Source organism: Gambusia affinis, linkage group LG19 (assembly GCF_019740435.1).
Source record: "Gambusia affinis linkage group LG19, SWU_Gaff_1.0, whole genome shotgun sequence".
Classification (NCBI taxonomy): domain Eukaryota; kingdom Metazoa; phylum Chordata; class Actinopteri; order Cyprinodontiformes; family Poeciliidae; genus Gambusia; species Gambusia affinis.
Window position 1 is genome coordinate 208,957 of NC_057886.1, and position 58,873 is coordinate 267,829.

A 58,873-nucleotide genomic window follows, 5' to 3' on the forward strand; every position below is an offset into this window, starting at 1 on the left:
TAGTTAAGAATAAATCATATATTTTATATAATATGCTTGTACTGGTGGGGTTTGTAATCAAAAGGAAAAAAAAAACTGTGGCTGGTGAAATGTCTGAGTGGCCAATAAAAAAAAATTCTCTACCAGTCAATGTGGCTTACGGTGGCCCTGAGGTGCAAAGCACTACAATATTAACGAGGCACAATTACAAATTACTCTCAGGTGTTTTCGTTAATGTTGTAATTTGTAATTGTGCGTTGTTAATGTTGTTAACGTTTAACATAAAAGTAGTTTTTCAGCATGTAGGGAAAATTCTTTAGTGAAGCAACAATGAATTCAGACAACCCAGAGATGGTCCCATTTTATTTCATATGACCATGAATATTTTCATTTATTCTTACATAGCAATCTTTGGTAGCATAACTAGTTATAGCTGCTCTCCAATGACCAAAGACCAGTGCATAATTTAGCTCTGAAAACAAATAGAAAAAAAGTAAAAGAGTTGGATTGCATGCTGGCCTTTCCATTACGCAGCAGAAAATATAGATACATCATGCAACAAAACATTTCAGGATAGGAAACTATAGATTTTGCAACATAAATGTCCTGAGTGAACTGTTTTTGACAGAGTAAACATTCACTGATCCATGACTTTGGGTTACAAAAAAGCCCCACGATTAGTGTTTAAGCAGATAATTATGTTTAGCCAGAACAGGGGCTAGTGTTGACGGAGAGATTGATGTGTTCAGAAGTGGTCCACAGAATGAAAATGCCCATGATCCAAAAGTAATTCTGCATTAGCATGTGACCCTGAAGTTCAGGTTGTAGAGAGTTGCGTAACATCTATAACAAAATGAAAGAGATTAAAAATAGTAAATAGGTAAAACTTTCAAGACATATATCACATTGTGCTGGGAAAAAGAAAACAAGTAAAAGCATCCACAAAATAAAGTTAAAGCAATTTTAATAAGATGTTTTCTAGCTACCTTCAAAAAGTAAAAAAGATAAAAAGAAATTTGCAGTATAATATATGCTTGATTGACAAAGCTTGAATGCCCTGAAAATGTACAAAATTTCCCCATTTACTGATTATTATATACTGTAATTGTCAAAAAGCCCCACTGGATTTAGTGCTTAAAAATTTATTGGATGTCCAACAAATTTGGAATTACCTTTGTGGAGTGGACGAGGCTGATTAGTTGTGATCACATTACTTTGACACATGGCTTCAGACATCCAGGAGAGGGCGCTGCAACAGTAATTCAGCTGAGAGAGACAGATTGATTGATACTGAAAAGGCAGAATTGACAGGTACACAGAAAACATACAGCATATGCAAACACGTGTAGACATGAACTGTTTAACCTTTACCAATATTAATATTAAAATAAAAGCTAAAAACAAGTAATAGCACCTTGTATGTGAGGTATTTCAATTACAGCGTGTGATCAAGAAACTGTGGTAACTTTTGGAGGACATAAAAAGTGTCTTCTTTAAGGTATTGCTGACCTGCGTCTCAAGTAGCTGCAGCCTTCGGTCGTGGTCTCGGATTTCTGCCAGCTGCTTCAAAACATTGTCCACCCTGCACAAACATGCATAAATATTAATTTGCTATATCAATTTTTTATGGTGGAAACAGTCATGAAAGTATATTATTTCACACTTATACTCTGCACATACTAAACATGATGTCTGCCTTAATTTTTGCTCTGTACTCAGAAAATGTTAGACAGGAAAACCTTCAGGACAAACATTATGGCGACTAGGGTAGGCAGTTAAAGTCTGAATCTGAAAATGTAAGTTTCTTTTTTGTTTGTTTTTTGTTTTTTACAGAAAAAGTTCTGCGGACTTCTGAAAACACATTTTAATATTTGCAATATTTCAACTTTCAAGACAACCAAAAGCTATTTTAGGAAAGTCTTACTTTTCATGTTTGTGTTTGATGGCTATTCACACAGAGACCAAAGAGAACATTTTTATAGAAAAGGTAGGCTGTGTGCCAATATGGACTTTCCCACATGAAGAAGGCACCGAGAACAGACAAAAATATGCTTCAGTGTGTTCTCAATAGATAGGTAAGGCCTCAGTACAATAAATTAATTTCTAAAAACTATATATATATATATATATATATATATACACACACACTTAATAAGTGGATATACTTATTAAGATTATATTAAAAATGCTAAATAAGTACATTTTTAAAAATATGCTTCTAATACTCTTTAAAAACTGTATTTTGGTACACTATGTAAAGGCATATATTTTTTTTAAAATATACTTTTAGAAAAATCTGCACCTTACACAGTGGTTAACAACAGTATTTTAAAGTCTATTCCTGGAGCTACAGGGAGACAGTGTAGGGACTTTAAAACTGGTATGATGTGCTCCATCTTCCTCGTTTTAGTGAGAATGCAAGCAGCAGCATTCTGGATCATGATTGATTTGTTAGGTAATGCAGTTTGCATCCATCCAGGAGTGCTTAGTAAGAGAATAAAAGATAATCATTACAATGTACATTAAAGTTTTTTTTTAAATGCTAAAACTGTAAGTATACATATATACAGGCTATGAGTGTGCAGACTATAAACAGGAGTAGATTATCTATACAGTACATGTGACTATTAGCTAAAAGTGCAGATAAATAAGTGGTATATCAGTCTACTTTTAGAAATACACTGCATGTATTTGTAAAAATGTAGATTTTAAATGTACATTTAAAAATATATTACAAATATGCACAAACAATACTCTTCTCAAGTTTTACTTAATACAATTTTTTTATATTAGGTTATATTTTTTAATTCTTAATAAATCAGAAGAAATACATTTCAATAATATTTGTAAGCACTTACTCCTCTCAGCCTGAGAGGATTTAAGGAACTCCAAGACTTCCACTCTCTGCTGGATTCACCCATGATAGTCTCTCGCTCTCTAATAAGAGAAACCAGTTTTTATTGCATCTTTGTGAAACCTCAGCTTATTTTCTGCTTTGCTCATTCATCTCTATCTCTTGCCCAAAGTACATTGATGACCTTGGATGGTTCCAAACCAGAACTAAACTGTAAGCTCATTTGCAGCTCCAAACCTCACCTAGCCGCCTGCTCTCTCCAGCTCACAATTCATAAAAGGCATAATGAGGAAGGTTGCTGTTAGACAAATTTATCGGATTAAGTGAGCAGCTGTTAAAATGCCCTTACAATGCAGCAAACAGTTATTTGAAGCTGCTGGTGCCTCTGGAACTTCAAGGTGGAGGATCCTCCAGAGGCTTGCAGTACATGAACCTACTATCTGGCCACCCAAAACCAGTGTGCACAAGTAGAAACGGTCGCAGTGGGCCCAGCCGTACATGAAGATTAATTTTCAAACAAACTTGTTCACTGATGACTGCCGTGCAACCCTGGATGGTCCAGATGGACACAGTAGTGTATTGGTGGTGGATGGCCACCACCTCCCAAAACAGCTGTGACGTCAGCAAGGAGTCATTTTTTGGGGGTTGAGATCATCAGGAGAGAGCTGCTCGGTCCCTTTAGAGTCCCTGAAGGTGTGAAAATGACCTCAGCAAAGTATATGGACTTTCTGACTAATCAGTTTCTTTCATGGTTCAAAAAGGAAGAGCTGAACCTTCAGTGGCAAAATCATCTTCATGCATGACAATGCACCATCACATGCTGCAAGGAATACCACTATGTCATTGACTGCTAAAGGCATGAAAGGGGAGAAACTCATGGTGCGGTCACCATAACTCCTCTGACCTCAACCCCATTGAAAACCTTTGGAGTTTCCTCAAGCAGAAGATCTGAGGGTGGAATGCAGTTCATATCAAAACAGCAGCTCTGGGAAGGTATTCTGACATCCTGCAAAGAATTTCAAGCAGAAACTATCCACAAACTCACAAGTTCAATGGATGCAAGAATTGTGCAGGTGATATCAAAGAAGGGGTCCTATGTTAACATGTAACTCGCTCCTTTAAAATAACTTTTGATTTTAGTACATGTGACCACTTAATGCAGTACATTCAAAGAATGACCGTTTGTAGTTCTTCATAGTCCATAGAATGTTTAGAAAATCTGCTGTGCATAATAATTTGGAACAGTGCATTTTGAGTTTTTTATTTTTGAAAATAACTCATGGGGAACTTTGTTCAGTAAAATTTGATTTATACTGTAATAGTTCATGACTTGAAAATTATACTGACCATCATTTGCATTGACCATTCAGGAAAATCTGAGAAAATATCACTTGAATATAATTTGGAACACGATGTATATTTTAATACAATTAATAACTTACTTAACAGAAGTCCGTTGAAGTCGTGATGAGTCGCTCTCTCTTTGCTGCTTATTCTGAACAGACAAGAGGTTCTCTTTTTGCCCAGCCTCCCATGTATTCAGACGGCTTGCCTTCCTGCCTTGCAATTCCATAGCTAAGTATAAAAGACATCAGTAAGTGCAGTTATACAGTAGTAAGAGGAGAGGCGGACATATTGAGTCATAAGTATGGTGTGAAATGATGCTGTTTTTCTTATGGGGCCTTAAAGAAAGGTGTTCATACTTTTAAACACCATCCAGCTGTGTGCAATTTAATCTGAGTACAGCTGCAGATGTTCTGTTTCTGACCTCAGACAGGTCAGGAACAAAGTTATGGGAAAATTTAAAAGGATCCAAGATTAGTTATAAAAATAGACCTTATTTGGGAAATATTTATTTTAGATGTTATTTAGTTTTTTAAATTGTAATAAAATATTTTCACAAGAATGTTGCCATGTTGTTCACGCTGCAATGCATTTTGGATAAATATGTGTAATGGTCCAACTGCCTGGCTCATCCAGTCAAAACAGTGATGAGTGAAGTTTAAGCCTTTTTAATTTGAACCGGAGCGCATTGAAATTGATCAGAACGTAGAAATAACAAAAGGTGATGAAGAGGAGGATGACAGAGTTGACCGAAGGAGCTGGTGTTTTGCTGCTGCTGCTTAATTTATTCAGCTTCATAAATAAAACAATGAATCACACTTGCCTCTGGTTGGACTGTGTGAACAGGTGTTCTGTTTATCTGTTCTACCCGTAAATCCATCCTACCTTGTAGTAATGTGCATGCGCACATCAATGCTAAGTCACATACTGCTTACTCAGCAGATTTCTTATAAATACATCCTACCTGTGGAAGTTTTGTTTCATATGTTTTATTTCATCGAAGATTACGATAAGCTTTATTTAATTTATTTTATACCTGACTTTCATTAAACTATTGGATTACTTCATGTTTTTACTTTACATGACAGGCAGCTTATAAATGGATTAGTTTGCCGTCTGCAATGTGGTTACTACTGTAAACAAGTCATTGTTTGGCAGATAATCAGGACAAAATACGTTGTTTTTTGGGCTATTTTGTCCCTATATTTTAGTTTAATTACATTCTGTTTTTATTATTAAACTTTGCTAAATAGATGTTAGCGATACTATGTGGGACTGAAGCTGTGTAATAGCCGTGTAATATTAGTGTATATTAATCATATCCTATCATTTCAGGAACACAATGATGGACATGGTGGACACATTGTGGCACATTGATAAAGTCTGTCATACAACATATTAATGCACAAAAAGAGCTGCGGTGATCTGTATTGTTTCCCCTGTCTGATGCTGTTTTATTCTTACAAATACATTTGTATTTAAAAATATTTTTTAACAGGTAGGATATTCTAGTAAAAGGATTAGTGCATACATCTGCAGCTTTTCATTTAAAACAGGTAGGATGTTCAGATAAAGGAAGATCTTCTTGTGGTTTCATCATGTATATAAATTGTTCCAATACTAAACTTCCACTTCAGTCCTGTCACTCAAATAATGCAATCCTATATATCTAACATTAACAGAACCCTCTATTGTTAGAAAAAATAATCTAGGTTCATTTACTTATGAGTTTAAGGTAATGTTTTCATATTATTATTCTGTGTGATATTTACTTAGCTTCTTACTTAGTTTATTTCTTTTGTAGTACATCATAAACTGTTTTAGGATGTTTGCCTGGAGGCTAGAAACATTTACACATTCTTGCGTCTTCAGCTGCTGTGGTCATTAGCTGATTGTTTTATTAGCTTCCTGTGAAACTCCTGTAGTAAAGGTCTTTGATCCATTGTGTGAAAAAGCCAACCTCTTTCTTTGTAATAAAAGGCAGTTGGGGACTGAGAGCCAACGGAGTTGATCCCAGACAGTGTTGGACGACGGTTCTCCGTGTCTGGCTCAGCTTCCCTTTTCTGCAGAAAAGCAATTTGTGTCTCTGGTTGATTCCTTGCAGGTTAGGAACTAAAATAGACCCAACATCTATAGTTTTATGTTTGTAAATATAACGGTAGCAATTTTGGACGCATACCACTGACAGATAGACTTAGCTATCTATCCGTGCTATGGTAGGAAAATTGACGAGGTGGCTCTCGCACTGCCTTCTCCTTTCTTTCATGTTGGAAATTATCCAGATTCGCTTACATTTTTATTTTTTTAATTACACCCAATAGTGACACAGTGTAGCTTTATCTAAAATTACACCAGTCAAACGCAATATAATAAAAAAAAAACAACAACTACTCGGCTAAAGTTTGCCCTTCTGTGTTTACTCTGTAGACTCCTGTACAGAATGAACCAAAATGCATCATGAACCCATCAGTGAAAAAAATGGCGACTTGCATGGGTCCTTTTAAAATATGTCAAAAGATGTACAGTGAACCTTCGCTATTACGCGGTTCATCTTTCACGGCCTCCCTCCTTCAAGAGTTTTTTGTGCAGGTTTTTTTCTTTCACAGTGCATTGTGTTCCGTCCTGACTGGCTAAACAGTCTCCGCGCTCCTTCTCTTCCTGTGTGCCAATAACGTTACAGTATTTACATATATGTAATACAGCTTGACAAATTTTGGCAAATATTTTTGCCCAGAAGAAAAAAGAGCGACAACAACTACAAATAACTACATTCTTCTCTCGAAAAAGCACACCGGCACCACAGGCTTCAGAAGAAAGAGACTCTAGAGAGCGGAGTGAGGCCGCAGCGTCACAGTCAGAGGAACATACACGAGTCACAATTTTGTCTTACTGTACTTCGTATTGATGATTAAAATAATTATTTTACTGTAGTTATTTGTAAGAAAGTGTTATATTTGTTAAAAAATGCTTAGGACTTAAAACAGTTTTTGTTCTTTGGTTTCAATGTAGAGTATTTAATCATGCTGTATAATAATTGTAAAAAATAAAGGAAACTACTTCACGGACTTCGCCTATCACGAGTTCTTTGTGGAACCTAACCTTCGTGAAAAACGAGGGTTCACTGTACATTTAAAAAAAAAGTAATTATGAATTTTGGCGTATCACAAACAGCCATTTTTAAGAAATAGGACAATTGCAACATATTTAGGCCAACATGTTCAACTAGGCCTGGATCCTTTTAAAACAATATTCCAAGCTTTGAATATTTCACAGCACTCTGAACATGGCAAGAGCATAGGCCAACTGCAGACCTACCAAGACATAGATGTCAACCTAAACTGCCTGGCTGAGCAAGGAGAACATTTATCAAAGAATCAGCTATTAGAGGATCATAACTCCGGAGGAGCTGAAGATAGGTGGGAGAATCAGTTCACCGGATAACTATTAGTTGTGCATTCCACAAACCTGACAAGAAGAAAGGCATTTTTAAAGGAAACTTCGTATCTGGTTAAGTGACACCAGAATTTAACTGTTGCTCACATGCAAAAGTTAAGGTATGATAACCTGTATTTTACCTGGTAAATACAAGGAGATGAAGGCATCTCACCTGCAATACATGCCAATGCAGGAGCTTGATATTCAACACAAGTCTAACTTTTAGGAACCTCTCTTTATACAGCTAGATGTTAGTCCATTTTCAGACATGTCCCCTTTTTTCTACTTTCCCATTTCTCACCAAAGTGCTGACTCTTGGCAGAAGGAATCTGGCGGATGTGTCTCTTGATAAGAATGTGAAGATGGGAGAAGATGATGAAAGGTGGTGCCAGACATGGTCTATAGTGGTACTCCACAATGAGATTGTAACGCTGAAATTTCCAGTAGATGTCACTGTGCTCCTGAACTTTAGAAAAGGTGGCGCTGCAGATAGAACATCAAAACATGGAGGAAAATAGGTCCTACACTTATAGAACAATGAACAGATGTATAATGTCTGGGTACCTGAACATGGCAATGAGCAGGTTGACCAGCACTATGTTGGTAAACAGCAGATAGACAACAAGGAGAATTACAACCAGCCAGTTTGCATAGGTACTCAGACAGGGTTCTGCTCCTGCATCAATTTCTGAATGGTTGTAAGTGCAGGTCCGTTCTTCCAGTTTGTCGGCTTGAATAAAGAACATCAGAGGAACGTTAGAAAAGGACTGTCATTTAGTGACACTGAAATCTAGTCGCTCAAGTTGCTTTTTCTACTTAATCTTTGTGTGGCATAGGAATCTCAAAAATATAATGACAGACATGACAGACAGACAAAGAGATGCTAACTTATCAGGTTAGCTTCAACCTGGACAACAAAGTAAACAAGCATTTTTGCAATCTAAGATAACTTTTGGGAGAATATATATTAAAATACATGTGAAGAATTTATGCAAGTTAAAGTCAAGGCATAAAACATTTAAGAACATTGTCAGGTGATTGTTTGAAATTCTCATTCTTAAGCTAAGGTTGAATTATTTGTAGGGGTACAATGCTACTGTTTTACAAATGTTACCTCTCTAATCACTAAGTTTAAAATATCAACATTGTAACTGCACTATTTTGCTGGATAGGAGCTAATATTTATATACTTGACAGTAGTAATTTAGAAAAAGGTATTTCATTGTAAGATAGAATGACAAAAAATACCATATGATCACATAATAAATATTGTAATTGTATAAAAAATACTTACCATCCATTTCATGAATATTGATTTGTCCAAATATGTGCAAAAATGGCCTGTAGAATACTCTGCGGAAAATCCACTTAGACCGCGGATCATATGAAAAGAGGAGTGCCTGATGGGCCACGCCATAGGCCATCAGCCAAACACCCAGGAAGAAAAGGAAAAAGAAAACATCTTTCATCTGTGAAAAACAAAGACAGATGGTTGAGGAAGATTGCTGGAGTTACAGTGAGGGATTTCATTCATGCATGCAAATGAGGCCCAGATTATGCACTGAAAAAAAAAATATTTTTAAGTATTTTGGTTTTAGATTTTAGTGTAAATATATTGGTACTATTGAAGTAAGACAAAACCAACTTGCAAGTAACTTTTTAGCACAATTTACCAATTTGTTTTGAGTCAATAAATCCGTAATACTGATGAAACACTACTAGTTAAAAGTGAAATAATCTACCAGCTGAAGACACAGGACGACGGAGTGACAAGACGTAGACGAGGATCCGACAAGACACAGAGACAGGTGACACTAAATACACATAAGGTAATCAGGGAACGAGACACACCTGGGAACTAATCAAGGGGAGACAGGACAACACAGAGACTCAGACACACAGGAAACTAGAAATAAATACACCGAAAAACATAGAACCTGACAGCATCATAGACAAACATTCACCCTTTGGTCTCATCTGTCCAAAACACATTTTGTGGGTTTTGTTTTTTTTTCCCATGTGTGACAGCCTTTCAAATTGGCCATATTTGTTCTGTGTTTTTATGTATGTCAACGTACAGCATGCTTATCGAGAACTCTAAAGTCAGAATGCTTTTAACCTTTTTCTAAACTCTTTGACATTATTGATTTTTCTAATTACAACCATGCTAAAAATTAAGTGTTTTGTGAGGAGTTCCATTACCATTTTTCTAAGAATGATGATTTTGGGTCCAAGTTGTTTGTGGATCGCAAAGATATGGATCAGACGAAGTGTAAAGACCATGTAGTCTATGGCCATGACAGCTCGTCCAAGATTGAATGACCAAGGAAACATTCTACAAAAAAAGGTATTATTCTTATTTTCCTCAAGGCAATGAAGTTATAATACAGCCCAACACAAAGAAGACAAAGATCTAAAAACAAAGCATGTTCAGGAACAAATCTAGTACAAGACGACTAGATAAAAAAAAGGTTATCTTTTCACATACTTAAAAGCTAAATTCAGTTGGTCAGTTTTTACCTACAGTTGGTTACCAGATATTTATACACACTGAAACTTTCTCCAGCTGAACAGAAACAAAAGTGAAGTTGTTGTCTTTGGACCTAAAGAAGAATGATGTAGAGTCAACACATAGCTTCAGCTATTACAATTAGAAACTAGCGATCAGGCTATAATCTAACCAGAACCTTCAGAGCCACATGAAGATAGTTAAAAAATTGGCCTTCTGTCAACTGAAGAACATGTACAGAAGTAGAGGAATAATATCCCAGCAAAAACCAAGGAACTCATCCTTGCGTTTATCTTCAATCATATTGATTACTGCAGCAGTGTCTTCACAAGCCTGCCTAACAAATCAATCATCCAGCTTCACCTGATCCAGAACACTGTTGCTGGTGTTCTGAATGAAACCAGGAAGATAGAGCTGACTCTTGAATTATGTGCGCTGTTGCCTGTGTATTTTGTTAAAATATACATTGATATATTACTTGATATATGCTGGGCTGTATTTTTGCTTTAATTGGCATATTTTTATTTATTTGCATATTATTGGATGCCTGTTGCTTGGTGTGGTGCATAGTTTTTGGACTGTTGTGTACAACATGGGTATTGTTCAGGTGCAGTTGTCTATTGAAGGCCCTGACTGAAAACCCATGGCACGCCACTGGATAAAGATAAATGTAAGATATCTGTGCAGCATGCCTTCATAGTTGTTTACAAGCTGGAGGAGGGCTGTGCGCTGATAGCAAACGCAAAGCCATAACAAAAACATGAAAGATGAGATTCTGTTAGACCGTCTGTTTCTGATTTAGTACGGACTTAGACCCAATTTATTTATTCTAGTTCCGACCAGCACAAAACCAATGTGCCTAATAATGGGCCGTACCATGTAAAAGAGATATTTTTCGACTTTACATCATGTTAAAATTTTATTCCCTCATCAAAAACATATCTGCGTGTAGTCTTTTCAGGGTTTCCCCCAGTGTATTATAAGCCTGGCAGCCCGCCATGCTTTACTAGGGCCCCTGCCAGGCTAACTTTGCTTCATTTTATTTTTAGAAAAATTTATATTTGGGTGTGGGGGTTGCTTTATTTTATTTCTTTATTCATTTCATTATTTAAATCTTAAAGCCGGATTGTAAGCGTCTCCTTTGTTCTGAGAGTTTCACTTGTGGAGGACATTTAGTTCTAAAAGATTTATAGGTTTATACTTTATGAATTTAAATCCGGCTGGGCTCGGACCAGTAACACAGCTGGCTCCTCTGTGCGTTGTCACGCAGTTATTGGGCTCAAATAGGCAATACTACCAGTTAAGACTTTTGTAGGAAAACAAGTGTAAACTCACTACTGTGTACTTTAAATGTTTGCATCATTTTTCGAAAGGCTAGTTTTTCAACTAAATTGAAAGGGTATCATCAAACTCTATAAGCAAACTTTTAGTGTGCACTATTTTGCACTAGCCTTCTCTATTTTGTTGATTAAACATCTCTGATTGTAACTGTCTTCTGTCACTGACATGGTGATGGGAGACAGCACTGCTCCCTTTCGAGCAGTGACATAATAGTGTCTTACCAATAAAGTAAGTATAAACAACTAAAGAAATAAAGCAATAAAAAAAAGTCTGAGTAACTTTCATCTAGCTGAGCGAACAGCATAATTTGTGCATGTGAAATTTCGAGTTTGTACACGTGCTCACATGGGCTATTCTTGATGCTATACAAGAAAGTTGAAAATTGTTCAACTTTTGTCGCTGTCATCGCTATTGTGTCCTGTGTTTGGGTTTACCCTGACTGGAGGAAAACTGACAATCTTAGCTCCCCACTTGTTGAGCCATTATTGTTTCTGAGTGCTCTTGGAAATATAGGGGAAGAGTAACTGGAAGAGTGAAGCTTTTTGTCATGCGGTCTCTTAGGTAGAAAGAGAGACACGACGAAAAGGAACAAGCAATTATTATCGAGCTCATTTTAGTTTATGTGCAGCTAAATAATTTATTGTTTATCACAACAGGCCAATTGGCGCATCCCTGTTTACAGGTGCTGTGCATTGTAACTTGTGGACAGTTGCACTCATTACTACAGACAGATGTAGGCACAAAAGGAATACATCTGGACAAAAAGATCCTGTCAGTTCTGATAGGCTTTAAAGTCCTTCTGCAAACCTAGCTAAAACACTTCCACCAGATGCCTTGCTTCACCTGCAGATTAGAGCCAAAAGAAAAAGAAGAATAGCTGTGAGGTCACACTTGTTCCAGTCATCCTGGATGTACGTCTTCATCCTTTGGAGCAAAAATGAACTGCCCCCCAAAGAGGTCTGTGAACAAAGGACAGAGCAGAGATGAAATCCATCATGTGATTGGTTCATTTAAATTTAAAATTAAACACATTGATATGTAATGCTATCAAAAGTTCATTTTAGTAATTGTCCTGTCAACAGATTAGTGGATTTTTGCCAGGGGACTTGGGAGCATTTGGGGGCATTAGCTAGAGCAGGAGTTCCAAATTCAGTTTTTCTCTTCCATGTACAGTATGTTGGAGTATTTTATTTTTAAAATCTTTTGAAAAATATCATTTTTTACCTTTGTTGCACATATTTTAACCAAGAAGCCTTACACACATCTGTGGTTACTTCAACTAAACCACTAGCACAGTTAGACCAGAAAGTCATGGCTCAAGTCATGCTTGCTCATTGGCACACATCTGATACACATATGCTATAACTGGTAAATTTTTGCACGTAACCACGGAAACCTTGAGTGGAGTTGATAGCTGCTATTGATCAAGAGGAAAGGAGACATCACCAATGATCACCACAGTGCATGAGAGAAAGTATCACAATCCACTGTTCAAAGAAGACTCCAAGAGCAAAAATATAGAGACTACACCCAAAGATGCAAAACACTTATCAGTAGTAAGAATTGGAAGGCTACATCGCAATTTGCAAAGAAGTACAGAGATGAGCCAGAAAAGTTTCTGAACACAGTCTTATGGACTGATGAGACAAATTTTAATTTCCACCGAAGTGATGGAAAGGTCAAAGTGTGGAGAAAAAGAAGAACTGCTTTGGATCGAAAGCACACAAGCTCAGTATTTTTCAGTAAGACTGAAAAATAAATAACAGAAAAGGAAGAAATCAGTAAACAATCATAAAATGATTAAAAAATATATATATTAGTAAAAGTGACAGTTAGGTGGTTCTCTGTTCCATACAAAGTTGTATAAATAATTTGCAAAGGGTTGTAAGGACAGAAACCCATAGAAATAGTGTTGTGGTGAAGATAATGCCATGACTTGAGTGTGCACGGCTGCTTCTGGAACAGCTCATTAATTTTTTAATGCTGATGTAACTGATGATGGTACCAGCAAAATGAATTCCAAAATGTACATAAACACTTTGCTAAATTACAGAGAAATGCATCCCAAATAAACAGAAAGAATTTTATCATGCAGCAGGACAATGAACCAAAATACACTACCAACAAAACAAAGGATTTCATCAGAAGAAAAAAGTGAAAAAAAAATCACTTGACCTTAACCCAAAAGAGAAAGCATTTCACCTCCTGAAGAGGAGACTGAAGGGAGAACTCCCGCAAAAAAGAACTGAAAGAAGCTATGGTAAAAGCCTGGATTAGCATCACAAATAAAGAATGCAAGAGTTTATTGTGGGTTGCAGGTGTTAGGCAGTTATGCCACCAAATATTAAATGTTATTCAGTTTACGTTTATTTGTTCCTTTACTTCTGCTCATCTGAGAATGCTGAAAAAGGTGAGATATCCTGGCCCAAAAAAAGTTGAGAAACACTAGTCTACATTGAGAAGATGCAGTTAGGCATAGCAATTAAATGTGATTAATCACAGTGTCAGAGTATGATCAATCTGATTAGTCTGTTTTAATTGATTAAGAGCACTATTTAGTACAGTGCCCGAGAAACTGTTTGAAAAATTGCACAATCCTTTTTTGGGTGAAAAAGCTGTTTATACAATTTCTGCAAAGCTGGTAGTGGTGGTGGAGTCTAAATGAGAGACATGGAGCATAATTTACAATGTTTTTTACTGTCTAGAGATGTCCCAGATGATATTATCCTAAGAGACACAAAGCTGAAGTTGGTTGCCGATTGCAGGTTCCTATTTAGAAAATGGCTAAAGGGTGATTCCACCTATTTTTTCACTACCTTGAGTATCTTTTACCTACTCTAGTTAAAAAAAAACTACAACACCTGGATTATTTAAACTTGGACAAAATTTTTCTGCTCTAATAGCAGAATATTTAAGCCAAGTTTGCAATTTGTGAAACCTTTATTTGATTTGTGAAACTACAATAAAGGGTGATTTCATCCCTTTTTAATGCATTTGGATCACGCTAGAACTGCTCCAGCTCCAAAACTACAACTGGTGGTCACTTCAAATATGAACAATATTATTCTTTTGTACTGACTAAATAATTTGAGCAGAATGAAAAGTCAAAATAGGCCATTTTGTGTTAGAATAAGAAGTCCCTGTTAAAACCAGAAGCATTTTCAAACTTGCAAACATTTTTATTTCACAGTTTTTCTTTAATTGAAGAGATCCATTTCTTTTCATAGTTGCATGAGAAGCTCTCCTCTATCACTCAAAAAACCAAAAACAAAAAACATTTGGTTATGATTCATTTGAATTATTTTTCTGTGTACATGATTATTTTTGGATGCTCACATTTCTTCAGTCGCTTTAATTCTCTTAACACTCCTCTATTTGGCCATGCTCAATTTGTTCCACTGCCTCAACCCTGGTCAGTGCTTTTGTGTTTTCCAGTGCATTTATGGATGCCTGTGTTATGTCCAAAACAGACGGCAGACTTCTCATATTGGTGCATAGACTAAGCTACGTTTGCGTATTTTTTAACGTATTTTTTTCTGACTTTACTCTGTTTTGCATGCTATTCCATACTACTACTGTCACTACTTGCTGGTCCAAGAGGCTTGAAATTTGCAAGTCAGTGACTCAGTGCAATTGAGTGATGCAATGTAATCACTTACATTTGTCTTTAACTTTGCAGCAAACTCTACAACAAGCAAGCATGTAGTGACAATGGAGAGCAAACACTTCCTTTAACCTGGAAGAAACTTCCCATAGAAGCTGGTTCAGTGTGAGCAGCCGTCAATGACCTCCTCTACAACCAACAGTTTTTTTATTTTTACTAATAAAAAACTGAAAAGTGTGGCGATTAAGCAGATACACAACACTGAAAAAGAAGCACTTATGTAGGAGTACTTTCTGTGTTAAATAAGAGCGAAAAGTTAATAAAACAAGAAAGAAAATTAAATTGTTGAAAGCATCTCAGTTGATGCTCCCATTTAGGAAGGTGAAAGAAATAAAACAAACACAAGACCAATTTCTGCTACACTGAATATAAAAACAATGAGAGAAAACAGAAAGTTAAAAGTGGAAAACAGCAAAATAAAGCTAATTTCAGAGGCGGAGATCAATTCTCATATGGCCCAGATGCAAAAAAAGTGCTGAAATATCTCTTCTAGTCAAGGTTTGAAGAATCTAAATGTTTTAATTAACTAGAGTAAATGAAAAATACTGAAGATAGTGTAAAAATAGGTGGAATTGCCCTTTAGTCATTTCACGAAAAGGAAACTGCAATCAGACACCAACTTCAGCTTCATGTCTCTTCACATAAAACCCTCATCTAGACCATAGGAAATGTTTTAAACTGTCCTTTATATCTCTTCTTCAGACTCCAACAATACATTTGCAAAAAGTGTATAAACAGCCCTTTAACCCAAAAAAGGAAAACAGGATTTTCAAAACATTTGAACAGTTTTTTTTCTCTCCACGTCCTCTAGTTTAATTCCAGAAAAGGATTTAGACCAGAAGATACGTACATTCATCTACCAACCTTGAATAGGATCATCTAGTTTACATACTTCAAATCAAAATTAGATTCTTTCTTTTGCTCTTTCCTTTGGTTTGTTATTTTGTTTGTATTTTCTTTAAATTCCTTTAAAGCACTTTGTATTGCCTTGTTGCTGAAAATGTGCTATATCAATAAAATTACCTTTATCTTTACCTTTGAAGCTCCATAATTTAGAACCTAACCTTGGTTTAAACTTCTCTGCAACTTTCTCCTTGATTTGTCTGTGATATCTCTTGGTCTTTATAATGCTGTTAGCTCAATAATGCATGGTCTTATTTGCTTATATTGGGACAAAATGCAAAAAGGTTTAAGGGGTAAAATGATATTAGAAAGACACCGTTATAGTAAATGAATATTATTTTCCACAATTTTCTAGCTGTAATGGGTTTAAGAAATAAACACATAATGTGTGTCAGTGTAGATAAATTTGTGTGGAAATAACCAACCTGTCGGATCTCTTCACATACTAATGTGAAGACCCAAAAGTAAAGCACCAATTCCAGAGTGGAGGGGCCGTCCGGGGGAGGACCTTTGAAGTCCACCAACAGAACATAGGCAAACAGGCAAAGGAACAGGAAGTACATCAGCACATTGCCCAGGAATGAGGTCACAGGCGCATACCAAAACTGCCTCCACCTTGACACAATAAACGGTCGTTTGGAGTTAGTCTGCATAGAGTCTGGTTGAAACAGAAGCACAAGATACAACAAGTCAAGTCAGTGCCAACCAAAAAAATAATTGCACTCCACAACAAAACCAAATAATATTACTAACATTCTATATTAGTCAGAGTTGTGTTTTCTTTAGACTATGGTCCATGATAACTTTCATGCACTAATGGTGGTAAGCTACAGTGTCTTGTAAAAGTGTTATACCCCTTGAATTTTTGCATATATTGTCACTTTATGACAAACATATAATTCAATAAAATGTAATGTGATAGACCAATACTGAGTGTTTTATTGTACAGTAGAAATAAAATTATTTGAGTCAAAACACTTTTACAAATAAAAAACTGAAACGTGCGGTGTGGAAAAGTATTCAGCCCCCTTTCCTTTGAGTGCAACCAATTGTCTTCAGAAGTTGCCTGATGCCTGCTAATGACTAAACAGAGTCCACCTGTGTGTAAACTAATGTCAGAACAAATCCAGCTGCTCTGACACCTCAGAGGTTTGGAGAAATGTTGGGGAGCAAACAGCATCATGAAGTCAAAGGAACACAGGAGACATGTCAGAGAGAAAGCTGTAGAGACGTTCAAAGCAGACTTAGGCTAGAGAAAGATTTATCAAGAAATAGTCTGGCCCAACAGTAAACCTACAATGGCTGTCTACCTAAATTCCCAGGCTGAACAAGCAGTGGTCTGATTAAAGTTGCAGCCAAGAGGCCCATGGTGATTCTGGACCAGATTATCCTCAGCTCAGGGGGAATCTGTCCACAGAACAACTATTAGTTGGGCTTTATGGAAGAGTGGCAAGAAGAAAGTCATTGTTAAAGAAAACCATAAGTAAACATGTGGAAGAAGGAGCTGTGGTCAGATCACAAAATTGAACATTTTGGCCAAAATGCAAAACGCTATGTGTGATGGAGAATTAACAATGCACATCACTTTGAACACACCATTCCCACTGTCAAATATAGAGGTGGCAGTATCATGCTCTGGGGCAGTGGTCCCCAACTACCGGGCCGCTTACCGGTACCGGTACGTGGACCAGCTGGTACTGGGCCACGCAAGAAATAATTAAATATGTTCGTTCTATGTATTGAGTCTGGAGGAGCTTTTATTTTAAAAATCCTAAACTGGATGCTGTCGATTACGTCTTGCGCGCCAACATGCAGCAGAATGATTAAGAAACAACGGCATCTGTCTCGATCCTTACAACATCTCAATCCGCGCCATCCCCACCCATCCGGTCCGCAGAAAAATTGACGAAGGGTTGACCGGTCCGCTGTACTAAAAAGGTTGGGGAACACTGCTCTGGGGGTGCTTGTCTTCAGCAAGGACAGGGAAGATGGTCAGAGTGGGTGTGAAGATGGATGGAGCAAAATACAGAGCAATGTTGGAGAAAACCTCTTGGAGTCTGAAAAAGACTTGAGACTGGGACGGAGGTTCAGCTTCCAGCAGGACAACCACCCTAAACATGAAGCCAGGCTACAACAGAAAGATTTAAAACAAAACATATTCATGTGTTAGAACGGCCTGGTCAAAGTTCAGGCATGAACCTAATCAAAAATCTGTGGATTGATCTGAAAACTACTGTTCACAAACATTCTCCACCTAATCTGACTGAGCTTCAACTGTTTGGCAACAAGGATTAAGCAAAAATGTCAGTCACCACATGTACAAAAGTGGTAGAAACAAGCACTAACAGATTTGCAGCTGTAATAGCAGCAAAAGGTGGTTCCACAAAATTCAGGGGGCCTGAATACTTTTTCACTATGCACTTTTCAGGTTTTTATTTGTAAAAACTTTTTTGTAATCGTGTATAACTTTCTTTCTACTTTACAATTGTATACCACTCTATGTTGGTTTTTCACATTAAATTCTAATAAAATATATTTATGTTTGTGGTTATAATGTGACAAAATATGGAAAAGCTCAAGGGGTATGACTACTTTAGCAAGCAACTGTAAATTTTAGCCCTAACTGCAGCCAGTCCCACTGCAGTGCCAACGTGATAACACTGGAGAGAAACAACTGATTAGACACAGTTATGGACACACATATGCACACCAGTACACACAGCTATCAGGAATTTGTCTCTCCATGCATTTCTCAGAAAAGTAGTCAAACTATCTTAACTGATAATAAAAGTGTGTAAATAACTGACAAGGACAGACACTATGTATTGAAGTCAGTCACTGTCATTTTGTTTACATGTCACGGTTCATTTATTTATATATTATTTAATTTCCCTTTGGAATTAAGAAAATATTTTTTAATTTAATTTGAAGTAAAGTGAGTATTGCAGAAAAAAATGTTTTTTACTGTGTTGACAGAGTTCTCACTTTACAGGAAAGTTGTATATTCCATGAAACTGTAATAGATTTTCCTTTTGGCATACAAAAAAAAACATACCTATGCAAATATGGTCATTCTGGCTATATTTTTGACCACTCTGGGATATAATCTCAAGATCAATAGGGCAGAATCCATCAAAATATTATTTGATTTTTTTTTTTGTTGTTATTACCTAATCTCCTCATAAAAAGCTATGATTTGGATCCAAAAAGCCACTTTGCACTTGTACTTGGATGCAGTATTGCTAATGTACATTCCAAAACTGAAAAAAATCACAATTGTCACAAAGCGTACTCTTTTAAAATTAACAAAGCTCACGTAAAGAGAGTTGGTGAGGCTTTCATTCAAAAAGACCAGGTAACTGCTAAAATTGAATGTTGATAGCAGTGATGGAAATTAGCGCCCGCCACTGGCCAAAGGCGGGTAAAAGTATGAAGTGGCGTGTAAATCAGAGCAACGCACCCACCACTCTGATGGGTTGACAATTTGAAGAGAGAGAAAAGAAAGGCTGGATTCAGTTTGAACTTCTGTCCATGGGAGGACTGGCCGTCTGTACTATAGACTGATGCACAGACTGTCCATATCTGGCAGCCCATAATTTAACAAAAAGAGTATATTAAATATAAGTTTTATTGACCGCAACAGCCCATGGGTTGATTTTATTGAAAGATATTGAGCTTATCCAATGATATCCCTCAGTCCCACTTGGCTCGCTCCTCTCCACCAAGGTTATAAATAGCGCCATTTCAGCCTACCAGAGTCCGAAAAAAGTGTGCGGATACAAGACGGGGCAAATCAGAAAAACTATGACAACAAAAGCTAAAAAGTGCATAAGCTCATTCACAAAAAATGTGTCAAACTAACTGATATGTTTACCAAACAAACTTTACCCGCTGGAGCAGATTCAGTAGTGGAGGAGGAGGGGGAATTAGTGATTGAGGGGATTCATTATCATCAAAGGAGGATGATGAGAGAAAGAGAAGTGACCAGGGAAAGATTGATCAAGAGTTCAGATTAGCTGCTGCTGCCCTCTAGGAAGGAGTGGAAATGTTCATGAAGAGGAAGCCTTCATGCAGGCAGGAGGACAGGTGTGTGTGAGTCCGGGAAGTGGAAGCCAACACTAAGCTAACAGGCAGTCAGAAAAATACTGTGATAACACAGGAATGATGACGGCCCATGGAATTAATAATGAATACTTTCTGAGATATTTTAGTAATAAGATTAATCATGAATTTCAATACATAACTAGAAAATTTCTGAAGAAATTTAAACGGGGCATGCCAAAGTGTGCCTGTCGTTTGGCACACTTTGTGGGCGTTCTGATGCTACAAATTAGCATCAATGCTAAAGTAAGCTAGAATGTACTCGATAGCATGTGGAGAGTCACAAACATGTTGAGTAACATGGACGTACACCATTCAGTATGTTGAAATTAGTGTACAAGTTAAAATGAGCCAAATTGCTAACATTAGCCAAAATGCTGTCAGTAGCATGTGGAGCATCCTCCATTCAGTGTACTAAGCGTGGCTAATAAATAAGAAAAATAGCTAAAAGCTTTTTTTAAGGAAAAGGCTAATGCTAGAGGGGGGCAGTGAAATGCTAAGGTTTGTGCTAATGTTGTTTCACTATCTTGCGCAGCAGGGCAGTGCAATAACCTGAGAGAAAAAGATAGTAAAGGCTAATATTAGTACTATCCTGAGAGGAATATTTAGGCTTTTATTTTGAAATTCTGTTACAAAACTTAACCCTGTGTTCCTGTCGCACCCTGTGATTAAACTCATAATTACAATCCTCTGTACTGAACAGTTCTCTGATAGCAGACGGTGTGTCCATAAACAAGTTTACTAAATATTGTACAGTAACTGAAAAGAGAGATGTAACTTCTATCATGAATATAGATTAGCCAAAACCCCTTCAAATTACAATGAGATACTGCTACTTCTGGTGGGTGCCAGAAGTAAGACTCATAATCTTTTCCAAAGTAAGCCTCCCAGCAATAAGGTGGATAGAATGTTCAGTTCCAATGGTCAAAACTATTTCAACCCATATTAGAACTTTGTATTGATTTCCCTTCATTTTAGTAGCTGCAATTTTGCCTAATCCACACATTTTCCCTAACCCTATACAATACTAGTCTATTCCTAACACTGACCCTATCTAAAACTTAATTAGCATCTCACCTCTAAACGTTACCCCTGACCCAAAGCAACGAGTCCATCATGTTAGGACCGAAGCCTGGTCCTAATATGATGGAACTAATGCAGTGTTTCTCAGTTCCGGTTCTCAGTCCCCCTGCTCTGCATGTTTTAGGTGTTCCCCTTCTGCCACACACCTGATTCAAATCTGTGGGTGATTAATAGACTTCTGCAGTTCTTGATGACTATAGAAGAGAACATGGAATCATTTTGATCAGCTGTTCTGAAATCTAAAACCTGCAGAGGAGGGGAATTTAAGGACTGGAATTGAGAAACACTGACCTAATGTGACACTGGACATATTATGATGCGTTCACACCAAATGTGTTTTGAGCATCAGGCACGTCTGGTCTGCATTCAAAGTCTATATAGAGGCGCGTTAGAGCTGTTGTGATGCGCTTCGAGCATTTAGCGTGGCGCAATTTGAACCGTTTGGAGGGTTTGACACATCTAACGCATCAAGCACTCTACATAGACTTTGAATATAAACCAGACTCGCCTGATGCTCAAAACGCGTTTGATGTGAACGCACCATTAGAATGTTCAATTCCACTGGTATTGATGATGTCAGCAGTGATAACATCACTCTTTGATGCATCAAATGAATCTTTTTTTTTCTCCTCTCCCCTCCAGGGGGTTTTTGTGGGGTCTAGAGTCCCTTATATGAAAGTAAGCTGACAGGATAGGTGGGAAGACATGTGACAAATATTGCTAGGTCCGGGAATCGTACCCACGATGGCCGCGTCAAGGACTCAAGGCCTCCAAACATAGGGTTGCGCTATCCCCTCTGCCACCACAGCACGCCCCACTAGAATTAAATTTATTAATTTAATCAAAGCATGTCATGAATATGTGTGCATGTACTTCGTCTTAAGTCCAGAGCATGCTAGTTTTTTGTTGCTTTTGCCACCACAAGATGATATGCATATAAGATATAACATAAACATCACTATTCAGAGATGCAATGAGTTTATAGCAGTTGATACACAATGCCTGTAGTTCTGACATTCTGCCATGACTGTGGTTCTAAAGAGCAGTTCAAAGGGGCAGACTAAATTATATGTCTACTTTGAGTCTAACTGACACTGTTTTGTGTCAGTTAGACTTTTGTTTTGAGTTGAATTTGGCTCGTTTTTTGTTAATTATGTCACCACAGTTACTTGAAATACCAACAAAACTAATAGCTCCCCTCACGGGATCGAGCCACAAGTTTTGATGTATATACTGTGAGGGGGCATGCAGTGGTACGAGCCGCATTAGCTGTAGTAGGAAGTGGCAGTTATTTTGAGGTGTAGAACAATATGTGCCTGCCATAGGATTGTATATCAAGAGCAGTCAGTCACTGCTCTCCCTATACATTGCTATGGCAGGCCCCAATATCCATCCATCCATCCATCCATCGTCTTCCGCTTATCCGGGGTCGGGTCGCGGGGGTAGGAGCTTCAGAACGGAGGCCCAGTCTTCCCTCTCCTCAGCCACTTCTTCCAGCTCCTCCGGAGGAATCCCAAGGCGTTCCCAGGCCAGCCGAGAGACATTGTCCCTCCAGCGTGTTCGGGGTCTTCCCTGGGGCCTCCTCCCAGTGGGACGTGCCCGGAACACCTCACCAGGGAGGGGTCCAGGAGGCATCCTAACCAGATGCCTGAGCCACCTCAACTGGCTCCTCTCGACGTGAATGAGCAGCGGCTCTACTCTGAGTCCCTCCCAGATGACTGAGCTTCTCACCCTAACTCTAAAGGAGAACCCAGACACCCGACGGAGAAAACCCATTTCGGCCGCTTGTATCTGCGATCTCGTTCTTTCGGTCATGAGCCGGAAAAGGGTAGAGTGCCTTCTCTGGATCGGGGGGGTGTCCTGCCCCAAGTGGAGGAGTTCAAGTATCTCAGGCCCCAATAAGTAAGGGAAAACAAATAGAACAGTCGGAAAATAGCTATTGACACCATTTAAAAATGTTTATAAATGACTTGACACATCTTCAACAAATACTATCTAGGGCAGTTGTAGTCAAAATGTGGAAATGTTCAATATTGGGAATGACTGCAAGAATGTTAGGGTTGTGTAGTTAAAGTTTGCTGTTGGTAATTACTTTTAAGTTAAGGTATCCATTGTTTGTTATGTTAAATTAGTCAATATATGTGCATATGTACCTATCCACTATGAAGGTAATGTGGTTAGGTTATCAGCTGCAGTAAAACACCCCACTAGTATTCTGTACATTTATATAATGAAATGCTTCTCTGTAGTGATCTGTTAGTGGAATTTATTTTTCCTGTTAAAGTCTAAAATAAACCATTTTTATACTGTGGAGCTGTACCTTAGATGTTCATCTCTGAAGCCATTTTATATTTTGTAAGTTTAGGAGCACGTCACTATCTCTTTTATGGTTAAGGTTTTAGAAAGAGGCAGAACCTGTTCAGTTGCCAGTCAACATATGTAAATGTATTTTGACCAATAAAATACATACAAAATGCTGCTAGAGAATTTGTGTTCTACCTGAGTATTTAGCTTGCTAGTTGTGAGGCAAATGATAAAGTGAGTGTACAGACCTGGAATGACAGTTTTCTTGATTAAAGACCGAGGTCATTTTGTTCAAGAGAAAATGGAAATGATGTTCTTTGGGCAGTTTGCCACCTTGAGATAAAAGTATATATAGAGACTGTAGTTAATTTATTACCAGGGATGGGACAGTTATTTTGAAAAAAGTAACTTGATTATTCAATGAAAAAGTCCATCCTTCCTCTTTCCTCATCGCATTAAACTACTGCATGAGAGAAGCATAGAAAATGACTCTTGCTATTTTGTCTCTGATTAAATAGCAGATTTAATCTAATACTAACAAGTAAGTATTAGATTAGTTACTATTAATCTTATGTGTCAGACTGGAGTAATGCATTACTAAGAAACGTGTTGATGAGACCATTGTTTATGACATTTCTGCTCAAGTTATTTATGGATTTGTCAGGTTTCTCATATGTGTCCCCCCCAATGATAAACTTGTTTCTACACCCTTGGTCATCACACCCTTTCTTTGTGAGGCAAAAGATGCTGTATGAATGTTTCCCAGACATCTTCTGGCAATTTTAACATTGTCCTGAGCCAGATTGTTTCTTGTTTAAAAAAAAGTAACAGAAAGAAATCCAAAACAAAAAAAGAACAATATTTGAGTTGAAGTCTTAAATTATTCAATTATTATTTTTTTGCTTTTGCTGTAGTTCTATATTGTGATTTCTTTCTTTTTACATCATTAGCACACACCTATACGAATAGCAGAACATACACTCAAACTTGCCTTTTAAGTTTTCCTTCAGGGTCTTCAATTCCTCCATGTCTTCCTCACTGCAGCTAAAACAAGCATGGGGTTTTATTGTTACAAATAGTACTAAAATGATCAAACACAATAGTTTGATTTATATATTATTTGATTTTACTTTTGTATGATATCAGAAATGGAAAAGACAGTGGCATCATTCCCCTCTACGCTGTCATTGTCTCTGATGTGGTGAACTGGAAAACGTTTGATCTCCTCTTCTGGTTCCCTGAACACACAAAAAATCACATCTGCTTTTAAGGGTCTAATGAAGAAAAAATATCATAAGAACTAAACCTTCTTGTTGTGATATCTCCCTTTCACATTCTTCCAGAGCCATGCTTACATATGTAGATGACAAAATAAAGACCATGAACCCCAGCAAGGCTGTGAAGGACTGCTAGCCAATCAAGAGAGCAGGAAGAGGAGTAAGAGTAGCACTCTTAGACATATTCATATAAACATAAGTGTATATCATTTATGTCTATGATATACACAGCATGAGAACTGCCCAATGCAATCCTAACAGTGAAACATGGTGGTGGCAGCATCATGCTTTGGGGATATTTTTTCAGCTGCAGGAACAGGACGACTGAGGGAAACATGAATGTGGCCAAGTACAGAGATATCCTGGAAGAAAACCTCTTCCAAGTTCTCAGAACTGGGTCGAAGGTTCACCTTCCAACAAGACAATGATCCAAAGCACACAGCTAGAATAAAGGAATGGCTTCCAAATAACTCTGTGACCAGTCTTGAATGGCCCAACCAGAGCCCTGATCTAAAACCAATTGAGCATCTCTGGAGAGACCTCAAAATGGCTCCACAAACGTTCACCATTCAACCTGACGGAACTTAATACAGCCAGGCTATTTAAACATCCACTATCCTGGTTTTGTGAAGCAAGGTAAAGCTAGGCTACACATAACGTGACCTGCATATTGGTTTATCCATTTTAGAAGGGTTAAACCAGGCTTTGTGGGCATTCGTGTCAAGCCAGAACTTTATTGAAGAATTTTTCTGCCATAATTTCAGAGCACACATTTTCAGTCTGAAAGCAGGATTACATGTCTTTCTTCTCAATACTTTTACTTAAATTTTCATTTTGAAAGCAGGACTTCATGTCTTTTGTCTCAAAACTTGTAATGTTTACTCAAACCTTTCTCCTCACGCTCTTGCAGAACTCTCTTCTCTGCTCGCTTACAAAATATTTTCTACTTGCTTTGGAACCACCTTTTGGCACCATCACCTAGCAACCTCCAATAGAAAGAAAGCGTTTTTACTGGGTATGTTTGTTTCCTTCTAGAGGGTGTGCCTGTGTGGCTACTATTGATGTAGCAACCTGTGCCAGACATTGAATGTAGGGACTTGGTTGGGTGAACAATCTCCTGCCTAATATCAGAAGGCTGTTAGCGATCAGTAGCACACTGCTGGCAGATGTTCAGTGTAACATGAAGCAGAAAGCGGAGGCTATTGTTTCTCCCTACATCCAGTGTGCGGCACAGGTTGCGCCAATCAATAGTAGCCATTATACATTTTGAGAAGAAAGATATAAATTCCTGCTTTCAAAATAAAAAATGTAACCAAAAGTATTTGAGAAAAAAAAGACATGAAATGTTGCTTTCTGAATGAAAATGTGTGCTCTTGGATTATGTGAGAAAAATTCCTCCATAGGCCTTATGCAGTTGAGGTTCAAGGTGTTAAATGTGTCTCGTTACAATGTTATGGGAGACAAAAGAATCTTCAGTAATATCCTATGGCTAATGCCTACCTGAGTTCAAAATAATAAGATTAAGATAATATACACATGGCCTCCCTCTGTACGTTCAGTTTAGCTAAAGATCCGTAATCACAGAAAACTGAGTTCTTTGATGTGCTGTTAGTCAAGACTCAGGAACGAGGGATGAAATCTTGTTTATTTAGTGTACAAGAACTTCAAAATTATCATTTGAACATTATCAACATGCTATTTGGACTGAACTGGACTCTAATGACAACAATTTTCATTTGACTTAATTTATTCTTCTCTGACAACTGTGTACATATGACCTTTGTTAAGAGTCTGTAATATGTGAAAGAGCCTTGGAGTAAATTCAGCTGAACTAAAAAGATGCATCATTGGTTATGAAAATATTAGAATAACTTTGGTTCTAAATACATCATCACAAATTTTGAGGATACAAACAATGAATTTTCATTTCCAAATCAATTACTTATGGAGGAAAACTAAAGTTACATTCTGCTTGAGAAAAGCTATTTGATGCATTACTTCTTTTTGTTTCAGTACAATGTAAAGAAAAAAGCCTCAGCAAGGACAAACTAAACTCTATCAATGAAGTGTTGTTCTCTCACAGTAAAAAAAAAAAAAAAAAAAGAGTCAGAAAGAATTTATTAATTTCAAATCAAATAATATTAATACAAGCACAAACCCTGATATTAAGCTCACAGTTTTACAGAGCAATAAGGGAAGACTAACCTGAAGCTGATCAGATTGGTGTAGATGAGCGGAGGCAGGAGGAAAGAGAGAATCAGCTTCCAGACCTTGGTAGACCTCTCCATGTCACCCCACCATATCTCAGACAACAGAGACTATATCAGAGAAACAAAAGGTTACGATGTTATCAAAGACAGAAGACTGATGATATTCAGTCTGTATCTATAGCCATAATCAGTCCAAGAACACAGAGAAGCCTGACAAATGTGAAGTAGGCCAAAAATTTCATTATTCAAGTAAAAGTAATTTTTTTTCTTATCTTCTTCTCTTCAAGATTTTGTTTAGACGGCCACCATAAACACACATAGACTGCTTATTATAGTATGTGAGGATGCCGGTTGGAACTGAGATGTTGGAGTTATACTTTATTGCAATGCAAGGATATACAACTAGCTATATGTAATTTATGTACAGTTATATGGGGGATTACTTTGCCATTCAAGACTTCCAAATGTAGACAAAGTTCTGAAAATGATACCAGCTTTCTGAGTTTATTATCAAACTTGTCAAGCTCAAAAAATTTAAATCTCTTTTGTAGCAACTATTTCAGTAACAGGTGTTAGGAGTATTTTACCTTCTTCTTAAGTTATGATTGGTTTTCACTGTTTTGTTCACTTTAACAGAAGGTAAGTGATCACAATTACACTGTGTGACAAGAATGTATTCTGTCTAAAATACAGCTCTGTTGCAATGAGTACTAATGGTAAATGGCTTTTACTTTTATAGTGCTTTCTCTAGACCAGAGGACCCAAAACACTATATTAAGTCATTCACCCATTCATGTGTAGCAGGATGAAGCCTGCCCCAGGACTGACGACACCTGGCACCTAATTACCTCTGTGGTGTGAGCATAAAGGTAGACTCTCACCTGCTTTCTTCATGCCTTCATTTGGTCGCACTTCAGTGGGAAGGTCACTTGTGGTCAAAATTCTAAACTCTGAAATCAAAGCTGCCTGAAGTTTCCAGTTTGATACTGGGGTGTGCCTGTAATTTACCCTCCCCAGTTCAGGTTGGCAACGTAAAACGGAACATACTGGCAAGTGGATCCTCCTGCTGTTGGGCTGGAAGTGGCTCTCTGGTCGGGGTGGAGTCAGCCAGCTCTGATATAACGTTGCTGCTGCTTGCTGGAAGCCCTGCTACTTTTTTTTTTTTTCTTCTTCCAGCCCAACAGCAGGAGGATCCACTTGCCTGTACGTTCTGTTTTACGTTGCCAAGCTGAACTGGGGAGGGTAAATTACAGCCACACCCTAGTATGAACAGGAGACTTCAGGCAGCTTTGATTTCAGAGCTCAGAGTTTTGACCACTGCAAGTTAACCAAGCGATCTTCCCACTGAAGTGTGACCCAATGAAGGCAATGAAGAAAGCAGGTGATATATCTGCTTTTATCCTCCAAAAGATGATAATTTTATGTATAGAGCAAATGCTTTCTTAGGCTTTGGAACACAAGAGAAGGACAGTGGGAATCATCTTCAAATTGAGAAAACATGGGATTCAGTCACTGACAGGCCAGATTTTTGGAACTATGTATTTTTCTACCTGAACGCCATCATGACTGAAGAACAGTCGGGCATCGGCTGCCGTGGCCATCGCCAGACATGTAGCTCCGCCCCACACAGGAGACTTCCTTTTAAGGAGTGTGAAGGAGAGGCTCTCACTGCTTTGGTAACACTCACCAAATACATCTGAAAATACAGGACAAACAGAACATGAAAGTTTTGGGAGATAAGCTGGCTGGTTTAAAACTAAGATCAAATCTACCAATTTGAATTTAGTGTTAAGCACATCCATTGTTCTTAGCTTTGTTAGGTTAAAGAAGAGACAACAAAGTCCCTCATTGTTGATCATAAGCAATTTTCATTTACACTGTCCCCTGATCAGACCATATAGGACAAATTAAGACATGAGAAATTGGTAAAATTATGCTTTACATTAATCCTAATATTACTGACTTGTATTAATGACTTTAATGCTCAATAAAAAGACAACTTAGTTGACAAAGGTAACATATTATCCTTTCACATGGAAGGTAAGCTAGTGTCATAGTCAACATTCACAAAAGTAATGAACAGGTGCAGGATGTAGGAAATATCAGTTTAATTATGCTAGTTTTTAATGTTAGTTTTAGCTAATGTTGAAATATTAGATTATGTTTGTTTTTAGTAGGCCTCAATTTGGTTAACTTTAGACTCGGTTTACTCTACGTATAGCCTGATCAGTAGAGTATTTTAAATTAGATGTAGAATTCGATTTACCATATTTTTTGGACTATAAGACTCTACTCTTTCCCCCATGCGGATTATAGCCCAGTGTGGCTTTTCTATGGATTTTTCTTCAGCCAACATGGAGCTCTTTTGCAGGAAGCGAATCACTAGAAATCAATTGATCAAGTGCTAATTTTCATTTAAAACAAGCACATGCTAGCAGCAAGTACACCAGAGAAATTTCTTCAAACTCAGATCCCCTTATCATGGAAACCACACAAAGAAGTTCATATGATGCAGCTTTTAAGTTGAGGAAATAAACCCACTGCATGTAAGCTCGGCGTGAACAAATCCATGGTTCTGTGTCTCCAACACCGAACCTTAGTAGCAGATTTATTGTAAAAAACCGTGAGTGGCAGAGATATTAGCGGCTTATATATGTACGTTTCAATTTTTTATTTATTTATTTATTTATTTTTTAACTTTGTAGGTGATTCAGCTTATAGGTAGAAATATCTCATTCTTAACAAGGTCAATAGGTAAGAATATCTTCAAAAGGAAAATTCTGTTCCATTACTTGGTTCATAAAGCAAATATCTGGCTTACAGCTGATAAAAACTGAATTGACTTTCTCAGAAAATTTTAACATTTCATTCATCTGTCCATCCATCCATCCCTGCTTATTCTCTCCGGGTTGTAAAGTTTTATCAGACTGATACTTTTCTTTTTTCTCCAAAGAGTTTTTGCAGTGCTAGTGGTTTGTATTGTTTTGTGACAGTAGGCGGACAGGAAGGAGGGCGAGGAGAGAGGGGAGGACATACAGCAGGGGTCGCCGGGACCGGGGGTCGAAACCACGACGTCCGCATGGAGGACTAAGCACGCCACCCCCTGTGCTACCACAGCCCAGCAATAAAATTCTTGGGTATATGTTGTGGTCCACACATTTATGAAGAAAAATGGTGACTGACTACTACCAGACAGTGGATCAGCAGACAGTCACTGAAATTCTCCACAAGCAATGCCTGAGATTCTTGCATTTAGGGGAAAAGCAAAGGAATAAATTAACTTTTCCATATTCATTTTAAAACATGGCCTAGTTAGGGTTAACCTTCTAACCCAGGCCTGTTACTAAGATGTTTAAACTCTATATGTAAAGGTAAAGGTAAAGATTCATTCAGTTAGAATTCCTAGGCCTTCATCCTTCAATGATGATAAATATTTTCTCTGTGCAAACTCACCATTTGCCAGCTTCTCAAACCTCTGTGCCAATTGTTTCATGGCCAGCTTGCTCTCTGAGTCATTCTCCAGCTTGGAAAGCTCCCTCAGAATCTTACAGGCACCAAGAGCACTTAGCACAGACTCCCCTGCCTGATACGGAGACACAACAAGTCAATTAAGATGCAATGAAATGAAGCTGAATTAAAGGCAATTTAGAAAAAGGTAGTATTAGGACTTGCACATGAATGCTACTGGTTCTGAAAGAACGATCATCTTCAAATGGTCAAGTTAAAGCTAAATAAGTTCACACACACAAGCCTTGGACTAAAGATTTTAAAGTAACATGTTCTCACCATTTCCCAGAAGTATATAGCCATTTCAGTGCGGTTCTGTAAAACAGCCCAAATGAAGAGAGCTGCCCAGGGTGAGAGGCAGCACTGGTTGCGATATACACATTCGCCCTGCAGGATTTTGTTGGCTTGCTGAAGTTTGGAAAAGACAAATCAGAGCAAACAGTTAGTTTCTTTCTTATCTCTTTTTCTGTTCCACAGACAATATGATTTTACATGTTGGTTTTAGCTATGAGATTGTTTAATATACAATAGATATCTCTCATGACATTTTTATATCAAACTCATTACTGATCCAGCCAACTACACTTGTAATATTTTTTTCCAGGTCTTGTCCTGTGAGCAACACATATTGCAGAACTATTCACAGAACTTAAATTTTTCTATTGTGTAGAATAGAATAGAATAGAAGTACTTTATTCATCCCAGCAGGGAAATTACTTCGCAGTTGCAGCATAAAGACAAGACACAGTAACAACTAGTTGTAGATAAAGTAAAATAAAAAATATAAAGTGCTATAAATTGTAAAATTATAAAAGTGCTGTAAAATATAAAATGCAACTTAAGAGCAGTCCTTACAGAGATTCAAAAAATGCAGATAGGTATATGTAAATATATGTACAGCAAGTGTGCCACAGTGCAGTTGTGCAAAATTGGGCTGATTGAAAGCTTCTTTCAACTTTTTATTGAAAGCCCACTTTGAAGTTTTTGAAAGTTCAAAAAGTTGTAAGAGGAGAGAAAAACTGATAGACAATACAAGAAAGTACCCCAGGGTGAAAAACCTTAGAAATCTGCTTCTATACCTGCAAAAACTGAGAAAAAAAACAAAGGTAAACCGTGAAAAACAATGTCACAGAAAACACTGAAAACTGATGTATTTAGTGGTACCTAGAGATAGTAGCTATATCTCAGGCTCTGGGTGTTATCCAGATGGTTTGGATACACATCCAAGCCACCTGTTTCTGTGTATGATGATGACAGTATGAGAGAAGGGGAAAATGTCTCCAATGTGGTGGGTAATATCCACAGTCCTGAGACCAATTCAGTCATAAGAAGGTCCAAAAAACTAATGATATTGTCAGGGTCAGACTACATTAGTGCTGGTTACTTTTCATTTTTACAATTGCAGGACAATGTCACAGTACTGATTAATCATTTTCCAGCATAACATTTAAAGCTGAGATTTTGATCTGAATACTTTGGCACATGTTGTTATATGAATCCATTTGAGGATGAGAAGCAGACAAATATTTTCACAATGTCAGATTATTTATTTATTTTTTAGATAAAACAATCATTTTAGATAATGAGTCAAGCAGAAGGCTTTTGCCACATCAACGACCTGTTAACAGGTTCCTATGTAAATAGTTTTGTACTCACTGACCTTCAGTGATCTTCTAGTGCCCATCCTAGGATCAAGACCCAGAGTTCCATAGTAGAAAGGCTCACAGACATCACCTAAGAGATCCTGCAGCAGGCGGGACACCTGAAATACAGTTACAAACTTTACTTTGACATGTATTATAAGTTTGCCTCCCTTATTTGTTTTTCTACACATAATGTGATTATATAAATGGTCCTTAGCATAACATGCAAAGCATACTGAAAGAAATAAAATATGTTAAATTGATTATGGTTGTAAAGAGTCACAGAGCAATCATAGAAAAAAAAAATCACTTTATTGCTACAAATGTGGGCTATTGCTTGAATTTGATGAATTCAGGTTTTCCATGTCAACTGGTGTATAAAATCCAGTAAGTAGGCACAATGACTGCTTATACAAACATTTGTAAAGGAACGAGCCGCTCACAGAACCTCGGTGAATTCAAACATAACAAAATAGGAAATAATTTATGCAGAAGGAGATACTGAAACGCAGAGTGCACAGAGGTCACCAATTTTCTGTAGAGCCATTATCTTCAGACCCCCAAACGTCAAGTTGATTTATTCATTAAATTATCTTCATTTTATCTCCTGCCTCTGAGTCTGCATGCATTCTGGATCCAACAACACTCCATGTAGCATTGAGTTGCTTTGGAATTGAGTCGCTTTGGGAAATATTAGTTAATCATGTGACTTTTTGTTTCTGACAGAAAATGTACCTTGGAGAATCTTGTTGTACTTTCAAATTTTCAATTATGTAGATATGAGAGAGAATTTCAAGCTTTTATTGAAGCATAACAGTTACATTTTAGGACAAACAAATTTAAGTTAATGCAGAAAGTAAAAAAAACCCACTGTTACATTATATTTCTTAACGGGGAATAGGAATTGGCTATGATCAGTATGAGCAGGTCAGAGCTTTACAAAACTAGTAATTGGATATTGAATATTTTTGAGTTCCTTGTTTACCTTACTCCTACTTTCCCTCAGTTGTTCAATCAAACATCTGCTTGCTGCTCAAGTGTTGAACTCACCTCAAACAAACTAAGATCCTTTGCTGAAGCACCTGTGTTTACTTCCATATGGAAAGTCTCCACAGCACCTGGTGCAGCTCCATCCACAGACAGCTGAGATCCAGCCAGGCTCTGTCTTTCACTCAGACGCCTCTGGAGTAGAATGTATGCCAGCAAGCTATCCGACAGTGAGCGATACAAGCTCTCCAAGCGATTATTTGTCAAATAATTCAGGATGTTGAGACCATTATCACAGAAGAGACGCACAAACTGGGGCTTATTATTGATCAAAGCATCTGTCATGGAGTCCTCAAGGTCCTCATACTGAAAGTGAAAAAAAAAAAAAGTCAAGTAATTAGTGTTTTTCTAACTTTTTCTGGCAGAGGACCACTTAACCCAGCTAGCAAACACTCACAGACCACCTAGCTAGAAATTTCCTTGCAATAACACATCTTAATACGTACAACCTGAAATGAAAACATTAGTCTCTTAACACACTTATTGTTGTTTTCTGTCTTCATCAGATAAGATTCTTATCTTTACCTTACCAGACATTTAGATGTTTGAACATAACATTTGAGAACCCCTGAGCAAGGCGTTTGAAACTAGAACCAAACTAAAACTCTGGTGTTCCAACAGAGTAGAAACAAAAAATACCTTCCACTGTATGTCTCCATTGAAGAGCTCAGCTTTTGCGATGTCTACTCGGTTCCAGGCCACAGCCAGTTTTAGCTCCTCTGTGTACTCACTGGCCATACTGGTCAAACGTTTACTAGCTTAACACAAACACAGTAGACAACAATATCAGAGTGACAGAAATTATAAAAATATATTGCCTTAGTTTTGCATAGTCATTTTCAGGGGTGTCAAACTCCAGTCCTCCAGGGCCACTGCCCTGCAACTTTTAGATGTGTCTCTGCTGCACGTGACCTTTGACCTCGTTGATGAGAAGTTTCCAATTGAAACAAAGAAATCCCTGTTCTTTATGTAAGATTCAAACCAGTTGTGGGGTACCCCAAAGTTCAATCCTAGGACCCTCTTATTCAATATCTATATGCTTCCACTAGCTCAGGTTATAACAGGAAATAATATTAGCTACCATAACTATGCAGATGACACACAGCTCTACATTACGATGTCACCAGGTGACTCAGAACCCATCCAATCACTGAACAGATGCTTAGAACAGATAAATGTGTGGATGTGCCAAAAACTTCCTCCAGCTGAACAAAAACAAAACTGAAGTTATTATTTTTGGACCTAAAGAGGAACGATCTAGAGTCAGTGCACAGCTTCAGTTATTACAACTAAAAATCAGCGATCAGCCTGAAACCTGGGAGTGGTGATGGACTCTGACCTGAACCTTCAGAGCCACATAAAGACAGTTACAAAGTATGCCTTCTATCACCTGAAGAACATTTACAGGATTAAAGGACTAATGTCTCAGCCAGATCTAGAGAAACTCATCCATGCGTTTATCTTCAGTCGTATTGATTATTGTAACGGTGTCTTCACAGGTCTGTCCAACAAATCAATCAAACAGCTGCAGCTGATCTAGAATGCTGCTGCTCGTGTTCTCACTAAAACCAGGAAGATAGAGCACATAACACCAGTTTTAAAGTCCCTCCACTGGCTCCCTGTAGCTCAAAGAATAGATTTTAAAATACTGTTGTTAGTTTATAAATCACTGAATGGTTTAGCGCCACAATACATTAAAGATTTACTACTGTTGTATCAACCTTCCAGACCTCTCAGGTCTTCTGGTTCTGGTTCTGCTCTGCATCCCCAGAACCAGAACCAAACGAGGAGAAGCAGCATTTAGCATCTATGCACCAAAAATCTGGAACAAACTTCCAGAAAACTGTAAAACAGCTGAAATACTGACTTCATTTAAAACTCAACTAAAAACCCACTTGTTTAGAGTTGTATTTGAAACGTAATCAATTGTAAATTTATTGACGGAATCTGACTTGATGTTGTGTTTTTAAAGTTGATTCTATGTTGCATTGTGTTTTTGTGTTTGATTTGATGTAAAGCACTTTGAAATGCCTTGCTGCTGAAATGTGCTATACAAATAAAGTTTGATTTGATTTGATTTGATTTAAAACAAGATAACTCAAAAGTTACTTTAAAGAAAAACAAACAAAGCAATACTAGAAAACCCTCTATTTGGTAGATCCCAGTGAGGTAATCAGTGACATCATTCAGCCATTTAACAGGAGACACTGGGCCGGCCACTCCCATACTCCTGACCTGCTGCAAAGCTACAAGGGAGAATGGTAAGTAAAAAGAAACACAAATACCAAGAATATACTTTGAAATAAAATAAACAAGTTCAACCAATAATTCAAAAGTGGTAGCTTTAAACTAAACATAATCAATAGATGGAAACTGCAACATAATGCTAACACAAACAAACCCGGGATAGTAAATGAGGCAAGGTTGCAAACTAATGTTTAAATTTAAGCATTATAACCCATTGCAAAAATAAATATATCAAAATAATAATAAGGGACAAGTGGTGAATATACACTGATCCACTTTGTCACATTCCCCCCCCCCTTAAGTCACTCAGTGTTCATAGGAACGAGAAAGAAAATCCGCTACAACATTCTTTTTTCCAGCTTTATACTGAATCTTGAAACTGTACGGTTGCAATGATAGGTACCATCTGGTGATTCTTGCATTGGTCTCTCTCATTCTGTTCATCCACTGTAAAGCTTGATGGTCTGTCTCAAGCACATATTCACCACCTAGCACATAATACTTTAAAGTGTCAAGAGCCCATTTTACTGCCAAAGCTTCTTTCTCTATTGTAGAGTACCTAATTTCTCTGGGGAAGAGCTGTCGACTTATGTATTGCACAGGTCTCTGGTCGCCTCCATCACCTTGCAACAACACAGCTCCTAACCCCACTCCTGAAGTGTCAGTTTGCACAGTAAATGGGCGTGAAAAATCTGGACACTGCAACACAGGTTCATTACACAAACAGTTCTTCAGATCTGCAAACGCAGCTTCACACTCTGGAGTCCATTTAATCTTGTTGGGGTGAGAAGCTGACGGCGATGCAGGTGGATCCTCCCTAGTGTCCTGGATTGAGGACCATCTAACTAGCAGACCACAGTTTGTGTGACTGCGACACTGTGTGTAAGATAATGTTGTCAGCAACACAGGATCCCCAAAAGGGACTGTCCTCTCTTCCATCCTCTTCACGCTCTATACATCTGACTTCAGCTATTGCACTGTCATCTCCAGAAGTTCTCAGATGACTCAGCTGTGGTGGTTGGTTGTACCAGAGAGGGTGATGAGACTGAGTACAGGGCTGCTGTGGAAAACTTTATCACGTGGTGTGAGCTGAACCACCTGCAGCTCAATGTGACAAAGACCAAGGAATTGGTGGTGGATCTGAGGAGGAGGATCAGGACACTGGTGACCACTGTTATCATGCAGGGGGTAAGTGTGGACATTGTGGAAAACTATAAATATCTGGGTGTCCACACTGATAAAAAACTGGACTGGGTCAAGAACTCTGATGCTGTGTACAGGAAGGGCCAAACTCGCTTCTACTTTCTGAGGTGGCTGAGGTCATTCAACATCTCTCGGACTTATGACTCTGTGGTTGCCAGTGCCATCCCATATGCTGTGGTGTGCTGGGGCAGCAGTAGTTCATACGTCTTTGCATATATAAATTATGTTTCTAAAATTATATTGTTTGATAAATATGGAATATGTCAAACATGTATGTTTTATACTTATTATATATCTTACCAATACATTTTCCCATTTAAATTGTAATAAATTATAGTGAATGTTCATAAATACAAAATGTATGAACATTCACATTTCAGGATATATCACATTGACATTATATACTTATGTTCAATATGCTGCAATATATATAAAGTGGCACTCATTTTTATATTTTGCTATAGGCTATATATCTCAATGTATTACAAGGATATATAATATTTTATAATACATGTATCTTCAATATATAATTCAATGTATTTACCACATATATTACAAATTTAAAGGGGAAATAATATATTAGAATTTATTACAATAGATTTCCAAATAAATTGTGTTTTTATAAGGTATGATGTTGTAATTGATAAACAATCCCCTGAATAATTCCCCATCACTTACCTCTCACCAGGGCTTTGAGGAGAATTGTGTCAAAGTCATCAGAGCCCTCCTGCTCTCCATGAAAAACAGTAATGAGGTCTCTCCTCTGATAAATACTCAAAGCCTGGACAAACAAAGGCAAACAATCACTGTTTGAAACAATGTAATGCTTTATTATTAATGCCTGATGCATTCAGGTAACCTAATCGGCACACCATAAATCCATCTATACATCCATCCATCCATTTTCTTCTTCTTATCAGGAATCGGGTCGCTGGGGTAGCAGTTTTACAAAGGAAGCCCAGACTTCCCTCCCCCCAGCCACTTGTTCCAGCTCTTCTGGGGAAATCCCAAGGCGTTCCCAGGCCAGCCAGGACACATAGTCTTCCCTGGGGCCTCCTCCCAGTGGGACGTGCCCAGAACACCTCACCAGGGAGGCGTCCATGAGGCATCCTGACCAGATGCCTCATGGACTAACACAAGCCTTGGACTAAAGCAGGGGTGTCAAACTCCAGTCCTCGAGGGCCGCAGTCCTGCAACTTTTAGATGCGTCTCTGCTACACCACACCTGAATAAAATAATTAGGTCATTAAGGCTCTGGAGAACTTAGCTACACAAGAAGGAGGTAATTAAGCCATTTCATTCCAGTGTTTTTTACCTGTGGCACATCTAAAGACTGCAGGATAGCGGCCCTTGAGGACTGGAGTTTGACACCCCTGGACTAAAGCCTCAACTGGCTCCTCTCAATGTGAAGGACCAGCAACTCTACTCTGAGTCCCTCCCGGATGACCGAGCTTCTCACCGTATCTTGAAGGAAGAGCCCAGACACCCTACAGAGAAAGCTCTCTCTTCTCCATGATGGACCCGTACAGCGCCCACTTCACTGCAGACACTCTGCCAATCTGCCTGGGGATCTCCCGCTCTCTTCCCTTCTCTTCTCTTCCTTCTACCCCTGACCCGGACAAGGCACTCCAGCCTTTTCCGGCTCAAGACCATGGCCTCAGATTTGGATGCATTGACCCCCATCCTGGCCGCCTCACACTCGGCTGTGAACCACTCCAGTGAGAGCTGCAGATCACAACCCGATGAAGCCAACAGGACCACATTATCTGCAAAAAGCAGAGATGCAATCCTAAGGCAACCAAAACGGATTCCCCCGTTTTGGTTGACTTACGGGGGACCAAAACAGTCCCCCGTAAGGCAAAGAATTTCTTTGGCTGCACCTAGAAATTCTGTCCATGAAAGTAATGAACAGAATCTTTGACAAAGAGCTGCCCTGGCAGAGTCCAATTCTCACCAGAAATGAGCCCAACTTGAGGACCAGACTCTGACAACGGTCATACAGGGACCTGACAGCCCGTGTCAAAGGGCTGTCAAGGCTGCATGGTACCCAATACTCCCGGAGAACCCTCCATAGGCCTCCCCGAGGGACACAGTTGAACACCTTTTCCACGTCCACAAAACACATGTAGACCAGTTGGGCAAACTCCCATGCACCCTCCAGGACCCTGCTGAGGGTGTAGAGGGTCCAGTGTTTCACAATCAGTCGGGAAGCGCCTATCGATGGAGAACAACAGACTGACGTAAATCTTTTAGATCCAGTATTCTAATGATTAAAATTCAAAATTGCTGTGGTACTATGGTTTCATACCAGATCATTTATAGCACCAATGTTAACTCTATAAAACGAAAGCTCTCTGTGGTATCACCCATGGATATCTTTATTTAACTTAGTTAATTTTGTCAGAGGGATGCACAGGGAGAGTATCGTGATTTTAGTAATCACATGTTTATAAGAGCAATATTCTGTTGTTCTTCCATGGAAGCGGGAAGCATACAGACGGACAATAAAACCCTTTTCAATATAAGTTGCTGCTTTGACGTGGTCACAGCACTGCCAAAACATATGTACAAAAATTCTCAATAAAACATAAAATGTTTGAAAATCAGACAAGTAAATCACAGCAAGGCCATCAGCCCGTGTAACGCTAAACTGAAGCGGTGAAGCTACAAGGAGCAGGAGAATGGAGCTACGCCAAGAAGCTAACAAACACTGAAGAGAATAAGAGCTACCATTGATACAGTTGCAGCCAAGCATGTTTTAATGTTACACAATACAGTTTTAGCAAGTTGCTCAAAATATAAACTAGTCTATTGTTGTGCATTTAAGGTGTAAAGTTAACCTTCAAGCAAACGCCCCCAAAGAAATCTCAGTGTCCCCCTTTGGTAAAAATTTCCACTAGCGCCCCCTGCCGTCCTCTGAATGCCCCACAGGGGTGGTACCGCCACTGTTGAGAAACGTTAACCTAGGGTGTTGTAACAGGGGTTCATTTTTTTGTTTTGTCAGAAGTACCACTCATTCTTGTATCTATTTTCAGATGTTGTTAACCTGTCACAGCAGACTATCCTGGGCATTGGTTCAGGCCCCAGAGTCTGACAGTGGGTTCACAACTACACATGTGGTCAATGCACCGATATAGTCTAACAAAAATGTTGCTAATGTGTTTATAGCATTGACGTGCAAGAACAATCTGTATAACAGAAAGTTTCTGAAGAAATTTAAAAGGGTCCTGCCAAAACGTGCCCGTCGGTTGGAACCCAGCATTTTGATGCTAAAAATTAAAATCAGTGATAAGCTGAGCAGGGCTGCACAGTGGCACAGTTAGTAGCACTGTTGCCTTGCAGCAAGAAGGTCCTGGGTTCGATTCCCGGCCCAGGGTCTTTCTGAATGGAGTTTGCCACCTGTGCATGCATGGGTTCTCTCCGTGTTCTCTGGCTTCCTCCCACAGTCCAAAAAAAAAAAAGACAGGTTAATTGTTTTCTCTAAATTCTCCCTAGGTGTTAGTGTGTGTGTGAATGGTTGTTTGTCCTGTATGTCTTTGTGTTGCCCTGTGACAGACTGGTGACCTGTCTAGGGTGACCCCGCCTCTTGCCCAGAACTTTAGCTGGAGATAGGCACCAGCAACCCTCCTGACCCTACTAGGTACAAGGGTGTTAGAAAATGGATGGATGGATAAGATGGCATGTGGAATATATATAAGGAAAACACAAAATATGTTACTCATTTTAAGTTACGTCAGGTTTGGTCCTCCATATGAAACAGCACTTGTAAAGAAAAAATTTAATTCTCTTGACCTCAGAAAATTGACTTATGACTGTTCTGGTTTTGCTATATCTGTAGTAACCTTGTGTGTATCTTGTGTATTCTGTCTCTGCTCTGTCTTCTCAAACCAAAAACAGTCGTGGCAGATGAAGTTTGCAGGATTGATGTAAAGTTAACACAATGAAAGCAATTTTCCATTACTGCCACGTGTTACGTTCCGGAGGAGTGAATGTTGTCAATGACTCGATCCAGTCTGCTGTGTTTCCCATTTAAATTACTTTGAATAATTGAGTGAGCTTCCTGTACTGTTTGATAGCCAGCATAAATTGAAATAATTTTGTTTGTTAAAGTGCCTTGAGACATTTGTTGTGAATTGGTGCTATATAAATAGAATTGAATTCAGCTACACAAAGGAAATTGGGAGAAACGGTAATGGCTAACAGTCCCTCATGACAAAAATAAATAGAAATGCCAAAGCAAATAGAAATTAGTTAAGTGGCTTTGTTCAAGTTTTTTATGGACTTGTGACAACATATTTCTTTCACTCCTATATGAGTAATAGTTTCTTATCCTGCCTTGTCCTGTTTGCCTCACCTGTAATTAACAATTGCATTTGTGACAACACCCATGCTTTCTAAGAAAACACAACATGGAATCTCTAGGAACTTACCGTATTGACCAATTTTTCCAACTCGTCCTCATCTGGGAAGTGTTTCCGGGCCTTCTCACAAACCCAGTCATGGAACTCTGTACTGACACTCTTGTCAGCCTCCCCATTTGCTGCCGGAGGGGTAGGGCTGAAGACCATTGCTGATAAGTCAGTGATGAAATCTGCTGCCTTACCAGAACCAGCAAGAACCAACCAGGGTGTTGCTTTTTTGAGGGATGCGTCTATTCTCTGAGCCAGTTAATGAAAAAACATACATCAAATTACTACAACAGGGTACTGCAAATTAAGGAGTGTGACAAAGAGCAACCAGGATTAGAATGGAGGACTAGCATTGTCAAACATTTTCAGTAAAAGTGTTCTAATCCCCTAAACAATGTTTGACAGCAGACATTATAATACTTTGAAGAATAAAGCTTACCCTTTACCCAAGCTCTCTTGTGGGGGCCTATGATGAGCTAGATTATTGTCAACTAGTGTTTTAACAGTGCATCTAGCTGAGGAGACAAGTGTAACAAAATGAGAGAAGATTTAACAATATTTCTGGGAAATCTAAAAATCCCTAATACTTTGTCTTAGGGAATTTTAATCAATTCTTCTAAGTGTTAATTAAAAGAATGAATCCTTCTTTCAAAGACTGTTATTTTTTCTGACTAGTCTAGTCCAGGTTTATTGGTCCTAATAGTGTTTGTAAATGCTTGTGTATTTTAGAGGTAAATTAGAAATGAATATTTTATGTTTTCCCATAATATGGATAGGTGGGACGAAAACAATATTCATCTGAAAGTAGAATAAGATGCAACATTTTCTTCCCATCAATTTTAATGCCATTTCCAGTACCCTGGGTTTGCAGCCATTGTATACCCAGTCCTTTATGTACTTTCTATTCCTAGCATCCATAGGGCACAGACTTTCTTGTGTAGTTTTTGTCTGTGGTGACCTCCTCTGTTGCTGATAGCTGCAAAGTGTAGTAGTCCAGATCAAAAGTAAAAGAACATGTCTTGATGCACCGATTTGCATGAAATAGTGTATGATCTGATTTATTTGACATATATATATATATATATATATATATATATATATATATATATATATATATATATATATATATATATATATATATATATAGAGAGAGAGAGAGAGAGAGAGAGAGAAAATAACAGAAATAATTTTTCTGTTATTTTTTTGACTGACTAGCTGCTGTATTTTGCCTGCAAGTATTTTTGCAAGTTCTAGGTCTAAATTAGGTGAATTTATTCCCAGGTAATTTTTCAATTTTGCCTGATCACATATTTATGTCTAAAGCGAAAAATTAACAGCCAGTCCAGGTGATCCCGCTGGACGGCCTTCATGGGTGATCGGTATTGGGATCGGCAGCAAAAACCCTGTTCAGAGCATCTCTAGTTATTAAATATAATAAAACCAGCATTAGTTTTATCACCAAAAATAAATACTTTTGATTTTTAGCAACTGGAATTATTTTCTGCTTTCATTCAATCTCACAAAATTTGAGGTCTACGCAATTTATTTAAAATCCGTTACTGTGGAAAATACAAGTTCGCTGGACTTCACCTTGTAGGCTTGTCTGGATTGTGATTGGCTGGTCTGCCTGTCAATCATGGTTGATGACAACATATCGAGCTTTAATGTGTTGGAACTTTCTAGAGTGTGGCAGAACAGGTGTTTTTTGTAGTAGCTTGTAGTAGTTCAATAAAGGATGTCACATCTTTGAACGGATGCCGGCAGTTTTTTCTGATACAAATCACCACGCCCTTTAGTTCAATTACAATTCCATATGTGGCAAAATATGAAATACCTTTACTTAGCTCTAAAACTGTACACTTCATAAGACCATCTAGATGGGTAGAACTCAAAGGACAATGGAAGGTTCCGATAACTTAGGTTTTTGACAAAAATGTTCCAGGTCACATATTTGAAAAAACAAACCTTTAGAAACAATCATTTGCAGTATGTAATGCAGTGCTGAATTTATGAATGAGTTTCCTCACCTCCAGCATTCTTGTTTCTCCTGAGACAAGCATGCAAATGACAGGAATTTCAATACTGCCACTACCTGTTGTTGGGTGAAGAAAACATAAATATAAAGCTGCATGAAATAAAAAATATATTTTTTTTCATGCAGCAAGAAGCTTAACTATCCAGGGAACTGACTCCTTAAGACATTTCATTGTATCTTGGGTGTAACCCTCAGCAACAGATACAATAAGTCCTATAGACCTAGTTGCAAAAACTTTATGAATCAAACTGATTTGTTAGAAAGAATGTTTTCTTTAGTTAAAATCAGAAAAAGTTGGAGACATTGTCAATAACTAAAACTTGTTTATGTTTCCCTCTTCAAATACATAACAAAGATGGCAAAAGATGATAATCTGCTAAAGATCAAACTGCTGTCAAGTACTAATATTTTTATGAAGGGGTATTTGGTCAATGACATTTTGGTGACATATAAGTCATATTAGAAAGATTGGCATAAACAGCCGATCTTTGTTGCATAATGCATCATGCAACAACCAGGTGGATTGTCCATTTCTCTTCCTTGAATCACTTTTCATAGATTGTGAAGACCTCAGAATCCAGCAACAGCAGTTGGAAAGATGTCTCATGTCTGATTTATTTCCTAATTACTGTCTCACACAGGAAAAACATAGGCATGATGTGCTAACATACTGGTAGGGAAGCTCAAAGCAAAGTAGCCCTGAAGGTCACCTGACCTTTGAAGATGTAGTGTCATTGTGCTGAAGATAATTAAAACACAAAACTAAGTTCCAATTTGATTGGAGATCTACATTTCAGGTAGTCCAGGCACCAGTCAAATTCCTGTACAGTCAATGTTAGCATGTCTAAGCAGTGTGTCTGTGATTTAAATTAACAACGTAAGAATCAGAAATGAGAACAATGAGGTACGAATAGTATGCATGCTTCTTAGCTGCTTACATGATCATTTGGTTAGCTGATGGTTTTTATACCATAATGTCAATTCCACAGAATTTCATCACACTTATTAAATGAAGTATGTCAACCTCCTTTCCTTGAAAAACTTTATTAAAGACACAAAAGTCCATCTCACCCCAGATGCCTGTGCGCTGATGGGAAATGTAGTCCTCCAGATTAAGTTGAAAGATTGTCTCTCCGCCCCGCTGGCCAATACTCCCATTGTCCACCAAGAGGAAAGCTTGGCAGCTGTTGTCCAAACAGTGTGTATCATGTGCTGTGTTCTGGACAAAGTAACGAGCTGGGAAACTTCCCTTCAGACCAGCAACACAAGAATCCAGTGGTTACCAAAGCAATTATTTTCATGCTGGGTTTTATAACATTAGACACGTCACACTCTGGAGTGGAACAAAACACAATAGATCCAGTACCTGGGCGTTGACAAGCTGCTGTCTGTTGTGTACCAGACCCCAAGGTGTCACTCCAATTGCAATGACTTTTTTCTGGGACACAGTTGAAGCTGTAGCTCCATGGTCTTTCACAACCTCTCCTACGCACCGGGAAACACCCTCTTTCAGCCCCCCTGTCAAAATCCATGCCCCTGGACAAATACAGTGAGTTACAAAGAAGTATGGCTAGAGTACAAACATGTAGGAAATATCAAACAATGTAATCAGTTAAAGGCATAAACCTATGGCATGAGGGCCGAATCATTCAAAAATGTCAATGTTTTTCTCAATGTTGTCTGATAACATAAGGAAGAAAACACAAGTTTTGGTGAGATTAGATTCGTTTAGATTTGTCAGGGATGTGCAAAAATACAATTGTACCTAAGGTTATTCACCCTGATTGGAAGTTAGGTTTGTTGGCAAAAATTAAACATTGCAACTCTTTGCACTGAAAAAAATCAAGCAAGAACAAATATAGCTCAATATGGTTAATATTGAAACTGTTTTCTCCAAGTAAAACACAAAATGCCAGTTTTAAGAACTACTACAATCTCACAATTGTTAAACCCCTTCATGGCAAACATTATAACTTTTTAGAACATCCTATTGCTGTTATGACCTGCTACAAATTGAGTTAATAGTTAGCAACCAGGTTCAAGTAGGTATGGGGGGTGTGTGGATTTTATATTTATTTCTGTAGCAAAATGTGATTAAATCAGAGATGGACATGCTAGCAGCTGGATAGCTTGTTCTAAATGTCACATAGCAACAGCCTTCTGGGTGTGTATAGAAAATGGATGGATGGATGGACAATAAAATGTAGCAACAATATTTTACATGGAGAGTTTATATTTTTGTTTAGTATATTTTGTCATTTGTCTAAAGCATTGTATGAATGCAAATTATGTCAAATACATTTTAATGTTTTTGCACTTATTCTGTTTCAACTGATGTCACCAAGGGGACAGAGTGATGTGCAGATTGGGACTGTTGTAAACTAAACAGATTGATAAGTCTTAAAAAGCTAATTTTACTCCAATAGCTACAATTTGTGCTGATCTTGGGCATTTCAATAATTATGTGTGAAGGAGACATTTCCCCTTCAACTTTGAAAAATATTTTGTTTGGACCACCCAGAAAAATATTATGTCCCCTGGAAAAGTTTCCATTGCTTTGTGAAAGACTGTATTCCACTTGATTGAAAGAATACTCATATTACTAAAACACCACTCCAGGTTTTCCTGGTACTTTAAAACAGTTTGCATGACCCGTGCATAAATAACCCCACCTGGTAGGTTTAGGGTGTGTGTGGGCGTGTGTGTGTGTGTGTGTGTGTGTGTGTGTGTGTGTGTGTGTGTGTGTTCACTGCTAACAAGCAAACATAACCTGTGTCATTAGGTGTTAGAAAATTTTGGCTTAGCTGTGCTACTGCTAGGGATTCAGCTGAAGTACTACAATAGAGATGATTGAATTGCAGATGTGTGTAAAGAGTCTTTGCTGGAAGAAACTAGAAAGGAGATGGATGTTATTATTTTTCAAAAATAAAATACTCCACAAACTGCAGTTCAAATGAAAATGTTGACAGACCAATGAAGTTGCCACAACCCGCACAGGAGCGTGAAAAAAGCTGTGAGCCACGCGTTAGCCTATCCTACCCCAAATAATCTAACTCCCACCACCTGCACCCCCAGCATACCAAATGCGTTAACTTTTGACTTAAAGATGAATTTAACGTAATTTCATTAATTTTAGTTTCAGTTGTCACTGTTATCCAGTTGACCTGCACTCTAGAAAAACAATCCACTGATATCCTGGATCAAACTAATTTATACTGCAGGTATAACGTGACATTGGTTTGCTTAATGTCCATCACTGTTTACACTCTTGTTCAAAATGCAAATTTAAAAAGCGTTGTTGAAAGATCCAACACCTATTAAATCCCAACATTAAGGCTGACTCGTCTGGTCCTACAATAATGCATTAAGCGTGACATAACTGCCGGTCCTCCCCGGACCAATCAGCATAATTTTGAATAAAAAATAAATGTATTATTAATCAAAGTTTCCATATTAAACATAAGCTGAATCCATGCAGAGTGATGCCTTCTTACCTGTACTCTGTGCAGCCCTAACCAGCCCTTTTCTTAGGATATCTCTCACCCACGGCTTAATCTTCTCATGTCCCTCACCTCCCACCACTGATACCACGAGGTTGGGGGAGGGTAGGCCCCAATGTTCTGTCATCAGAGTGTAGATGACCTGTGGAGGTGTGTCACATGATAGCCGCAGAAACTGAAAAAAACAGAATAGGTTTAATCCTCTGTCAGATGAAGAAAATCTCTCATGTAAAAAAAAAAAAAAAAAAAAAAAAAAAAAAAAAAAATTAGGGAAACAAATTTCAACCCAGGACTAATTCTGAGAATGAGGTCTAGTAGTCTGTGATAGATTGGCGACCTGTCCAGGGTGACCCCACCTCTCACCCATTGACCACTGGAGATGGGCACCAGCACCCTTTGCAACCACACTAGAGATAAGCGTGTATGATAACGGATGGATGGACTTCTAGTAGTTTGCTGCTCTAGAGTTCACAGATGTGAATTAAACCTTGAGAAACATAATCAGTGAAACAACTTTTGCTTCCCAACATTGTGGAAAGTTTAAAATAGTGAGTCATATGGCAGAGACATCTGGGTAGAATTTTAGAAATTTTCTCTGTCTCTTTTATCAGCACATAAAAAACATAATTTTTTCATATAAGTGGATTGGTAGTTTGAAATGTATATTGTGTATAGAAAATGAATGCCGCTCTGCCGTTATTTGATAGATCTGACAATATGCACTAGATTGAGTCACTTAATATTAATCTAGGAGCAGAAGAAGAGCTTTAATCTCTGCCTGTGCTGATTGGATAAAGTGGCATTAGCCCACCCAGTCTGTGTGTATGAATATTTGTGTGCATACTGGGACAAAGCTACACACATGGCTTTGTCTGCGTCCAGCTCCAGCAAACTCCAACTCTCCAAAAGCATCTGTGGGATATTCAGACGAGTGCTGCTGGCTGTCCCACTGGGTAACAACTGCTGATCCGAAGGAGTCTCCTGTTGCCACGGACTCATGCAATTCTCGCATCCCACCACACTGACAGAGCCCATTGTTACTGTCACACAGAGAAAATATAAATCTGTTATTCTGTGGCTGATACAGCCTCCCATTATGAAGAGCACAGAGTTAATAATAAACCTTAGATCAGGCATGATCTAAACATGTTTATTTATGGTTGAACTGTCCACATACTCAAAGTATATGGACAGTGATGTGAAAAATATAAAACAATAAGAAAAGATTTTTGGCATAAATAGAAAAAACTGATGTTTTTTAAAAAAAGTAAATTACCGTATGTAATTCATATTTAAAAATTGTGATATAATGTTGTACCAACAGTCATTCCACGTCATGTGAAGTGTGATGTGGAATAGAAATAAAGCAATGCCTCAGAACATTTATTCAAGTAAACATCTAATGTCTGTACATTTATGTTCATCATTCCTCTGTGAACCATCTGTAGAACCAGCTTTCACTGCAGTTAGAGCTGAAAGTATTTTAACATGTACAGTCTGAGGATTTTGCATTAATCTTTGCAAGACAGATTACAGTCAGTCAGACTGGATCAAGGATGCCTGTGAACAATTGTTACAGATTCTCACTTGGATTCTCAATTCCAGTACACTGATTTAAATGACAGCATTTACTCTTCCGCATACCTTCCTGTCTTTCAGAAACCTATTAATTACAAATGAATTTAGTTCAGGTGTGTAACATCAGGGAAGCACTTAAAAGAAGGAAGCAAGTTCATGTTTATTACATACCAAGCAATATGCTCTGAGGTCCAGGAATACAAAATTTCATCCCATACATCAAGCACCAATGGTTTGTCTATTGTATGTTTTTATTGTTATTTTGTAAGGCACACATATAAAAATAAGGTGACACCTACTGTAAAAGATAAAGGCCAATTTGCTGATGAAAATGATAAGAATTTGGAAATATATGTCAAGTTTTGGAACTCATCGGTGGAGAATTTTTTAACCTGTCAGAACACATGTGAATTTGGATCATAGGATTTACAAGCAAATTAGAAATTCTTTACCAAACCTATAGAGACTTTGAAATCAAGGAGAATAAAAGTGCTTTAAATAAAAGTGCTTTTTTGATTAGCCAGCGTAGTAAATAATGTGAAATACAAATTTGGTTGAGAAGATCATATAAACCATTAAAAAATAAACTTTTACAGCTTACCTAATAATTAAATGATTCAATAAATTTTTTAGGTATTTTTTTCACTTTTCTTTACAGAAGTGTTCCGACATGATTGCTATGAATGACACTCATTAAGAACACTAAACCAAAAACTCTATAGAAAAACATAAATTAAAATATTAAAATAAAAACTAAGAAAATTACCTCAAAGTGTTTTCAATAAAAGTTGTGCACACTCTTTTCTTGATGATCTTGGGAATCCAGCTCTATGAACATAAAGACAATGATTATTGTAAAAGAAAGATTTCTATACACAGCAAATTAGTCTTTATTGTTGAGCTAAGGGTTTCTAAATATAGAATAATAACACAGAACCCTGAGATACATTTTAAAAAATAGAGCCATCTTAAAGAATGAAGTAAACCAAAAAGATGTCCAAATTGGTGCAATGTTACAGTTAAGAATGCATTTCAATTGCTGGTTTTCTCAATTATCCTCACTGTAAACTGAAGTTGTTTTGTTCAATGGTACTGGAGTCAGACCAAAGTGTAGACAGGAGCTTAGGATCCTTATAAAGTGCATATTTAATGAATAACAGTTATAAGCTGAGGGCAAGCAGGGCCTTCTCTGCTAGCCCTAGAAAATTGAAAAAAACAAAAGCAAACAAAAAAAAAAAACTGTAAAAGGTTATGATCATATTTAATTTTATCTATATGTAACCGGGGAATTTTGTCCCTGGAAGTATGCCCATATGCGGAAGACGCTGTGACAGAGCGGAGCTGACTCGTTATGGAGGCAGGTAATCTGCACTCAGATTTGAAAGTCCGTTAAAAGTGCCAATTTGCATTAAAGTGTCATATAAAAAAAGGGCAAAGTTGGCAGTTTTAATGGCCTTTTAATGCAATTCTTAAAACAACTTTGCATTAAAAGTGTCATTATTTACTGAATAACACTTCATGACAAGAGTCATAGACATTCATAACTCCTTCATGTTCATAACGGGTGTTATGTCATGTTTATGACGCTGTAATGTCAGTCCTATCCACTCCCTCTCAAATAAAGTGTTACCAGTTTTGGATATTAGTGCTAGTTCTGTAGCTTTTTTTTCTTTTTTTAATGTAATTCCTTACCTAGCACTGGGGATGGGAGCAACAAACGGCATACTTGTTTTCAAAAGTGATTAGCAGTTTTTCCCAACGCTGGTCCTCAAGGCAAACTGACCTGAATGAGTGCAATTCAGTAAAACCCTTAGTCAGCAATTAAACTCATGTGCTGACTTAGGGAAATGCCTATAACTTGCAGGGCAGGGTGCCTTCAGTACCAGTGTTGAAAAACACTGGATTATACGTTGGCATTTCAATCATTAGAATTTGATCACAAAACAACATTGATTCAGTGACATCTTTTGAACGTTACTCATTTGGCTAGAATCATCATCTGTCATCAACCTAAACCATAAATTCAACCTTTGTGATCATAATTCATCATTGAATTAGTATCTTTTGCAAACAAGCCAACAGCGAAGTGGCTGTGTGGTTTTGACATCCATCCATCCATCCATCCATCTTCTTCTTCTTCTGCTTATCCGGGGCCCAGACTTCCCTCTCCCCAGCCACTTCTTCCAGCTCCTCCAGAGGAATCCCAAGGCGTTCCCAGGCCAGTCGAGATGGATGGATGGAAGATCAGCATCAGATACATGTAAGTTTCAGCCAATCACTGATCCCACAAAGTTAAGAAGATCAGTGCAGACATATCGGCTGGCCAATAAATGTATTCTATATTATACATGAATATAGGATATAACATAGCCAGCACTGTCAGAGATGCAATAAGTTTAGTGTGAATATTTAATCATCTCAATGTTGATTGCAGCCAACCACATTATTAGCAGAAATAGAGCGCCTCAAATTGTGGCTTGGTTCAGCCCTGGTACCAGTCCATAAATCAAACGCACCAATCCCAAGAAGAGACAACAATAATGGATGCTCATGAGTAATGTTTAGTCCTTTTTTATTATTATTTAATTTTCTTTTATTGTCTATGAAAATCAAAATGACAAGAAAGTTGTTAATATATCTGTAATCCAATGTTATTTGGTATCTGGAATCACTACTGCGTTTTTAATCACTAGTGCCTGATAAACCATCAGGCACTGATGGTTTATCAGGACAGTCTTGATTTTTGTTGCTCATTAATGGCAAGTTTGTGACACAGTTAAAATTGTTGGTCTGCTCCAAATGACAGTGACCAATGTGTCATGTCTGAAGGAGGCTGCTTTCACACTCAAAGTTACTGTCTCTTTTCTTGTATTTTGGATTACTATGCATCCTGAGCCAGGTTGTTCCAGCATGGTCTCTGACTTTAATAACATGACCTCTGTACTCAGTGCTGTGGAAGTTGATCTCTGCAAAGTTTAAACAAGACTATTTTCACTCTATTCCTAAAATTAGAATGCAATCTTAGTATTTTTGTTGAGTGGGTCTTACTTCACAAACCAAATAATGATTCTTCAGACACCATTTTTGTTCAATCATATATTCCTTTTTCTGAAATGTCACTTCACATGAAAATAGCCTTGCATAGAGCTGTGTTTTAGCTTTGTTTGATATACAACGATGTAAAAAAACCAAAATCACATGACAGTAAGTTTTTATATTGAATGTATTATCACAAAATACATACATATATTCCTGTGTTACTGCTTGTGTTCTCTGGTGTGAGAGTTGGTGAATTGAAAACCTTTAAGCATCCAGTGTAAACTCCTGAGCTTATGGTGACACATCTAGCACAGATGAGGTTGTAACTTCTTCTCTGACTTTATAACAAATTTGACATAATCATACTTCTTCTTCTGTCAATGGGAGTTGGATTAAATCTACCTCTTATGTCCTGTAGGAGCATTAAGTTTCATTTCAACATGACATGTTGAAAATGAAAACAAAGATACCCCCAAAAATGTATATTAAAGGATTTTCCCCATTTTCAAATTTTAGTTTCTCATACCAGGCAAAAAAAGGATTCAACTGGATAAGATTAAAAGAATTGAGTTCCAACATATCCTCACATTGTGCATGCATGTCAGCTCTTGTACAAACATAGTCTTGTGACTTTGAAGAACTGGACAGGACAAACTGGTTTAATTATTGTGCTTATGAAAGGTTTATCTTCCGCGTCATCGATACCTTTTGTGAAGTTCCACGAATTTACTTTCACAGAAACTCAGTTCTTTGAAAACTGAACTGACTACCTGAATGCAATCCACTGCATAGGCATACAGCAGTAGACTGGTAGAACCAGTTTTCAATCACAGTAAACTTTTAATCATATTTAAACAAAGTGAAGCTATGAAGCAATAATAAAAGATAACCATCATAGCATGTTAAGAAAAAGGTTTTGCAGGCCAGAACAGGCATGTGTACCAAAAAAGCCTGAAAAAGTATTACAAACTAGTGTATGCACCAACAACTCTAAAGAGCTGACAGATTAATGGGAAATGTATTTGTGGATTCTACAAACATTTCCACGTTCTATGTTCCTACCAAAAACATGTAGCCACCCAGTTTCCAGTGTTTTAGAACAATGGTAGACTTTAATCAAGTCCTTTCAGGGACTCTAAAGCAACAACAAAAACATTTTACAGATCAATGCCCTTTGTTATGTTTATATATTGAACTTCTTTAACAAGCTTACCAACTACTTTGCAATATGGGTGAGGAAAAAAACTTGATTGAGTAAACTTAAGTCGCTCTATTTTCCTTTCAGCCCAGAAACGTTTTTTTTTGTTTTGTTTTTTTTTTTTTACCCCAGGTGTGTCCCTCTTCAGCCTGCCTGCAGCTGACTCAGAAGGAATGTGATATTTTTTCCTCCTGACAGATATGGGGTGGGTGTTAAATGTTCCCCCATTCTCTCCTACCTGATCCTTGTCTTTCTTGCTCCCAGGCTTTCCTCCGCCTCCCTCCCTGTCTTTCTCCAGCTGAGCCACCATGCTGTGCTGCGTCGGAATATCATCTGATCGTAAAGTTCCGGCTCGGCTCTGTTCGTCCAGCAGCTCCTCCCACAGCTTCCATCCGGTTCTGCCCACACAGACACCACAGCCCTCGCCTCAGGAGGAAGACAGTGACAGAGGAAGCGTGAAAACTCTGGGTAAAACATATTGCTGATCTCCAACCTCCCATTCATCAGTAAAGTTATTGAAAAAGTTGTGTGTAAACAGTTAAATAGCTTCCTAACGATAACCAACCGCTTTGACTCCTTCCAATCTGGTTTCCGGTCTCACCACAGCACAGAAACTGCCCTGGTAAAAGTGTTCAATGACATCCATATAAATACAGACTGTGGGAGTACCACAGTGCTGGTTCTGTTGGACCTCAGTGCAGCTTTTGACTCTGTTGACCATGACATATTACTGAATCGACTGGAGAGTTGGGTCGGACTCTCCGGTCCAGTGCTTAACTGGTTTGAATCTTACATAAAGAACAGGGATTTCTATGTTTCAATTGGAAACTTCTCATCAAAGAGGTCAAAGACAGTTACATGTCACATAAAGACAGTCACAAAGTCGGCCTTCTATCACCTGCAGAACATTTCCAGGATTAAAGGACTAATGTCTCAGCCAGATCTAGAGAAACTCATCCATGCGTTTATCTTCAGTCGTATTGATTATTGTAACAGCGTCTTCACAGGTCTGTCCAACAAATCAATCAAACAGCTGCAGCTGATCCAAAATGCTGCTGCTGGAGTTCTGACTAAAACCAGGAAGATAGAGCACATAACACCAGTTTTAAAGTCTCTCCACTGGCTCCCTGTAGCTCAAAGAATAGACTTTAAAATACTGTTGTTAGTTTATAAATCACTGAATGGTTTAGCACCACAATACATTAAAGATCTGCTGCTGTTGTATCAACCTTCCAGACCTCTCAGGTCTTCTGGTTCTGGTTCTGGTCTGCATCCCCAGAACCAGAACCAAACAAGGAGAAGCAGCATTTAGCATCTATGCACCAAAAATCTGGAACAAACTTCCAGAAAACTGTAAAACAGCTGAAACACTGACTTCCTTTAAATCTCAACTAAAAACCCACTTGTTTAGAGTTGTATTTGAAACGTAATCAATTGTAAATTTATTGACGAAATCTGACTTGATGTTGTGTTTTTAATGTTGATTCTATGTTGCATTGTGTTTTTGTGTTTGATTTGATGTAAAGCACTTTGAAATGCCTTGCTGCTGAAATGTGCTATACAAATAAAGTTTGATTGATTGATTGATTGATTGATTGCTAGACATTCTGTACAAAAGCAAGTCATTATCTTTTCAGATATGGTTAACTAGGTTTTTCTTCAGCTGAGCATTAACAAAACTGAAGTTATTATCTTTGGACCTAAAGAAAAATGATCTACAGTCTACAGAAGAGGATTAGGGCCACTGGAAAAAAGAAATCTAAGTACAAATTCAGTTTTGTTTTTGTATGTGGGTATTCTCTCAACAATTAGTGCTTATTTTTTTTTTTACACCTGTGAGAACTTATGTTATTTTTTGATAGAAGAGCAGTATTTTTTATATTGAATAACTGATTTGTAATACAGGACCTAAAAGAATGCTTTGAAACTTGGGTCTTTCCAATGACCACGTTATTCATTCATCCATCCATCTATTTTCTGTTCACCCTTGTCCCTAATGGGGTCGGGAGGGTTGCTGGTTCCTCTCCAGCTACGTTCCAGGCGAGAGGTGGGGTCACCCTGGACAGGTCACCAGTCTGTCGCAGGGCAACACAGAGACATACAGGACACACAACCATTCACACACACACACACACACTCACACCTAGGGAGAATTTAGAGAGACCAGTTAACCTGACAGTCATGTTTTTGGACTGTGGGATCACGTCATGGAAGTGGTTGTCCGAACTGTTAATTTCATCCGAGCCAGAGCTCGTGGTGGGTTCTCTCCGGAGCACCCGGAGAGAACCCACCACGTACAGGGAGAACATGCAAACTCCATTCCCGGACCGGGAATCGAACCCAGGACCTTCTTACTGCAAGGCAACAGCTCTACCAACCGTGCCACTGTCCAGCCCCCACATTATTCAAATTAATAATACAATCTTTAATCTTTGCAAATCTATAACCTCATATCTTGCCACCAATCTGTATTTTGCTGTAAATTCTGACACCTGAACATTATTTGGGAGGGATTGGAAAGTGTGGAGGATTCATTTTGCAATGTTTCATTGTATTTTGTAGAGCTCCAGATTCATTCCCAGATGACTCGTCCAGGATACCGTATATGATTGGGTTATTGAAAGGGAAAGCCCTCAGATGGAGAGAAGCTAAATTTAACCTGACATCTCTCTCCCAAATGCCAGTTGCTACCTTCTTAAGCAATTTAAAGCAAACATTTGGTTATGCAGAGTCCAGTTCAGAAATCATGCATTAGCTTTGAAACCAGAAGCAGGGATCCTGTTCCGTAGCAGAATTTGCCATAGATTTTCACACCCTTGCAACCACATCTGACTCTAAAAGGGGCTTTCGTTCAGACTCTTATGGATGAACTGATTTGCAAGGACAAACCAGCCAGTTTGGAGGACTTAATATCTTTGGCTATTAAGATTGATAATAGACTCCCAAGAGAAGAAAAAATTTAAACCTTTTTTTTGGACACACAGTTGTGTCCAAACTTTTGGTCTTTCTTCCCGCTCCAGTCCAAGTTTTTGCCCAGGATGGAGGAGTTCTGCCTGTCATTTCACAGCAGACTAAACTTGTTGAACTTCTGGTTTCAGGCAATCATCGTGAGATTTTGACTTTCTATGCGTTTCCCTCTTCACAGACTCTTTGGTCCTGGGTTTCTCCTGGTTGAGACAACAGCCAGGGGAAACCTGGCGTGGCAGATGCTCTGTAGACAGGTTGCGTGGCAGGTTCTGCTCCATGATTCTATTCTTCCCTCAAACCAATGAGAAGCAGTCGGCCCTGATGAATCCACAATTTGACATCACCCAGGAGTTTCACGTTGGAGGTGGATGCCTGCGATTTTGGGGTAGGGGCAGTTTTGTCTCAAATCTCGTCCCCTGATCACAAACTGCATCCATGTGCCTTTTTTTTCACCAACTGTCACCTTCAGAGAGCAACTACGACATGGGGGACTGTGAGTTGTTGACTATGAAAATGGCTTTTTGAAGAGTGGCACCACTGGTTGGAGGGGGCTGAGTTTCCAATTGTGGTGTGGAAAGACCACAAGAACTTGTCATACCTGCAGACAGCCAAATGGTTGCATCCTCACCAGTCGAGATGGTCTCTTTTCTTTTCAAGATTTAATTTTATCATTTCTTACAGTCCCGGCTCAAAGAATGTGAAACCAGATGCTCTTTCTCGACAATTCTCCTCTGACGACGATGATCCTCTTAAAGACACCACAGTTCCACGTTCATGTATCATGGGGGCACAGTTTCCTGGGCCATCTCTGACCAGGTCATCCAAGCTCAGACGTCCGATCCTGATACAGGTACCGGTCCTCCGGACCAAACCTATGTTCCTCTTTCTGTTTGCTCCCGTTTAATACATTGGGCCCATGCTTCTCATTTTTCTGGGCATCCTGGCACCAGTCGGACCACAGTATTAATCAGACGCTCCTTCTGGTGGCCATCCCTTCATAAGGACGTGAGGGAATATGCTTCAGCCTGTCCTACCTGTGCTAAGAAGAAGTCTCACCATCAACTTCCCAGTGGTCTCTGGGAAGTTCCTAGATGTCCTTCCCAGACGTCCTTGGTACCATCCATCCATCCATCCATCCATCCATGTTCTTCCGCTTATCCGGGGTCGGGTCGCGGGGGTAGCAGCTTCAGAAGGGAGGCCCAGACTTCCCTCTCCCCAGCCACTTCCACCAGCTCCTCCGGAGGAATCCCACGGCGTTCCCAGGCCGGGAAGACCCCGGGGAAGTCCTGGGTCTTCCCCGGGGCCTCCTCCCGGTGGGACGTGCCTGGAACACTTCACCAGGGAGGCGTCCAGGAGGCATCCTGACCAGATGCCCGAGCCACTTCAACTGGCCCCTCTTGACGTGAAGGAGCAGCGGCTCTACTCTGAGTCCCTCCCGGATGACTGAGCTTCTCACCCTATCTCTAAAGGAGAGCCCAGACACCCTGCGGAGAATACCCAGGGTGGCTGGAAATCCTTGGTCCCATATTGCTCTCAATTTTGTTACCGGCCTGCCTCCTTCTATGGGGTTCACGGTCATATTTACCATCGTTGATTGCTTCTCCAAGGTCTGTCACTTTGTGCCCCTTAGAAAATTGACAACTGCTACAGAAACCGATGTTTTGCTTATTAAACATATTTTCAGACTCCATGGGATTCCTGCAGAAATCTTTTCTGACAGGGGGCCCCAGTTCAACTCCAGGGTTTGGAAAGATTTTTGTGGTGCATTTGTGGCCAAAGTGTCTTTGTCCTCTGCTTTTCACCCTCAGACCAATGGGCAAACCAAGAGCATGAATCAGGAGATGGAATCTATACTTTTTTGTCTGTGCTCCTCCAACCCCTCACCATGGTCCTCCCATCTGCCTTGGGTTGAGTATGCCCATAGCTGCCACATTTCCTCCGCTTCTGGCCTATCTCCATTTGAGTGTTATCAGCCTCCTCTCCTTCCTTCAGATGAACCTCGGAATGCCCTCACGTCAGCTCAACACCACATCCGTAAGTGCCAGAGCACTTGGAAAGAAGCTAATGCAGCTTTAAATCGCACTGCTGCCCAGTCATTGGAGACTACACAATCAAGTAGTCGACTAGTTGGTGCAACCCCTTTGTTCATTCAAAGACTCCCTGTTCGTTACCAGTCGGGTCACAATCTACTAGTTTTTTAGGTTCTTTGGGCTGAGGCTCACCATCCAGTTCTGGAAAGGTGATCATGTTGTCTCTGCAGCACGATAGGCCAAACAGTGCAACATAACAAAAAACCTGACCTAGAATGAGGGCAGAGTACAGCAGCTTAAAATCCAGTATGCTAATATCTATTAGCTTAAAACTACAACTTCAAGGGATCTTTAGTCATCTTAAATTTTTCTATGTTGTACAACATCATTCAAGTTATCACAGTTTAATATCACCAACACATCAATAAAAGTAGATAAATTAGCTTATATATGGTAATATAAAAATATTATTTCAATCATTTAAAGTAGTAATGAAATACATCCACAACAATGTAACATCAGATTGTGGAGTGGAAGCATACAGTACAGATTTGTACTGTATATTACAGTACAGATTAGAACAACAAGAAAGTTCATTAGAATACAAGCAATGCTAAAAGAAAAGCACCTATAGAATTATTCAGATGCTTCATGAAAGATTTCAAAGGTAAGTTAAAAAATCGATTGTGTTCACCAAAATGCCTCATATATTATATATATATAGATAGATAGATAGATAGATAGATAGATAGATAGATAGATAGATAGATAGATAGATAGATAGATCTATATCTACATATATATGTAGATATATATATATATATATATATATATATATATATATATATATATATATATATATATATATTCTTTCTTTTCTTTTCTTTTTTCTAATTTCATTCAAAAATGAGGAGAAAACCCCGCTATAGACAATCATAAAGCCAAATACGAGACGAATTCCGTATACGGGATGGATGGCAACCCTACCGGTGCGGCTTATGTATGTATGTATGTTTCCAGTTTGTGGACATCGTGGAGTTGGATCAGAAATGTCCTCTCCAGAGAACCCTGCTCTCACTTCCTTAACACAACGGGGAGAATTATTCAATATATATTACACAAACAAAAACGTGGAGCAACCAAACAGAATTTTCCTCCAGATGACAAAGATTTTATACAAACACCTCTTTGTGCAAGGATGTCAATGTCCTTTTTCTTTGCCATTTAGTGTTTGGCTGTTCACTATATTGTTGCATAAAGGCATACATCTAATGACATTAATTTAAAGTATTTTTAGCACTTTAAATCTTGTTAACACTAGAGAGAAATTTTGATTTTGCTAAAAACATGGTGAACATTTGTTTGTTGTTCAGCCCAAGATTCTCATGTGTTTGTGTATGTATCTTTCAAGGTTGTGATGGTAAATTATACAGACAGTGCAGGAAACAGAAGCAAGATTAACTCAG

General features: G+C 38.4%; 1 protein-coding gene across 1 annotated transcript; it reads right to left on the reverse strand.

Moving 5' to 3' along the window:
* Window positions 1–325: 325 nt before the first annotated feature.
* Window positions 326–52,826, reverse strand: trpm4a (transient receptor potential cation channel, subfamily M, member 4a). Its single transcript, XM_044099943.1, has 28 exons — window positions 52,649–52,826; window positions 48,940–49,001; window positions 47,458–47,635; window positions 46,590–46,770; window positions 44,462–44,631; window positions 44,167–44,344; window positions 43,088–43,152; window positions 41,082–41,309; window positions 37,330–37,432; window positions 33,841–33,959; window positions 33,205–33,507; window positions 32,172–32,273; window positions 30,791–30,919; window positions 30,458–30,587; window positions 28,555–28,700; window positions 27,000–27,112; window positions 24,648–24,755; window positions 24,509–24,561; window positions 16,455–16,687; window positions 12,306–12,421; window positions 9,815–9,947; window positions 8,907–9,081; window positions 8,177–8,342; window positions 7,914–8,095; window positions 4,276–4,408; window positions 1,489–1,561; window positions 1,152–1,245; window positions 326–822 (listed from the first exon to the last, which is right to left on the reverse strand). Exons 1-28 carry the CDS (start codon window positions 52,718–52,720, stop codon window positions 797–799), a joined length of 3,771 nt encoding a protein of 1,256 aa, XP_043955878.1. The 5' UTR covers window positions 52,721–52,826; the 3' UTR covers window positions 326–796.
* Window positions 52,827–58,873: the final 6,047 nt, after the last annotated feature.

Bases quoted from the DNA above. Each gene is read 5' to 3' on its own strand.
- trpm4a (XM_044099943.1), bottom strand. From the start codon at position 52,720: ATGGTGGCTCAGCTGGAGAAAGACAGGGAGGGAGGCGGAGGAAAGCCT. The intron at 46,771-47,457 runs GTGTGTAGCTTT...TGTTTTTTTCAG, and splicing joins CTGGACGCAGACAAAGCCAT to TTTCTGCGGCTATCATGTGA. The intron at 32,274-33,204 runs GTGAGTTCAACA...ACTGTATTTCAG, and splicing joins AGGATCTTAGTTTGTTTGAG to GTGTCCCGCCTGCTGCAGGA.